The sequence below is a fragment of the Micropterus salmoides genome, unplaced genomic scaffold (assembly GCF_014851395.1).
Source record: "Micropterus salmoides isolate LMB-PRFRI ecotype aquatic unplaced genomic scaffold, ASM1485139v1 Ms_hic_scaffold_2, whole genome shotgun sequence".
NCBI lineage: Eukaryota > Metazoa > Chordata > Actinopteri > Centrarchiformes > Centrarchidae > Micropterus > Micropterus salmoides.
Genome location: NW_024041150.1, coordinates 49,772,282 through 49,844,159, shown reverse-complemented (window position 1 = coordinate 49,844,159; position 71,878 = coordinate 49,772,282). Strand labels below are relative to the sequence as shown.

The following is a 71,878-nucleotide window of genomic DNA, read 5'->3' as shown; positions in this document are numbered from 1 at the left end:
TTTTCTTTGTGCTGCTGTTCCTTCTAGCTGAAGGCAGCAGTGATGATGTCTGCAGCAGGGGTGGGTACATCTAATGTAGGCCTACTCTTAATTTCACTACATCTTCCATTCACACCTTTTATAACTTCTCCAGTCTGTAATCTGCATTTTGCTTCATTAACAGAAATGAGCTCCTCCAGGCTGTGTGTGTGCAGTCACGCAGTAAAGCGCTGGTCGGGCGCTTGTCACGGTCACAGAGCTGGGCGGATGCAAACCTTTAGAAAATCAGCCAAATATCTTTTTATGTTCTACTAATACAACTGAAATGTAGTGAGCCACACCGTGGACCTGCTGGTCTGTTGGAAAGCAGCCTGCGTCGCTCTTTAACAAGCTGGCAAGTGAAACACTTTCACTTTCTATTAAAAGCGTCTTTAGTCTCTGCAGAGCAAATGAAGACTACACACTGTAAGATCTTTGTCAGACGATCACTGCATTGATTCTGATATATTAAAAGTGTCCTGTTGTTGAACAGAGCATCGCTTTGGACATTAGCCTGTTTCTTTTCTTTAATACACATCGGTTACTATTTGTTTCATCGCGATGTCCGACGGTGAGTCCATCAACAGAAAGTCGCCGGTGAAACTGACTTTCACTCAGCAGCTACCAGCTGTTATTTATTTTTCAGATGCACAGAGAGAGATAATAAAACAGTCCTGTTGGGCTTTACGCACGACGCACAGCTTCCTCTGTATGTAGTTTACCTGCTTCAACAACCAGCTGCTCTCTTAATGAAGAGATTTTAAAACTTAAGAGAATGTGTCGAAAGACTGAACGCCTGTGGAAATCCACTAGCCTTGAGGTACACAGGCTTTATCTCAGAGAACTTGTGTTGTCCTATAATGTGACGGTTGGAAAAGCCAGATCTGACTATTTCCGTCAACTAATAACATTAAATAAAAAAAATCCTAAAGTGCTGTTTGATACGATCAATACACTTGTTTGCCCTGCTGCCCCAGTTATCCCTGTTTTTTGTGAAGCTGACAGCAATGCTTTTTTGGGTTTTTTCACTAATAAAATTAAAATGATTAAAGATAAAATCCCGTTACATTCGTGTGGTACCACTGCTGTCTTTAAGCCAGTCTCCAGCATGTGGTCCACTTTTAGGACTGTGACGATTTCAGATATTTCTGAATTGGTGACCAGGATGAAGCCATCTTCCTGTTCATCGGATGTCATTCCATTCAGATTATTCAAAAAAGTGTTTGAAGATATTGGCGCTTGTGTAACCAAAATGGTTAACCTCTCGCTGTCTACTGGCGTTTTTCCAGATGCTTTTAAGCATGCTATAGTGGAACCGTTAATAAAAAAGGCAGGTTTGGACCCGTCGGATTTGAATAGTTTTCGGCCTATTTCTAAGCTCCCGTTTTTATCCAAGATCATTGAGAAGGTAGTCTGCGAACAGTTGACATTTTACCTGGATAATAGTAACATCCATGAGCCATTCCAGTCAGGTTTTCGTAAACAACACTCTACCGAAACGGCCTTACTGAAAGTGTCAAATGACATTATGATGTCTGCTGATTCTGGAAAACACACTGTTCTAGTTCTCTTGGATCTGTCTTCCGCCTTTGACACCGTCGACCATCAGGTTTTGCTGGAAAGATTAAGGGATCAAGTAGGGCTGTCAGGGTCAGTTCTGCAGTGGTTCACCTCATATTTATCTGGGCGTAGTTTTAGTGTTACAGCAAACCAAATAAGGTCTGAGTCTGCAGACTTGCTTTGTGGAGTGCCTCAAGGCTCTGTTCTGGGCCCCGTTTTATTTTTGTTGTATTTGATCCCTTTGGGAAAGATCATACAAAGGTTCAATGATGTTTCTTTTCATCTATTTGCTGATGATATCCAACTTTACTGCTGCTTCAAGCCGTCAGAGATCTGGAAGTTAAATTCCTTGCTCCATTGTCTTGTGGAAATTAAAAAATGGCTAAGTGAAAACTCCCTGCAGCTAAATGCAGACAAAACAGAAACATTAATCATTGCCCCTGAGGATGCAATTCCAGGAATTAAACAATACTTGGGTGATTTAGGCCAGTCTGCTAAGCAAAGTCTTAGAAATTTGGGAGTTGTCCTGGACAAAGACATGTCGTTAGTGCAGCACTGCAAGCAGCTGACGAGAAACTGCTTCTTTCAATTAAGGAAAATCTCAAAACTTAGAAATATAGTTTCAAGAAATGATTTGGAGCTAATCATTCACGCCTTTGTGTCGTCGCGGTTAGACTATTGTAATAGTTTATTTTTATGCCTAAACCAGAAGGAGCTCTCTCGACTGCAATTAGTACAAAACTCTGCAGCCAGAATTTTAACACGTACTAATAGGAGGTCTCACATATCACCAATCCTAAAAGAACTTCATTGGCTACCAGTGTCTTATAGGATAAATTTTAAAATTTTGGTTTTAGTTTTCAGAGCTTTACATGGCCAGGCTCCACCCTATATTAGTGACCTGATTCAGCGTTATACCCCTGTGCGTGCTCTGAGGTCTGTGGATCAGAACCTGCTGACGGTTCCACGCACTCGCTACCGTACTAGAGGTGACCGATCTTTTCAGGCTGTTGCCCCTAGGTTGTGGAATGACCTTCCACCATCTATGCGCTCTTCTGATTCTGTTGATGCCTTCAAATGCAGACTAAAGACACATTTATTTGTTCAGGCTTTCAATTAGCTACTTGTGGGTTGATATGATCATGTACTGTCTATGCTTTTATTGTGTGTATTTTATGATATTAATGTTTTTGTTGTGAAGCACTTTGTGGCCCTATACCTGTGAAAGGTGCTATAGAAATAAACTTTTACTTACTTACTTACTTACTCTCGTGTTACTGCCACAATAATTATCTGTGGTGTGAAGATTGTTTAGATGCTTCAGGAATAATCAGATTGTTTTGGCAGCCTGTGCTACTGCAAAGCAAGCGATTTGGTTGGCTACATGTCCATAATAAAAGGCACAGGCAGTAAGAGTTATATTTTAAAGTGATCTTGCAGATGATGATGTTGTGCTGCTGTTTGGAAACATGTTGAAAGTGTTCAGACGTGGAGAACAAGTGTGACAGAGTATTAAATGTAAATGTCTGTGCTGTTAGAAAGACGTGTTCTGTTGTTAATGATGAACTGATGTTGGAGTTGTGCTGAGTCCAGTTTGAATCTCTGAACTGTTGTTTCATGACATGTTTTTATTTTGTGTCTGGTGTCTTTATCTCTGTTTCATCTTCTATTATCTCTCCAGACTCTGCCAGGCTGCTGGACGGGACTAGTCTGTGCTCAGGCAGACTGGAGGTGAAGTCTAACCAGTCTAACCAGTCTAACCAGAGGTGGTCCTCAGTGTGTGAAGCTGACTTTGACCAGCAGGATGCAGAGGTGGTCTGTAGGGAGCTCGGCTGTGGGGCTCCTTCAGTCCTCCAGGGGGCGCTCTATGGAGAAGTGGAGGCTCCGATGTGGACCAAAGAGTTCCAGTGTGGAGGCCATGAGTCTGCTCTCCTGGACTGTAGAAGCTCAGGCTCAGCTAGAAACACCTGCTCACCTGGAAAAGCTGTTGGACTCACCTGCTCAGGTAGAAGAGGAGCTGCAGCTTTGATTTGCTTCATTTCTCTTCTGATGAAACTCACTTTATTGTTTTACTGATGACTCTCTGGTTTCTGTTCAGAGCCTGATGATGTCAGGTTGGTGGGAGGAGCCAGTCGCTGTGCAGGAACACTGGAGGTGAAACATCTGGGAGACTGGAGACCAGGGAGTGATTATGGCTGGACCCTGAATGAAGCAGCTGTTGTCTGTAGAGAGCTGGACTGTGGCTCTGCTGTTTCTGTAGGACAGAGAGAGGAGTCCTCAGTCAGACCTGTGTGGTGGATCAGCTCTGACTGTGTTCAGTCTGGATCTGCTCTGAGGGAGTGTGTATCATCATATTCCTCTTCCTCCATCCTGGATCTCACCTGCTCAGGTAAGCCCCAGATGTATAAAGACGTGTTCTGTTGTTAATGATGAACTGATGTTGGAGTTGTGCTGAGTCCAGTTTGAATCACTGAGTTGTTGTTTCATGACATGTTTTTATTTTGTCTCACTCTAATCCCAAATGAGTTGACTTTACTAGATATTCACGTGGAAACCCGTTGCCTTAAACCATTTCAGTTTTTACACAAGGTAAAACTTAATGGTTAAGTTGTATTAACACAGAAGCTTAAGTTGATGCAGTAGACAAATCAAGTTTGCTTTAGTAGTCATTACTCACAATCATTAGTGAACAGAAATCATTTTTATCCTGAAGTCATGTTGTCTAAACTAAGGATTTTAAGTTACACATGCAAAGAAATATATAACAAATATAAAGCAAAACATTCATCATCACAACTTAAAATAATCTGTTCATATAAATCATGTTGTTTCTTTTCTTTTCTTTATTATATGTTGACCTTGAGATTATTGTATTTAAATAAATTAGTTTTAACCAGCTGGAAGGGAAGAAATGATCTAATCTTTACATTTATACATTTCAGTGTTTCCATGTAATTAATTTAGATCAAACATTGCAAAGTAACACTCTGTAACACAATGGGCCAGATTTACTAACGTCCTGTTCTGAGTGTCTTTAGTTCAGGGTTCAAAGGGGCCTGAACATACCTCCTTTTCTTGGATCTGGCTTCTCTTTGCCATGCAGAACCTGCAGAAACTGTCCACTGCAAAGCTTTCAAAGAATCCTGTGAGAGAATGAGCAGCCAAGTTATCAGCAGCCACATACAACACTGTGCCTTTAATACATGCTCCCAGCTTCTCAACATAAACACCGTGTTGCTCCAAAGAAAGCAGATCTTGGATGAGCGGATGGAGAATTTTAGCATAGCCATATTCTTTTAGATCAGAGGCTGAGTGGAGTGTGGACCTATAGTTTGATGCTACATTAGCTATCACCCAATACACTGCACTCATTTTGTGCTTCTTGTTAGAGGTTCCCAACGGACCTCAAAATCATCAACAGCAGTTCTGAACTCTTCTCCACCATGAACCATCTCTGTATGTTCTGTACTCATGAGGCTCATGCTTTTCTACTGGAAGAGCTTTGTCTAAAATGTCTGCCTGTTCAACTTTTGCTGTAGCATTGCATTTAGAGGAATATATACAACACTTGATTTTTTTCCTCTCTCAATAATATACTCGACGGCATTTAAAAGGTTTGTTCACATGAGCTGATCTTCTTTTAGTGGTTGATAAGGTGCCACAAAATCTTATTACATTTCTCTCTGTGGCAGCCCTGACCAAATGTCTCACAGTTGAATCGTCTACATCTGTGTGTTTTTAAGAACGTCCCTGACTGAATTATGCAGCAGTGGCTGGGAAAGTTCACAGATCTGGATGAGTTGTTGTTTGACCTCTTGCACACAACTTTCTGGAGTGTGTAGGATGGTTTGCATCTTCAAAAAAAGAGAAGCTAGATTGTGCTCCAGCTGTTTCCCCTGATCATGAAGCTCTTCACTGCTGGAATCCTCACGGTCTTCTAAATCAGGGGCGTCATCTGGAGGCACATGTTGTTATTGGGCCATTTCATTAGTTACACTACTGAGACTACCTCTGGCTTAAACATCCTCCAGCTGTCTGTTCTGTGCTCTTTGCTTCTATGTGCATTAGATGTGGACTATACATTAGTATGAAATTTACATCCTTTATATGGACACTGGACTCTGTGATTAACTTTTAAATGTGTACTGCGTGAACAAAACTGCTTCTGTGCAGGGAGCAGAAAAATCACACAGCTGACAGAGAAATGTTACTTGGGCACTTTGTCACATTTGTGTATCCTGAGATTTCTGGTGAATCTTTGACAAGTGGACCTTAAGTGCATTAATGGAGGTAAATGTGCACAAACACTCTTGGTGTAAGCAGGGAAAAGGAACAGTTCTACTGTAGGTCCCATGTTTCAACCAGTTTTAACAGGTAACTCAAAAGTCTAATTACACGTAAATCAGTGTGGTGTCTTTATCTCTACTTCATCTTCTATTATCTCTCCAGACTCTGTCAGGCTGCTGGACGGGACTAGTCTGTGCTCAGGCAGACTGGAGGTGAAGTCTAACCAGTCTAACCAGTCTAACCAGAGGTGGTCCTCAGTGTGTGAAGCTGACTTTGACCAGCAGGATGCAGAGGTGGTCTGTAGGGAGCTCGGCTGTGGGGCTCCTTCAGTCCTCCAGGGGGCGCTCTATGGAGAAGTGGAGGCTCCGATGTGGACCAAAGAGTTCCAGTGTGGAGGCCATGAGTCTGCTCTCCTGGACTGTAGAAGCTCAGGCTCAGCTAGAAACACCTGCTCACCTGGAAAAGCTGTTGGACTCACCTGCTCAGGTAGAAGAGGAGCTGCAGCTTTGATTTGCTTCATTTCTCTTCTGATGAAACTCACTTTATTGTTTTACTGATGACTCTCTGGTTTCTGTTCAGAGCCTGTCAGGTTGGTGGGAGGAGCCAGTCGCTGTGCAGGAACACTGGAGCTGAAACATCAGGGAGACTGGAGACCAGGGAGTGACTCTGACTGGACCATGAAGACAGCAGCTGTTGTCTGTAGAGATCTGGACTGTGGCTCTGCTGTTTCTGTAAGAGAGAGAAAGGAGTCCTCAGACAGACCTGTGTGGAGGATCAGGTCTGACTGTGTTCAGTCTGGATCTGCTCTGAGGGAGTGTGCATCATCATCTTCCTCTCCCTCCATCCTGGATCTCACCTGCTCAGGTAAGCCCATCAGTGACATCATCCATGACATCATTTATGAGAGTAATGTCTCCAGTGTGTCCTCTCCCCTGTCTGCAGCACCTCTCTCTCTCTCTCCACTGCACAAATCTCTCCAACGCAACACTGTCAATGTTGGAGACCCACCACTTTTCAACACAAAGTGATGGACGTTCCCATGCGAGCAGTAATGTCACAGTTAATATCGTGGGACATTATTGCAGCAAAACAAAACAAAAAGTTTAAAACTCGACAGCTGAGACAGAGGAAACTCTGCAGAGGAAACAGAATTCAACTTTGAGCGTCTGAAATGTTTAGACGCTCTGATGGAGCTCAGGACTGATCAGGAGGACGGCTGTTTTACTCCGAACAGTGTCTCTGTATGAACCTGGACTGTGTGAGACCTTTTGGATGTGTTTTTCAAAACACAGCATATTATTTAACATTAGATCCTGATGATCCGGTCGGCTTGTCTGGAGATTTAAATATGAAGTTATGCTGCTGTGGCTCGTGTGTAAATGCGCACAGCGTCTCTCTTCATGGGGAGACGCTTCACCCTTTTTCACCCACCCTAAAATTGGCTAAACGTATTTTTCACCCAAAACTCTGCCTGCAAACAGCGGTGCTCTCAGTTAATGCATGCACAACGTTGTCATGTGCTTCCTGTGTTTCCCAGGTCTGGACACTGACCATCGATGGGGAAACAGTTTTTCAACTTGAAATGACGGTTGCGACGGTGTAATCACATAGGTGTCATTTGCACTGGGGACATGTCCCCACCACTTTTTGAAAGCATTTGCTAAAGGTTTTCTGAAAATTAGCTTGCAACATGAAATGTTAGGCTAAAAAACAAATACAAATTCTATGAGAACTACATGCACAATAGAAAAGCTTGAAAGCAATGTAAATATAGAAGAAACAGATCTGCCTTGTCCAACAAAAGTAACTTTAAAGCTAAAAAAAAAAGCTGCTGATTATTGCATCCATCCATCCATCCATCCATCCATCCATCGTCAACCACTCATCCTGCAGGGTCGCGGGGGGCTGGAGCCAATCCCAGCTGACATCGGGCGAAAGGCGGGGTACACCCTGGACAGGTCGCCAGTCCATTGCAGGGCCTGATTACTGCATATTGTTTCCCTTCATATAAATAAAGACATTTCCACCATAAATTGGTGCAGAAAATGTCTCCAGAATGCAGGAAATTAAGTGATTAATGCTCAAAATCATCTGGGGGAGAACCCCAAATCAAATAGCCGAATTCATCAGTAAATACTTCTTCTAAATAACATTAGAGTATCTTGTTGTCTTCTTCTCGTGACTCCAATATTGTGCATTCTCACGTCTCCTGGACTAAGTGTTTGGTCACACCACTAAGATGAGGCCTTAAATGTCCCCACCACTTTTCAACACAAAGTGACGCCCTTGTGTAATCCGCTGCGTCCACATGGTCCTAAAGCCTTTATTTAAGTTCAGCTTGTTATCAATGTTTTTATTCTAATTTATTTTATTAAAAGGCTATAGACTAAATATAATTATAGAGGTCCAGACCTCGGTGACCTCATAGGTTACGGCCTTTGTACGTGCGTGCATTAGCAGGGCGGTCGTGGTGGAGTATACAGTGGACTGTTCTGGTGGGCCGGTCTGGATCACAGTCCAGGGCCATTTTTTACTCCCAGTCCGACGGTGAATGTGACCTTTCATCATCTGTGTTTACAGACCTGCTGCTTCAGCCCAACATCTCTGTGTCCTCCTCCGTGAACGGGGTCTCCGAGGCCCAGCAGCAGGGGTTTCAGGTTTTCAGGGGCTCCACCTTCACCATCAGCTGCTCCATCCAGCCACAGTACCCAGGAGGCTCCTTCCAGCTCGCCTTCACCTCCTCCATCACATCACACAACTACACCCAGCCAGCTGTCAATCACTCTGCCCACTTCCTGTTTCCTGCTGCAGAGCCCGCCCACCAAGGAAGCTACAGCTGTGTTTATCACCTCCATGTTTTTTCTCATGACTTCTCCTCTGAGAGCCGTCGGCTGTCTCTCACTGTCTCAGGTAAGCTGAAGCAGAGCAGCTGAAACGTCACACTGACTGTTTCCATGCAGCTTTGGAAAAGATGATCTGTTCAAATCAGATCAGATCAGCTTCCAAGGATGTTGTGTTTCTGACTCTGTGACTGATGTCAAGTACGGTGACCTGAGGCCTCAACGCACCAGAAACTGAGCTAACATGTACGTTTTGGTGGAGTTTTCCTGCCGTGCCCGGTGTGGTTGTCACCTTTTAGTTTCCCCTGGTAACAGTTTCAATTGTCTTCTGTGCTACTTGCAGCATTTATGTATTTACAGTGCTGCAAATGAAATATTAGCCAAAGATAACACAAGTAAACACAAAATGCAGTTTCCAAATGAAGGTTTTTTATTATTAAGGGGAAACTGTGGCTTATCACATATTTGGAAAGCTGAGTTAAATTTCTTTTGAATTTTTTCATGATTACTGCCACACCTTTTCTTAATCAAGAAATCACTTAAATAGGACCTGCCTGACAAAGTGAAGTAGACCAAAAAATCCACAAAAGCTAGACATCATGCTGCGATCCAAAGAAATTCAGGAACAAATGAGAAACAGAGTAATTGAGATTTATCAGTCTGGAAAAGGTTATAAAGCCTTTTCTAAAGCTTTGGGCCTCCAGCAAACCACAGTTATAGCCATGAATTCACAGTGAGAGCCATGAATTCTGCTGTCTCCCAAAAAATCCTGAGGGAGAATTTCCGGCCATCTGTTCGTTGCTGAAGCGCACTAATCCAAAACACACCAGCAAGTCCACCTCTGAATGACTTAAGAAAAACAAAATGAAGACTAGTCAAATTCCGGAAAAGAATCCAGGTAAAAGAATGGATTGAAAACCCTCCAATGTGGCTGACTTAAAACAATTCAGCAAAGATGAGTCAGTCAAAGTTCCTCCACAGCGCTGTAAAAGACTGCCAATTATTGCAAATGCTTCATTGCAGTTGTTGCTTCTAAGGGCGGCACAACCAGCTATTAGGTTTAGGGGACTTTTTCACACAGGGCCATGTAGGTTTGGACTGCTTAAATGTGATTGGTCGATACTACCTGGACAACAAACTGAAACCAGAAAGCTTTCGATACCAAAATCTTTTCTCTTGCCTCCAGATTCTGCATTCAGATATCTGTTGATAGAAATTAATGATGGATTGAAGTGGTTTTGGGAGATTTCAGGTCACTACAGTTTGTGTTTAACAGGAGCTGATGGACTCATGATGTTGTGTGATGTGATGACTGTCCATGTGTTTGATCAGATCCAACAGGTCTTCTCATCAAAGTGGTCGTCCTGCCGCTGACTCTGCTGTTGGTGATCGCTGCCCTTTGTTTCTACTATAAGGTACTGACACATGTCTGTTGTTTAGAGGACTGAGATGAAGCACTCGGTCTGTGTTTACTGACCTGAAGAAGAGGAGGAGTGATGCACTAACTCTCATGTGTGCTGTCATGTCTCTCCAGGCCAGCAGGGGGCAGAAGCCGGGCAGGCAGGAGGACATTGAGCTGGATTATTATAACGTGGGTGTTTCTGCAGCTGAAGGAGGGTCGACTGAAGAGGAAGGAGCTCAGGGAGCAGAGTAGGACCTCCAAGGAGCTCATCTCAGCTGCCTCACAACCCACCATCAGCTCAGTCAAGGATTTTACACTTTCATACTGATGTTCCCTTTAAACAATAAGGCTGGAATTATTAGATTACATTATAAACTCTATTTTTATTACACTCAACAAGAAAAGAGCAAAACCAGCAACGTGTTAGTCTTTTCAGACTTCCTGTCTTTGGCTCTCAGCTCCAAGCCCATTGGTTCCTACTGAAGACATTAATCTTTCAAGTCCTCACAAATACAGTTTAACCAAATGTATTGATACCCATGCCAAATTTTGATTCGTAGTGAATTTTAAATTTACCAGTAGGTTTCATTAGGCTGGCAATGACATAAACAAGTGACAAAGACAGCAAGATATTGTGTTAGAGGTGTTAATGATAAATCTTAACTTTTTCTATGTTGTCATTTTTTAAATTTGTACTGAAAATATCATGTCTTCCCACCCTCTGTTGCACCATGGTTGGCATCATCAGTGCCTCAACAGTCTGGACCCAGATGACCCAAACAATTACCGCCCAATCTTTAATCGACCTTTCCTCAATAAAATCATGGAAAGAGCTGTGGCTGCCCAACACCATAGGTTTCACAATAAACTATTTGAACCACTTCAATTTGGTTTGCATCACAGCACCGAAACTGCTCTCATCAACATCACAAATGACCTTCTCATTGCAATGGACAGCGGTCTCATCAGTATCGTCATCCTCCTTGACCTCTCTGCAGCCTTTGACATTATCTTACACACCCTCCTTCTTCACAGCCTCTCTGAACTAATTGGCCTTACTGGCGCAGCGCTGTCCTGGGGCCGTATTAGAGAAAGTTCCTAACCGGAAGATCCTCTCCTTACTATTGGTAACTATGGTAATAAGGGTTAGAAACTGATTTAGGAAAAAGACCATTACAGATTAACAGTTCCTAAGTCAATGTTCCTTTCCTAACTAAAGATAAGAAAAGTGTTTTACAGAAGCATCCTAACTTCGTAAAATCTTAAATAAACTCTCCTAACTTTAGGAGAACCGTTAAGTTGTCCTAACTTTTACTTTTACAACAGGTAGTGTTTGCTAACTCGTTTAATCCACATGGCTGCTCTTTAATTGCTTTTACAAAATCAACAAAATGTCAACAGGCGGAACTTATTTGATTCTACCGATGCGTTTGGTGACAAAACACTCGTTAGTAGAGAGGCTGTTGGCCATGTAACGCTAGATAGAATAATATCTCATTATGTAACGTAATGTAAAAGCTTGATGTAACCAAAGGATCCTAATGCAAGTCTTTGATAGGAGGAGATTGTTAATTTCAAGAAAAACATGATGATGTTAGCGTACAGCCTTTATTATTATTAGCCTCTTATAATTAATAATAATAGTATTATTATTAGTAGTAAATATAATAGCACAGGAGGAGCTACCAGCTGTTTCATCTGCTCCTTGGACACAACAGTTGCCTGTGTCTTTATATCACTGTAAATGGACTTATTTTCTTTTTAACAGCATCAACGCTCCACTGGATGCCAGATATGCGGCTGAGGCTGTGTCCGCTATTTTAGCCCACTTTCTCTGTTTAATCTCCCGAATTAAGCGTTACGTGGATCTGGATTTCTTGACGGAGGTTACAAACACCTCTAAGTCATCTGACTTGAAGTTCAATGATAGTTGTTGTTTCTGCTCCATTTTCAGTGTATGTTTCATTAAAAAAAACTACCAAAAAACAGAAATGAGTAAAGTGGCATCGGTTTCTAGGTAACAGACATAAAAGTTGATCACCAATGTAGGATCGAGTATTTAGGATTTCCTAACCTGGGATAAGATAAGATGAAGAAAGATAAGATAGGATTCCAAAAGTTAGTTAGGATTTGCTTCTGTAATACCAAAATTGAGAAAAATCCTATCTTAGAGTAATCTTAAAGGAAACCTACTGAACTGCTTTTCCAGTCCTATATTATAGTCCTGTGGCTCCTGTATGGCAGCTTTGCATGATTCAAAGTTCAAAAAAATATTTAATTTTCTTATACTGACTCTTCATGTAGGCATTCATTTCAGCCTCTGTCTGAAACAACCTGCAAATACTCCTTTCTCTGGAACCCATCTCTTCAACCGGAAACAATATATCACCTTCAAAGCCAGTTAAGAATGGTGTGCCCCAGGGATGTGTACTTAGTGGACCCCTTCTTTTCAATATCTACATGCTACCCCTTGGCCAGATTACATGGACTTACATTCCACTACTATGCTGATGACACCCAGCTGTATATCAGCAACCAACCCTCAGCCCAGCTCCCACCCTTGCCACTTGTTAACTGCCTGCAAGACCAAGATACTGACCTGTATCTACAGCTCTGACCTCTGATCTGTATCTACAGCACTGACCTCTGACCTGTATCTACAGCTCTGACCTTTGATCTGTATCTACAGCTCTGACCTTTGACCTGTATCTACAGCTCTGACCTGTATCTACAGCTCTGACCTTTGATCTGTATCTACAGCACTGACCTTTGACCTGTATCTACAGCACTGACCTCTGATCTGTATCTACAGCAATGACCTCTGACTTGTATCTAAAGCACTGACCTCTGACCTGTATCTACAGCTCTGACCTGTCTCTACAGCACTGACCTTTGACCTTGAGCTCCACTCGTTTCTTCATCAGGATGTCTCTTTCTCCCTGCTGTAGATGGTGCAGGTGTAGATGTTGCTGTCTTTGCCTGTGGGGTATTTCAGGGTCAGACTGAGGTCTCCAGGTCTCAGCGGGTTTCTCTTCATCTCTGTTCTGTAAAGATTGAACTGTTCTTCAGGCTGGTCAGAGCCGTTCTGATGCACATGTTGATTCTGTCCGTCCACCCCACTGTGAAATTTTTAAACAGGTGAACTGTGGTTTTGCAGGGCAGCTGGACAGACTCCACCTCTGAATCCCCCTCCACCCTGTAGACTGAGAGGACAACAAAGCACAACACCAGCTGTACAGACAGCAACAGGAACTCTGAAATATGTCCCATTGTTCCATCTAACAGTGTTTTCTCTGGTGTCTCTACAATCAACAGCACAACTGACTGTTTATTAAATCGCCGAGTATTCTTGTCAGAGGGAGTCAATCAAATCTTTATTAAAGTTAGAATCCGAAGAGTCCTTGATATTGTCAAGGTACTTGATGATCTGAACCAAGATCTGCCATCCACACAGTGTAATGAACCATGGCTTCTTCCGTCTCCCTGTTAGGATGGACCACATTCAAATGTCCCCACTTTGTGTTCAGCAGAGTTGATTTAGGGATTTTATTTCTAGAACTGCTGCTTTCACCATCTTCAACCATTAATACTGACTTCATATCTTTTTTATACTTAGTATAACCTACTTATTTAATCGCAGTCTTTTTGATAAGGGCACAAAGCCGTAAGAAGTTTTGAGAAAGTTTTTGCGTCATTATGAACCTGGTGGTGAACAATCCCATGCACCAATGTCTTTTTGGCTAATTTGAGCAAAGCCTCTTGCCAAACAATGAAAACTTTTAATCTACCAATGCAATCGTACAAGCAGGGTGCAAACTACAGGGGAGCTCAGCTGCTCTTAATGCATGAGCTCCTCTTTATAAGACATAAAATCCCCAGAAAAGATGATTTGTGAAATTTTGGGGGTCTCCAAAATATTGACAATATTTTTATTTTTTAAAAATATTTTTGCCATTCATTTCTATTTTTCTGTATCGTCATGTATTTTGCGTACAATCAGGAGCTTCGGACTTCACCCAGCCAGAGGGATCTGCTTCTCCTGAGACCCTTCTCAACCAAAAGAAGACATGAATCAGATTTTAAATTTGTTTGCATTTCTGTAACTTAACTATTTATGTTAACATTAAAATACTGTTGAGTTCTGATGGATTTTATGTAACACTATACATGTTGTGTGAAGTGTTTCATTTACCTTTAACAGGAGGAGAGAGGCCAGAGACACCAAGTGAGAGTGTTAGTGACTTAATGTTCAGGTTTTAACAGTAATGTTATTGTTCATTAATGTTTTAATAAAATAAGTTCCTGTAACTCATAAGTATTCTATGAGACCGAGACCCTACACACTCAAAGCCTTCAAAATTTAAGCAGTTGTAGTTATTGACTTGTGTTTGTGTTAGAAAAATATCCAAGAACAAAATATTCTACATGTGTTCAGCTCTTATTGAATGAAATCACACGCTGATTTGTGCACATTTTGTCCATGACTTCACATTTTTTGATTCGGTGTGTCCTGTCTCGTTCAATTATTGTGATGTTCCTCAGACGTCTTTTTGGAGGAGGATAGTGACTTCTGTGTGTAAAAGCACTGGCAGAGATCCTTTCGTTTCGTTCAAATACAAGATTTATTTCATCAAAAAAACAAAAACAAATTCTCTGTGGTGGACTTTCAATACAACCTATAAACTTAAACTAATCGTTTCAGTCCTCACTCAAAAAAAGGAACTTCCCAAGCTGTTACCCAGCCCCTCATTATACCTGTGAAATGACCTAGTGAGGAGGAATCAAGGTAATCATTTTCTGAGCGTGTGACAGAGATGGGGACTCGTTGCACACACAGTGACTTCAGACTCGACTTCAGACTCGTCCTCAAAAGACTTCAGACTCGACTCGGACTCGAGGTGCGGGACTCGTGAACAATGTTTATTTTTAGGAAACGTCTGATGAGCTTGCTGTTATTCCCCTCCCTCCGTTACTTATAGCCTGCCTATGTAACACGTAGCATCTGCTGCGCACGCCACACGTGAGAGAGGACAACAAACACCGGCAGCCGCTCCACCATTCATCATAAACTTTGGCTTTAAAACTTCATAAAACAAGACCCAAACAACTGAACGCAAATAGGTTAGTAACCTGTGGTTAGTAAACATTTTTAGCTCAGAATTGGCCATCTAACATTAGCTTGCTTCTTGCTTCAGCTACGACCTACGGGAGGTTTGCTCTGACTGTCATTCGTTATGAAAAGATGAAGGAGCATTTGTTTACTTGCCAAACTTGTGGTGGTCGACTTACGTAAACTTCCCGCTGGCTGCCATCACCTTAATTATTGCTGTTGGCTAGAAAGAGGTTACAGGTTTATTGTTGATCATGTAACCATCCAGTTTTATTTAGTTATAATGTTACACTGGTTTGAGAGTGTGTGTGTACAGTAGTTTAAGCTGTCAGTGATTGCATTGTACATTACATGGTTGTGCTCTGTAAATGAAAAACAGGTTACAGTTACAGAATTCCTTATAGCCATGCAGTTTTATTAGCACCCTTGATAATTATGGACTGACTCAACATGTGACGAGGCCCACGCACAATAAGGGGCACACTTTGGACTTGGTCATCTCCAGGGGTCTGGACATTTCCAAGGTTGTGGTGACTGATGTTGCTCTCTCTGATCATTCCTGTGTTTTCTTTGAGAGTGCTATCTGCGTGGACACAAATATTAAAACAGAGGTGATCACAAAACGGCATATCACTGAAAACACTAGTGAAAAATTTATTGAGGCTTTCTCCTCAACACCCGCCCTCTCACGGGTCTCAGTCAATGAGCTTGTAGATAATTTCAGTTCTAAAATTACAAATGTTATTGAGAAATGCCACACTGGTCAGAACTCAAAAAAGAGTGTCGAAAGGCTGAACGCAGGTGGCAAATCTCCAGGTTCATTATGAGATCTATAAAGAGAGACTTCGCATTTATTATCTTCAGACAAAATTCAAACAATTAGACAAGCAATCAGGATTTCGATCACAGCACTGAGACGGCTCTTGTTAAGGTCTTCAATGACATCCATTTAAATACTGACAGTGGCAGAATTTCAGTCTTAGTATTATTGGATCTCACTGCTGTATTCAACACTGTCGACCACAACATATTACTAGACAGATTTGAAAACTGTGTTGGACTTCCTGGCACAGTACTAAACTGGTTTGAATCCTACTTAATCTACATCTAAGCTGACAAAAATGTGGAGCTCCCCAAGGCTCCATTCTGGGGCCTCTTTTGTTTAACATTTACATGCTTCCACTGGCTCAGATTATGAAAAACAACAAAATATGTTATCATAATTATGCACACACAGATTTACATAACCATTTCACCAGGGGACTATGATCCCATTCAGGTGCTGAGGAACTGTATTAGCAGGTCAACAATTGGATGTGCCAGAATTTTCTCCAATTAAAAGAGGAACGATTGAAAGTCAGTGCTCAGCTTCAATCTGTAATGTTAAGAACCACAAATCAAGCCAGAAATCTTGGTGTAGTTGTGGTGCTGGCTAAGGATAAATGTAAATACAGTAAGATTGTTATTCACGTCGGCGGTAATGACTCCCGTTTACGCCAATCGGAGGTCACTAAGATTAATGTTGAATCAGTGTGTACATATGCAAAACCAGTGTCAGACACTGTAGTTTTCTCTGGACCCCTGCCAAATCTGACCAGTGATGACATGTATAGGCACATGTAATTTTGCTGCTGGTTGTCGAGGTGGTGTCCAGCCAACAATGAAGGCTTTGTAGATCAATGGCAGACTTTCTGTGGAAGACCTGGTCTGATTCTGAGAGACGGCATCCATCCCACGTGGGATGAAGCAGCTCTCATTTCTAGAAATCTGTTTTTTAAATCTGAAATTTATTAGCGATTGCTCCAAGAGGCTTTGTAAAGTTTTGTTCAGATGTGAGCATGTACACTTAAGTTATAGTAACTTCCTGTTTCATGGCACAGATAGCACAACTTTTCATCGTCAATGCCTTTAGAAGGCACAGCAGAAATTTGAGGTCGATCCTACTAAATGCCTAGGAGGAGTTTGTAAAAGTACGGAGTGTGTAAAATTCTATTATATTTTCTAGGTCCCTCTAGCGAGTCATTCTGCCACGCCCATGCGCGAAACCCATAAAATTCGAAATCTTTCACCACTCATGATGTGTGCAAAATTTGGTGAGTTTGAGTATGTTTAGGCCCCCAAAACTGAGCTTACTGTGCAGAAAAAGTTTACAATTACAATTTCAATAGGGACCTTGCACGGCTCGTGCTCGGGCCCTAATTAAGCACACGCCTGTTCTCCGTTGCTTATATCAGACACTATTCTGCTTTTAATGTGAGGTCAGATTCAGTCCTGTGCGCGCTTCCAAGCCTCTCTGAGTACAGTGACAACACGGCAGCTAACGAGATGCAGTCCACTAACACCATAAAACAACCGGCTCGCAGCAAAACACAGGCTCCACGTAAGGATCCAAAACAACAATAGACCAAACAGGTTCAGATGATGTCGAGTAAGAACACAGTGAATGTCAGAAAAGCTGGAGAAACACAGAGAAAGTCACATTAGCTCGCCGAGAAGTTGCTAATGTTATCTGGTGCAAAGTTGTATCGCTCTCCATTTAACTTCATCCATGTTACTTTCCTGCATAACACCGGTATTAAGTTTTGATTTAGCCTGCAAGAAAGGATGTAACTGTGAAAAGCAAATGTGGAGCGATTTGTTTACTAAGTTAGCCTATAATGATTCTGGCAGGAGCAGCCAGCTAACGCTACAGTAGCTCGGACCTGCCGCTGTTTGCTTCGTAATGTTCAATTTAGATTTATTGCTCATGGACGCAGCTTCTCCCGCTTTCAGTTGCTGTAAGTAACGTGGCCCACATAATATAAAACACTGCAACAAAACTGTGACAACAACCCAGAGGAAGAACCGTGCACTTACTTACAGTAAAGTTACTTACTGCGGTCTAACTGTTATAAATCTTGTTATAATATTCATTCCAGCTCACTGCCCGTTTCGTTATCATCCAGTACATGTAGCTGTGCTCACATTGCTGTGCCTCCAGCAAAAGATACACTGATAGTAAAGATAGTTAGTGAAAGCAGCAGGCGAGCTAACGATGTAGCACGTCGGCTAAATGCAGTAAATGTACCGTGATCATGTATCGAGCAGCTGATAAAACTATTACTGTAACTTTGCAGTGGGAGTTTACCTGAGTTTCCAGCATGTTGTGTGAAGCTGTCTCTCCCTGTCTGGCAATAGCCGCTGTCACTCTGGCTGTGTTCGAAATCACCCACTATGCACTATATAGTGGACTATATAGTGAGCTCGCCATTTTGTAGGGCTTTCCGAATGTATAGTGAGAGTTATTATACCCTATATAGTCCACTGAATGTATCCCAGAATGCATTTTGACAAGTAGTGTACGACCGATGGTCACTAACCAAGCCGTATATACCGTCATGCACTGACGGTAACAACATTACCATAACGCTCTGTACTTCTGTGTGGATATTGTGTAAAGGCTGCTCCCCCCCCACCCCTCCATCCCTCTCTCCCTCTTTTATGGCCATTTCTCTCACAGCTTACACTTCACCATAAAGCTGTTCTCCTGCACTGGAAGTCAAAGTGGTCACTAATTTTTTCTTTAACTTTTTTTTTTTAACTCTTGAAAGTAGATGATTATGTAATAGACAGTACATACTCATTAGGTGGTGATGACCTCTCACTTACTGTGTTTCTCTCTGTTGATACAGAGAAAGAGAGGAAGAGATGGACCCAAACATCACCGCTGTCAACACTGTGACAAATCCTTCACAACATCTGGATATTTGAAGAATCATCAGAGAGTTCACACTGGAGAGAAACGTCTCGGGTCACGTATGTAACCCTGGTTCCCCGAGAAGGGGAACGAGACACTGCGTCGGTTACGACACTATGGGAACACCTCTAGGCGAAGCAAGTCTGAACGTGAATGAAATCACTCCAATCCTATTGGCTTGTTGCTAGAACGGTAAGGTGTGACGGAATAACCGGAGGAGTATAAAGCACACCTGTACACACTCATCATTATCTTAACTATGAAGCAGGCGCTTCAGGCAGGGAGAGAGGTGCGGCGGGCCGACGCAGTGTCTCGTTCCCCTTCTCGGGGAACCAGGGTTACATACGTAACCCGAGACGTTCCCCTTTGAGGGAACTCGAACTGCGTCGGTTATGACACTATGGGAACGAGATACCCACTAAACCGTGCCAAAAACCCCGCCTGCCCCTGTGTGCAATAAAGTGGCACGACTAAGAGGAGAGCGCACGAGTGCCAGGTGCCGAAGGAAGGTCAAGACTGTAAAACCGAATGAATGTGTGCGGAGTGGCCCAGCCAGCCGCTAAACAAACATCCTGCAAGAGGCCCCGGAAAGGAGGGCTCGAGAGGCCGCCATGCCTCTGGTAGAATGAGCCCTCACAGCCACAGGTGAAAGCAAACCGCGCACCTGATTGGCCAGGGAAATAGTCTGAACAATCCAGTTGCTAATAGTATGTTTGGATGCAGGGAGCCCGGCCCTGGGAGACCCAAAACACACTAGCAGCTGGTCAGCCTTCCTCCAATGGGAGGACCTCAGAGTGTAAATACTCAGTGCTCTGACAGGGCAGAGCAGATGAAGTCTCCCGTCCGATCCCGCCGTCACATGAGGTGGAGGATGAAATGCCTGCAGCACTGTGGACCCTGCCGGCACTTTAGGGATGTATCCTGAATGAGGGTGCAGGATAGCCCTAATATTCCCCGGGGCAAACTCCAGGCTTTGCGGGGAAACCGAAAGCGCTTGGAGATCCCCCACCCTCCTCAGAGAGGTGATAGCAAGGAGAAAGGCCATCTTGAGGGTCAAGTGCTTAGCCTCAGCTGACTCCAGGGGTTTGAAGGGGGCCTCAGCCAACGCACCAAGAACCACTGCCAGATCCCAAGTGGGAACCTTGGACCGAGTCGCAGGTCTCATCCTCCGGGCACCACGGAGGAAACGTACAACCAAGGGAAGTTTCCCCAAGGAAAATGTGGAAAATAACTGCCACGTACACCTTGAGGGTGGAAGGGGAAAGACCAGCAGAGAACCGGTCCTGGAGGAACTCAAGTACCTGAACCACCGGGCAGGTAACAGGGTCCACCGACCACTCCCTACACCAAGTGGAGAAAACACTCCACTTCAGGCCGTACATCCTCTGTGTGGACGGGGCCCTGGAGCTCAGGAGGGTCTCGACTGCTCCGGCTGTTAGACCCGCCTCTAGGTACTGTGCCCCCTCAGGGGCCAGACCCACAGTCGCCATATGGCGGGGCAAGGGTGAAGAACCCGGCCCTGCGCCTGGGACAGCAGGTCTCTCCTCAGAGGGACCCGCCACGGCGGGCCGTCCAGGAGCGACATGATGTCCGAGAACCACACCCGGGTTGGCCAGAACGGGGCTATGAGCAGTAGGCAGACATTGTCCTGGCGGACCCGCTCCAGAACCCCGGGAGCAGAGCGACTGGGGGAAAAGCGTACAGACGTAGCCTCGGCCACGAATGTACCATGGCGTCCAGACCCAACGGGGCTGGAGGAACGAGAGAAACCATAGCGGGCAGTGCGTAGTCTCTTGAGACGCAACAGATCCACGTCTATGGGGCCGAACTCTTCGCACAAGAGCTCCACCACTTCGGGGTGAAGTCTCCATTCAGCCCCTGCCTCGACAGCAGGTCTGCTCCCTGATTCTGCGTCCCCGGGAGATACATCGCCCTGAGCGATAGTAACCTCTGCTGGGACCACAGGAGGATCTGATGCGCCAGTCGGTCCAGAGGGCGCGAGCGCAGACCGCCCTGGTGATTCAAATAGGCCACCACCGCTGTGTTGTTCTCTTCGGAACGAACCAGGACGTGGTGGCCTTGGAGATCGGGCAGGAAACTCCTTAGAGCCTGGAACACCGGCAACATCTCGAGACAGTTGATATGCCACTCGGATTGATGCACCTGCCAGGATCCCCTTGCAAAGCGGCCGTCCATGACCGCGCCCCAGCCCGTGAGGGAGGCGTCTGTCGAAATAACCAGCCGGCGACAAGACCCTCCCAGCACGGGCCCCTGGGACAGGAACCAAGTTTCCTTCCAAACTGATAGGGAACGAAGACACTTGCGCGTAACCCAAATCAGACGGAGAGGATTTCCCCTCGGGGGAAAATCCTTGTTCCTTAGCCACCACTGCAGGGGTCTCATGTGCAGCAGTCCAGATGGTATTACGCTGGACGCAGCCGCCAGGAGACCCAACACTCGTTGAAAGTGTTTCATAGTGATAGCGTGGCCTAACTTCACCCCTTTCACAGCAGCCAATATGGTGTCGACACGTGCCGGAGACAATTGTGCCCGCATCGTTGTCGAATCCCATACAACCCCTAGGAACGTAGTCCGTTGGGTGGGCGCCAGCTCGCTCTTCTTTGCGTTGAGCCTCAGCCCTAAACGCCGCAGATGAGCCAGAACGACATCTCAATGCCGAACCGCCAACTCTCGAGACTGGGCTAGGATGAGCCAGTCGTCGATGAAGTTGAAATCCGGATGCCCCGGAGCCTCAGCGGAGCCAGTGCTGCATCCATACACTTGGTGAATGTGCGAGGGGAAGTGCCAGGCCGAATGGAAGAACCCGATACTGGTAAGCCACACCCCCGAAGGCAAACCTCAGGAACTTCCTGTGAGAAGGACGGATGGAGACCTGGAAATAGGCGTCCTTTAGATCTATCGTGACGAACCAATCCTCAGATTGGATGTGCGTCACGGTGGCGGGGATGATGAGCATCTTTAACCTGAATCTCCTCAGAGACCGGTTAGAACCCGCAGATCCAAAACAGGGCACGCAGCCCTCCGTCCTTCTTGGGGACTATGAAGTACCGGCTGTAGAACCGGCGTCTCTGTCTGGGGGGGAGACACGTTCCACGGCCCCTTTCCTCAGCAGAGTACGAACTTCCTGTCCCAACACCGGACCTTGCTCCGGGCGGACCACAGTCCAAACCACCCCCTCTCTTCTGTTCTCTCTTCTTCTCTTTCTCTCTGTTTTTCTTTTGAATTTGGAGGGCGGGTTTGAACAGTAGTCGATACCCATCTATGGCAGTGCGCAGGACCCACGGAGAAATGTTCGTCAGGCTCCGCCAAGCCTCTGCAAAGTCTGCCAACGGAACGGTCGGTGTCTCGTGTGATCTTCTGGTGGACCCCTGAAGCCCAAGAACGGCAGGGGGGAGCCGCCGAAGATCCACGGTGAGTGAGTCGGGGCACCGCCTGACTGCAGACCCTCGGGGCAGGCAGTACGGCGTGGACTCGATGGTGGCAGGTGCGTCCTGAACGTGTAAACGGCGGGATAACATCACCTGTTGCCACGGCGGAGGGGACCTTGGTCGGCCTCCGGGGGGGGTGGGGGGGGGTGTGGGAGGGGAGAAAGACTCCCCTACCCCGGTCTTCCCTGAGCTCCGTCGGGACTAGATGACGGTCCTCAGATCGCGTCTCTCAGATGGCTGAGGATGAGAGCGCCGTCTCGCTGCCCCAGCTCCTCGGGTGGATGTGGTGCGACATGGTTTGGATGGTAACGCCGGCTTCTCCAGGGAGGACGCAAGTCGAGGGGAGAGATAGCTCGCAAGCGCATCCTCCACCCGAGGCATCCTCCCATAACCACGGTCCCTAACCCCCATCACATTACTGTAGTTCAGTGATCGGGGTGTGGAAAGCCGTGTAGAGAAGGGTCTGCCCCATCATTACTCAGTTCATCATGTAAATCAGGAAAGAATGGCAGAGACCGGCGTGGAGGTGGCGCGTGGTGCTTAAGAAACCTTTCATCAAGCTTACCACTAGCCTGTGGTGTCTGCTCCTGCTGTGGCCAGTTGATGTTGAGCTTAGCCACGGCTCTAGTCACCACCTCCAGCAGCACGTCATAGTCGGGCGCTGCCAGATGACGCCGCCCCGACACCCGGAAGTCATCGTCCACTACGCTGAACACGCCCGCCTCCCGAACGAGGAAAGGAAGCGTCGGAGCCAGCGGATAAAGGTCGGGAAAAAGCCTCAGCCGTCCCGAAATCCTCCGACAGATCACGCTGTGAACCCCCATGAGTGAAGCCGCCGGGGTGCCTCAGCGGCCGCAGGGCCCGCGCCGCGGGGAAAACACATCCGGCCATCCTCGGAAAAGAGAGCCATGCTGTACCTCAGTATCCGCACGGAAAGGGCTTCGCAACGGGCGCAGGCAGCCCCCTTGAGAGCTGCCCAGGCGTGCTCCATCCCCAAACATGAGACACACATCTCATGAGAATCTCCATCCGTGATGTACCGAGGGCAAGAAAAAAACACACCTTCTGTACATCTGGTTGCCGGACATGCTGGTAGACTTCTTCTTCAGGTAAGACACACTGCTTGTAGGACTGGAGCTTTCTTCAAACAACATACAGAGGGCCTGCTGAATAGAAAAAAGCTAATGATGAGTGTGTACAGGTGTGCTTTATACTCCTCCGGTTATTCCGTCACACCTTACCGTTCTAGCAACAAGCCAATAGGATTGGAGTGATTTCATTCACGTTCAGACCTGCTTCGCCTAGAGGCGTTCCCATAGTGTCGTAACCGACGCAGTTCGAGTTCCCTCGAAGGGGAACCGTACAGCTGTGACCAGTGTGGGAAAACTTTTGCTAACTCATGTAATCTAAAAATTCACAAACGTGTTCACACTGGAGAGAAACCTCACGGGTGTGAACTGTGTGGGAAAACTTTCGCTAAATCAGGTAACCTAAAAATTCACCGTGTTCACACTGGAGAGAAACTGTACTGGTGTGAACAGTGTGGGAAAACTTTCACTACATCAGGTACCCTAAAAAAACACCAACGTGTTCACACTGGAGAGAAACCATACAGGTGTGAACAGTGTGGGAAAACTTTCACTACATCAGATTCACTAAAAATCCACAAACGTGTTCACACTGGAGAGAAACCATACAGGTGTGAACAGTGTGGAAGAGGTTTTGCTCAATCAGGTACCCTAAAAAGCCACAAACGTGTTCACACTGGAGGGAAACCCTACTGCTCTGACCAATGTGGCCAATCGTATGCCGACAGGAGAACCCTTAGACGACACAAATGCATCAGTATGACAGTTTTCACAGAGCCGAGCGAGCTGTTTCCTTCTGCCCTGAATACAACTACCTGTCATCGTGTGACGGTGCTGGACTAATGTCATGTGATGACAGCTGAGGAAATTTGATTTGGAAACATCTGGAAAGCATCAGTCCGGACATTTCTAGCCATTAGCAAAATTAAACTGCATTAGTCAGGTTTCACCCAGTAGTGGGCAGTCTCTGCAATTTTTATACCACTATATGTAGAATTCAATTAGTTTGAGACAGTGTCCAGATTTGGACCTGAATCCATCACCAACACTACTTAATACCCATACACATAGGTAATCAGCTGAAACAAGAGGTGTGGGGGTTTAGTGACTCTTTAAGAAGGCCATGGGATGTGGTCAAAAGCTCCCACAAATAAGTGGTGTGTGAGGCTTGAGTTCAGACTCATTGATTACAGATGAGTTCTCCAAGGTCAAGAATGAACCTCCGCACTTGATGAAATATTGTTCCTGTGTGCTTCATACATATATTATTGTTGTTGAGCTGTAGTTAAACATGTTTATGTTAATAGATGTAGAATACAGATTATTTATCTACATCTATATTCACTGTTTTTATTTTCTATGACTGAATGTGGTTTTATTCAGACAGAAAGCAAATCCAAATCTAGTTGATGCAAAGAGATGCAGATTCACTCAAGTCGGCTCCAGCTGAGGTGAAGACATGTCAGCTCAAGTTTGAAATGTTTCTTCTTAAATAAAAGATTATCTTTTATTCTTCAAGAAGCTCTTCTTTGAAGCAGACTGAAGCTCTCAACGTTGCTCCTGCACCAACCCATGCACCATCTCCTCTGTGGGATGTTTGTACTGTTTGCAACAGTTAATGTGTCCATATAATTAAAACAGATTTGTGAGCAATATTTGAGGGAGATAGGCATTTTGTGTACAAAGAGAAAGTCTTAGATCTTTGAGTTCTGATCACCAAGCTTCTTGATTTCTTGGGCTTGAACCTCATCCTGGCCTATGTGGCTGTGCGTTCAAGCACTGATATATGGGTCGTGATTATGAGGGTTAGATCATCCACGAACCCTCTGATGGCTGGCTGTCGGCTTCCAGAGGCCATTTTTGGCTCTCTTGTTTCTTTTCCAGCAGCTGTAATAATGAGGTTCATTCCCATAATTAACAGGATGGGGGAGATTGTGCACCCAGTTACAATTCCTTTCTCCAAGCTTTGCCATCGTGTTGTAAATTTGGTGGTTCTGAACCGTAATTCAATGCCTCCAAAGTAGCTGCTGATCATTCCCTTAATATGATCTGGGATATGGTAGTGGTTCATTGCTACTTGGATCAAGGTATGGGGGATAGATCCATATGCATTTGCTAAGTCCAGCCAGACAATTGTAAGGTCACCTAACAGTCCCTTGGCTTCCTGGATCATTTGAGTAAGAACTCCAGGGTGTTCCAGACACCCTGAAAAACCTGGAATCCCACCCTTTTGTGTAGAGGTGCCTATTAAATTTTCAATTCAATTTTATTTATAAAGCGCCAAATCACAACAACAGTTATCTCACAGCACTTTTCACAAAGGGCAGGTCTAGACCGTACTCTATGATGCTATTTACAGAAGCCCAACAGTTCCCACCAAGAGCAGCACTAGGAGACAGAGGCAAGGAAAAACTTCCTTTAAGAGGCAGAAACCTCGAGCAGAACCATGACTCAGGGTGGGCGGCCATCTGCCTCGACCGGTTGGGGTGAAGGAGAGAGAGAGAGGGATGGAAGGAGAGAGAGAGGGGAGGGAGGAAGCCTACACAATATCCACACAGAGGTACAGACAGTAAAGGTGATGTTGCTATAGACTAATTGAAAAATGGTACAGATATTTATAGTAGAGTTAATGATAATAGTCGTAATGTTAATGATTATAATAACAATAATAACAATAGGACTATTAACATTAGTTGTTGTAGCAGAGGGTGTCGAGCAGGAACACGGGGGCAGCAGGTGACCCGCAACCACAGATCCAGACTCCACAGCTCCAGAGCCAGAAACACCTGCAGGAAGTGATAGGAGGATAGAGTGTTGAGAATTATTTTAGAGCATTACAGCCTAAATTGTTATCATTAATTGCTAGAGTGAAGGTGGTCTGCATTGGCATAATTTAAAGCATTATTTTAAGGTTAGGATTACAGTGTCAAAACTCTATAACTATTGTCATCATTTAGATTGTTATTTTATAGTGTAAAGTTAAGTTAAGATCACAACGTTAAGACTCTATAGCTGAGTGTGTGGTCCTCTCTGTGTCTAGCTGCCCGGAGGCAGTAACAGTAGCACATGTGTGTGTAATTCTGGGAGCAGAATGAGCACAGCAAGGCATCATCAAAAAACAGCAGCAAAGGAAATGTAGAAGCACAATTGGTGAAAATTGTGTTACAAAACACACATCAATACAGTAAGAATGTCCTGTCTATAGCACACAGCACAAGAGACACCAGCTTATTCCACAAAGTCAGGTTTTTGGTTAAAATAATAATAATGATCAGCAGAGAGCATGCCTAGGACACAGAGAGGGGGAGCATTGCAGACAAAAAGTTAGACATCAGGCAAGAAACAGTCATCAGTGATTATCCTTAATCAATATTAATAATCATTGTTAATCCTTTTAATCAGTTTTATTATCTTTAATCAGTTACTTTAAGTAATAATTCTTATATCATCATTTTTTATCATTTTACTAGTATTAATCATTTTCTTTTTACCTAGATATGCTTTGGTTTTTACTTATAAGTAGTGAACTGTAGTCATGAACACAGAAACAAGCTCACTGTGGTTAGATTCTTAAGTGGGAGGAATGACTGCAGGAAGTGGCTGCAGGTGGTTTGCCTTGTCCAACTGTCATCTACTGTAGATTATGACCATAGGAGAGGCTGCAGGTGTGCAAGATCTGCTGACACTGTGACAGTGCATGCTTGGGTCTACTGATATCCACTGTTGTTATAACATGATGAACTGCCGAAGTGTCATTCTACTGATATTAAGACTACATGCTTAATTACTGAGTAAGGGCTTGATTGTCAACTTCCAACCTCTGGTTATTATAGCCAGTGTGAGCTCTGAGTGAATTTGTTTATGACCTGTGTGGGCTTTGAGTGAACTTGCTGTAGAAATTCATGCTTTGCAAAAACACGACAGACAGATGATAAGCAGAAAGCGGCCAGCATAACATCAAGATTGCTGTAAGACACCAAGCAGTAATGAAAAATGCAACTTTACTTATGTTAATTGTTTAAAAAATACAGTTGTGTGTCAAATTAAGCATGCGTAACCTAAAAAATACGGTGAGACTGAAGTTGAAATGTAAATGATGAACTTCTTATCCAGTAGTATAAAGATGTAGAAAGTCAACAATAAAGTAATAAATGACAGCAGGGGAACAGTGTTAATTGGTAAAAACAACACAATAACAGAGGAAAAGAGGTTCATCATGAGGAAAGGAGGCTGGCAAAACCAGCCCAGAAGAGAGATATATAAGACTGTCTGCAGACCATAGGAGGGACTTCATCCTCCGGCCTGCTGGGATGTTGTACGGGTTTATGTGTCCTGTTTTGGAATAAACTCTTTTGCACTGACTCTTGACCGTCTCCAGAGAAGTTTTTGACCACCGTAGAAAACTAATGGAGTATTTTTTGACAAAGTTTATTAAGTTGGTGAAGGTGGGGACCAGGCTTAACGGGCCCAGCCTGGTTGCACATCTGACCCAACAAGAGGAGAGGGACGAGAAAGCACAAGACTACCGGAAAGGGGAGAAGTTGTGTTAGTAACATGCAATAATGGGATGAGGTTGCATACAGAGGGAGAGAAAGTAGAGGAGAGAGGAGCTCAGTGCATCATGGGAAATCCCCCGGCAGTCTAGGCCTATAGCAGCATAACTAAGGGATGGTTAAGGACTACCTGAGCCAGCCCTAACTATAAGCTTTATCAAAGAGGAAAGTCTTAAGCCTACTCTTAAATGTGGAGATGGTGTCTGCCTCCTGAACCCAAACTGGAACCTGGTTCCACAGGAGAGGAGCTTGATAGCTGAACGCTCTGGCTCCTAGTCTACTTTTGGAGACTCTAGGAACCACAAGTAACCCTGCATTCTGGGAGCGCAGTGCTCTGGTGGGGTAGTAAGGTACTATGAGCTCTTTAAGATAAGATGGTGCCTGACCATTAAGAGCTTTGTAGGTAAGAAGAATGATTTTAAATTCTATTCTGGATTTTACTGGAAGCCGAAGCAAAGAAGCTAAAACAGGAGAAATGTGATCTCTTTTCCTGGTTCCTGTCAGAACACGTGCTGCAGCATTCTGGATCAGCTGAAGAGTCTTAATGGACTTTTTCGAGCAGCCTGATAATAAGGAATTGCAGTAATCCAGCCTAGAAGTAACAAATGCATGGACTAGTTTTTCTGCATCATTTTTAGACAGGATGTTCCTGATTTTCGCAATATTACGTAGGTGAAAAAAGGCGGTCCTTGAAATTTGCTTAATGTGGGACTTAAACGACATGTCCTGATCAAAGATAACTCCAAGATTCCTCACAGTGGTGCTGGAGGCCAGGGCGATGCCATCAAGGGAAACTATATCTTTAGATAATGCGTCACGGAGGTGCTCCAGAACAATAACTTCAGTTTTATCTGAGTTTAACATTAGAAAATTACAGGTCATCCAGGTTTTAACATCCTGAAGGCACATTTGAAGTTTAGCTAACTGATGAGTTTCAACTGGCTTGATTTGATTTGATTTTAAGCGCGTGGATGGGGATGAAAAAAAGCCATCAACAATGGAGCTCCAATTCTAAGATTCACCATGGCAACAGGTAAAGCCCATTTTAATCGGGTGGAGCTAGAAATATGAATGCGTGCCAAGGCGGACCATGATGGAGTGGACAATGAACATGTTCATTGATCAGTTTTATAGGTTACATATTAAATAGTGCTTACTGCAGTAAAGTAGACCACAGTAAGTGTTTTCAGTGCAACTGTCCACAGAGTCGCAGCGTTATAGGCTACCAAAAGACGTGTTTTCTTGTACACTACTCGTGCAGCACTGTCTTTCAAACAGCTGCAGTAAAACTATGAACAGGACTGCTCACAGTTGAGAGTGATCAACAGCTCCCTCCTAATGAGCTCCACAGAGCACCTGTTCTTGCTGTCACTTTGTTGGTTCCTTCTGGAAAATATCCTTTCCACATAACCAGTGGATGCTGAGATGCTTATGTTGTGGCTGTTGATGGATGAGAAATTGCTTATAAACTTGAGTAATTGTAAAGTTTGTTTGTTTGGCTAAAATATTTGTCATTGTTTGCAGTGATACCATCCAAACAATGAAACCGCACATAAATAACCCATCTACAAACATTTCTAAATTTAATTCAACATTTGTTAGACTCACTGAGACCAGATCACCCAGAGAGACCCAGACTCAGTTAAACCAGCTCCAGGATTCAGGACCCACATGTGAGGGAGCAATAAAGAGTATTTAGGATTCATTTCTGATTTGGATTCCACACACATGGAATCATTTTCATTTGCTGAATCATCATGAAGACGTTCAGAGCCTCTGCTGCTGCTGTTATTCCCTTTTACACTTCTGGAGGAATATTAATATTAGAATTTCCACTTTTACTGTCCGTCAGATCGGCCGACCAATCAACAAGCAGCCTGTTTCTGCCCGGCAACAGACGTCCTCATAGGATCCAGCCGGGGCTCCTCTCTGCTCCACCTGTGAAAGTGAGGGGAACATCCTGGATGATGGAGGAGCTCGGTGGATCTCTGGGTCACCGGCTGGAGGACGGAGGAAGCAGAATGACCCAGAGACAACATGCTGCCCGTGAGGACGTCCCAGCAGAGACACGGAGGGGAGGGTTACACCATCACTACACATCTGTGTGTAGTGCGTGTACCTGAATCTTTACTAATTCTGCGCTCCCAGAATGCAGGGTTACTTGTGGTTCCTAGAGTCTCCAAAAGTAGACTAGGAGCCAGAGCGTTCAGCTATCAAGCTCCTCTCCTGTGGAACCAGGTTCCAGTTTGGGTTCAGGAGGCAGACACCATCTCCACATTTAAGAGTAGGCTTAAGACTTTCCTCTTTGATAAAGCTTATAGTTAGGGCTGGCTCAGGTGAGTCCTGAACCATCCCTTAGTTATGCTGCTAGAGGCCTAGACTGCCGGGGGATTTCCCATGATGCACTGAGCTCCTCTCTCCTCTACTTTCTCTCCCTCTGTATGCAACCTCATCACATTATTACATGTTACTAACACAACTTCTCCCCTTTCTGGTAGTCTTGTGCTTTCTCGTCCCTCTCCTCTCTCCTCCTGTCACTTCCTGCAGGTGTTTCTGCCTCTGGAGCCGTGGAGTTTGGATCTGTGGTTGCCAGTGGGTCGCCTGCTGCCACGTTCCTGCTCGACACCCTCTGCTACAACTATTGTTACTAGTCCTATTGTTATTATTGTTATTATAATCATTAACATTACGATTATTATCATTAACACTACTATAAATATCTGTACCATTTTTCATTTAGTCTATAACAGCATCATCTTTACTCTCTGTACCTCTGTGTGGATATTGTGTAGGCTGCCTCCCTCCATCGTAATCAAATCGTGAGACCAGTGAAGATGAACGCTCCTATTAAACTGCAGTGAAAGTAACTAAAAAGACAGTAATATTGTATTATAACTAATTACACTGAAACTATAGTTGGCAATGAATTTAATAATCAATGTTCATCAACTAAGTTAATTAGTTGTTGCGCCTCTATCATGTAGATGGGAATTAGCTTTTAGCTATGGTACAGTACATATATTGTGCATTGTCCCTGTTAAATAAATAAATGACATCTCACTCACTGTCCACATCTCTGTCTGTCAGTTGTTATAGAAACAGAGATGGACTCAAACGCCATTGCTGACAGCACTGTGAAAAATCCTTCGCAACATCTGGAAATTTTAAGACTCATCACGGAATTCACACTGGAGAGAAACCGTACAGCTGTGACCAGTGTGGGAAAACGTACTCTTCATCTGGTACCCTACTAAGGCACAGACGTGTTCACACTGGAGAGAAACCGTACAGCTGTGACCAGTGTGGGAAAACGTACTCTTCATCTGGTACCTTACTAAGGCACAGACGTGTTCACACTGGAGAGAAACCGTACAGCTGTGACCAGTGTGGGAAAACGTACTCTTCATCTGGTACCCTACTAAGGCACAGACGTGTTCACACTGGAGAGAAACCGTACAGCTGTGACCAGTGTGGGAAAACGTACTCTTCATCTGGTACCCTACTAAGGCACAGACGTGTTCACGCTGGAGAGAAACCGTACTGGTGTGACCAGTGTGGGAAAACTTACTCCTCCAGAGAGAGATGACACCGGTCACTGTCTTCTCACACCCTGCAGAAAGCGTATCACGAGGGAGTGGGTGAAGACGGTTCTGTCACCAAACGCCCCCATGACAGGAGAGATAGCTGCAGTACGACAGCCCCTTCTCCATCAGACCTTGCATGAACAGGTAGGCAGATCCGTCTCCCTCTCAATGCATCAACGCTGAAAGCCCAACCACTTAGCTTTAAAGCAAGACGTGGTGGAGACTGCCCGCTGCTTGGATGGTCTGTGCGACCTCAGCAGATAGACCAGCCTGAGTCTGCCTCTCCTGGAGAGGCTGGTCCAACACCAGCATTGTGCATTTAAAGCCTCACACTTGTGACAGAGCCCCCCAGACAACAGGTACAGGCCAGGGCTCTGTCACTGTAGGCTGCGTCACTTCTACCAAAATGACGAACGACCGTTCCCGCCTCACCTAACTGGAGGGATGAGATGGGTTGGGGGGGATCGCAAACAGCAGCCCTTCTGGCAATGGCACGTGAGTAACACGGCCATCCCCCAGGGTGGGCTGTCCTGTCGGCTGAATTGAGAACCACAGCGAGTGGGTGTTGGCAAACTGATCCACCTCCGCTCTCCTGAAGAGAGCTCAGATCTGCTGAACCACATTGTTGTGCAGTCTCCACCTGCTCGGTTGGGGGCCAGCCCTCGACATGAGGTCAGCCACCGCCGTTCTCCAAGCCTGGGACGTGAAGGGCTTTCAGAGACAGCAGGTGTTCTGATGCATTCGTCCATAGGTTCCCTGCCAGCGGCAACAGAGCTGTGGATTGGACTTCGCCCTATCTGTTGATGTACGCGCTGGAGGAAACGCACCACCACACTAGAAACACAACCTGGAGTGGATTGTGGATGTGTGGTGTGTGGCCCCCTCGGCTCTCCTTGGGGAGCCACAACACTCACTGCACTCCCCTGGCACGTCCCTCTCCATCCAGTGACTGACACGGATGAAGACATCCTGCTGAGCAGTACCTGCGCTGCCAGACAGTAAGAGACCCCAGAATCGTAGGTAATCCTGAACTAGAGTTGAAAGGCAGGGGGGGCCATGCATCACCTTTGCCTCCTGAGGTCCAGATGCAGTGCGATGCATCTGCTGAGTGTGTGGGGGGCTAGCGAGTAGTTGACTGGGAGCCTAATGTATTTGTAGGCTACCCCCTGAGAGGAGAAGCCTAGAAATTCCCTGTTACTGTGTCACCTCAACATGAAATAGGTGTCTTTCAGGTCGATGGCAGTGAACCAGTTGCCGGGCTGCACTGGCTCCAGCATTTTCTTGATCAGCATGTGGAAATGCCATCTTGACCATTATGCTGGTTCAGGTGGCAGAGATCCAGAATGGCTCAGAAGCTTCTCGTGTTTTTGGGGATCAAAAAGTACACAGAGCAAGACCTCTGTGCATGTTGGAGCCCTAAGACAGCCTGCTTCAGCAGAAGTTGCTGGATCTCGGCAGCCAGGAATTCCACTTCCTCCTAAGAGGATAGACTGGCTTCCATTATGTCAGGAAAATAACTGGTGGTATGCAGCAGAACTGAAGAGAGTAGCCTCAGAATGCTGTCCACCCAGCTTGTCAGCATGCAGCGGCGTCGCCATTCTGCATGAAAATGTGTACACATGAACAACAGATCTTCGACACTCTCCACCGCCAAACTTTCCATAAATGGAAGTTTAGCTCAAGGGGGGGCCAACGTCGAACGGGCTATAGTGTCCCTGAATGCACCAGGGCCGGTTGCTCCCTGGTGTCTTTGAACACACCACAACTTTCTGCTCTGTGGTGTACTTGAATACCCCATGGTCTGTTGATCCATGGTGTCCTTGAACGCACTACAGGTCGCTGCTCCAATGACGCTGCTCCTGTTCAGTGTGATAAGTGCCACGGGCCGCACCGATGGAAGAGACGTGTTGTCTGGTTGCATCTCTCCAGCTATATCTGACCTAGATTGGCGTTAGCTCGACTCATGCCATTGCAGCTAGTCAGCTGAATGCTGCTCTGTTGGCATGTCTGTTTCTGTAACACGATTTCACTGTCGGTGATCTAGCAATGCGCCCATGCGAGTCCTCGTGGGCGCGCTAGGAATGCAGAGTTACAGCAGACTGCTGCATTGCCCAGTTTCCACCTTAAGCTCGTTTCTCGGCTGTCACATCGTGGAAGCAGACCATTATGACCGTGCGGACTCAGCAGTCAGGCTAGTGAAGTGGACGCCCGGGCCTCACCCAACCTCTCACTCAGTTCTGACCGGGAGAGCGGCGTGAGCCGCAGGACGAACCGTTATCTTAGCATCGGTGAGCGCAGCAGCGTGTTCAACACACCTAGCTCAATGGGATGGGGTTGGTGGTGGGAAATTAGCGCTTTTAAGAATGTAATATGTTTCTAATAAACAGTTTAACATTCACAAGCATCACCAGTGTACACACAAGGAGCACATGTTAGAAGCAGAGTTAACATTAGCTCTTTCATGAGAGAAGTTAACTTAGCTCTTTGAGGAATGTAATTAACATGTTTTACTCAAAAAACGGTTTCCACATTCTCAAAAGCTCATTCTCAAAACTGAAGAAGTCCTTTTGATGAGGGACGAAACGTCTTCCAGTATCTTCAACCAAGTCCAGTTGCCCTTGATTTTAACCTTTGTTGGATAACTATGACCTGGATGACTGAGAATCTTCATAGACATTCTCAAAAGCCTTACCATAGTGTACACAAGCAGCATGTGTAAAACAGTGGCGTCTTGAATAAGATCAAGTATTTTCCCTAACCATGCAAGATGGCGTACGGTTGGTTGGGCTCCGTGCCCCTCCTGCTTTTGCCTTTAAAATCTGGCAATTTCATGCACTCTGATTTGACTTTCTACTGACACCAAGAATATTAAGCAGCTAATACGTGAATATGTCAATAAACCAGAAGCTGCAAGTAAGAAGGACAAACAACATCAACAAGTGAAATGCCGGCGTGGAGCAAACAAACAACGTCAGCATGCAGTCCTGCTACTCATCTGTTTGGTGTGGCTTCTTTTGCTGCTAACATTTGGAGTACTCCAAGGGATTCCACAAAACGAGCCTGACAGTCTTCTGTGTCACACGCCATACTTGAACAACGTTGGATATGGCCATTTTACCATCTGCTATTCACTCCTGAAGTTTGGAAACGCACGCGTAGTAGGTTTATTACGCACAAAATTGGAGCTGGGTAGCAGGAAAAAAGATAGTGGGCGCGCTATATCTCTCCTTCCTGGTCCTGTTAGCGGGAGACATCCAGCTTAATCACGGCCCAAACACTGACTGTACGTTTTAACTGTACGTAAGGGGTGGTGGCGTAGCATAGATAAGATGCTTGCCTTTGGTGTGGGAGACCTGGGTTCAATTCCCACTGTGAGACATCCACCATTGTGTCCCTGAGCAAGACACTTAACCCCTAGTTGCTCCAAAGGTGTGCGACCTCTGAGATGTATAGCAATTGTAAGTCGCTTTGGATAAAAGCGTCAGCTAAATGAATAAATGTAAATGTAAATGTATGTACATCGTAGGTCCATCCTACCGTGGTGTGGCCGGGTCCCGGTGCGACAGCGGAGCGGAGAACAGCGGGCTGGATTGGTGAGCAGGCAGGAGCCTCCGTGGCAGAGCTGGTGCATCATCTGCAGCAGCCGACGGACCAGGTGATGGTTGGCGGATTTCCAGCGAGAAACAGCTGTGGGCGCTCTGTGCGAACGAGTGTTCGGACGCCGGCACCGGATGACCCAGAGGGATTTGCTCCGTGTGCCCTCGTCGACCAGGCTGCAGCTTGTACTGCGCCCACAGATGGCCTGGCGGACTACTGGAGCCTAAATGAATGGCGAACTCATTGATCAGGTAGAACAAGAAAAATACTTGACAATAATGGAGTGATTTTAGATTCTCAGCTAAACTTTAAAAGTCATATCACAAACATCTCAAGAAAAATGAAGGCCAGTATGAACTGTTTCAGAATGATCAGAAGCTGTCTGACATTTGAATGTGCTCTGTCTTTCTGAACACTATGATCCTGTCCCACCTGTTGTACTGCACCACTGTTTGGTCCCAGACCAGCCAAACTACCCTAAAGTCTATTGAGAGGCTTTATAACTGTGCCTTAAAATTTTTTTGATAAAAAGCCCATTCGATTCCATCACTGTTACATTCTAAGTAAACATAAAATCTTAAACTTTGTTAATTTTGTTAATCTTAGACATTTTTAAATGTCTGACTGGACTTGCACCTGAGCAACTTGGTATCCCATAATTAGCCTATTTGGATAATTATATTAATAATTAATGCTGACCACACATTGATTTTGAAATTTGTTTTTACCCCTCCACCTCTTTTATCACCCAGTAAGAAGTAAAGTAATAATATTACTTTTTGAAGGAGTAATATATTATGTACAATTTCTGAGTAACTTTCCCAACACTGGTTGTGGGGGAGGATTTTCTGTTTGGGGTTTAATAAAATACTAATACACAGTAACACATTGTGTATATAACGGATAATTACAGTAATGAAAGAGTTATTGTGAAAATAACACAGTAACCAATAATCAATAATCACAGTAATCATCATTGTACAGCTGAAAAGCTGGTCCAGGCCTTTGTCTCCTCCAGACTGAATTACTGCAACACATCATTGGACGTGTTCTGGTCTGAGTACACTAACATGCAGTACACTGCGTACACTGTGTACTTACTTGCTTAGTGCATTATTTTTGACAGGTTAGTGTTGTCTCAGATCAAAGACTGCGGTTGGGCTCTAACAGGAAATGACTATCACAATATTGCACAATCCCCCCAGCACAGAGGGAGCAGAGCTCCAAAAACAGCCAGGCTTTATCACCCAAACTAAAAAGATCAGAATCTGGTTTATTAACAATTTTTAACTTCCAAGTAATTTGCTTTGGTCTATTGGTGCATAAATAAGAATTCTATCAAATAAAAGCAATAGAAAGCAAGAACTGTAACCACAACTGTTCACTAACAATGTAATGTCTGATAGAATAATAATAAAATAAAGTAACGACAGATTTATTTTTTATAGTTTCACAAGCCAAGAATGTTCTTTACATCACGACCCAGATGTCTTGATTTGATTTAAATAACTCAAAATGTAATGACAGAATAACAGACAGGCTGCAGCTGTCTTACCGTAGGACCTCTGTGAGCGTGATCGGCAGGCCGCCTCCTTAGATTCCTTCCATCTACATATTTGATTTCTCGCCTCAAAACTTCTGCTCTGACCTGGACTTCTGGGGCCTCATGTATAAACGCTTCCTACGCACAAAAAGGTTACGTACGCTTTTCACGCACACGTGGGATGAACGTGAGAATGTGCGGACCCTCCACCAACTTTTGTCTGGCTCTGTCAGTGAACTCCAAAGTGCCAAAACTCACCAAATGTTTCAAAATAGTGTTTCCACTGCAGTTACTGTGCAGATGTCAATCAAAAACCTAATTCTGTCACAATAATACACAACAAAAGTCTGATCATGTCTGTAGTGGTTTAATATCAAATAAAATTGAACGTGAGAGGAATAGATCATGACGTCTCTGACATATTTAACTGCACTTCATATCACATGTTATCACTTTATCATCTAAACATTCAAACCAGCGGTGTTATTTGTGCTGCTGCTAGTGAGCCAGAACTATTCCATACTGCACCTTTCAAGTGTAAAAGAAATAAAATAAGCCAAATTAGTGGTGAATCTTAAATCAGTGTCCGCTAAATATTCCATCAGCCCCCGGAGCGCAGCAGAGAGGACCTGAGTGTGGTCACGGACACTCATGGTCAGTTATGGACCTGCCAGCCTAAAGCCAGGATGATGTCAGGCGGCAGGATCCCGGCTGCCTTTCCCCGATGTTAGACGTGAATTTAGCACCTGAGTCCTCTTCAGACTCGGCTAACTGATGGAATTGTCATCATCATAAAAATCTGAGATAACATCAAACAGCATTAAAGAGTTGCAGCAGAGAGCGTCAGTAGTTTCTAATAACATCCTCTGTGCATATTTAGCTTTGGTGTGTAAACACGCTGCAGTGAACAGACTGTCAGGCGCACAGAGCGCACTGAGACGCAGATCTGCATTCTCACCGCTGACTGAAGCCACCATTCTGGTGAGGTGTGAAGCATAGTCCGTATGACCGCTGTAAACACTGCGTGACACTCGTGCGTAGTGCTGCACGGCTGCTCTGGCTCTGCAGAGGAAAACGCCAGTGGAAGGATTAGAGAGTGTCCGTGAAGACTTCCTGGCCCGTGATGATGACTGGCTAATACTTCGATTTAGATCCCCAAGAGTCGTGCTCTTGGACCTGTGTGCTGAACTGCGTCCAGCATTAGAGAGACCAACCTGGCGGAACCGTGCCATCCCGTACAAATACAAATAGTGTTTGTGGCAGCCAGCTGTTGGCAGCGGGAGCCGACAGGTGTGTGTCTGATGGGATCAACAATATATAATGTTTACCTTTCTACCTACACTCTTTGTTTAGAATAATATATAAAACTCTGGATTTTCTTTTGTTTCTGAACCAGCTGCATCAAACAATCTGTAGGCTACTTTCTAACTTCCACCTCACAAGCGCCTCGATTGCTGAATCAGAAAAACTCTCTTCCTCTTCTTTGACCTCCACTTTATGTCAGACCGTGTTTTCTTTATTTCAGCCAGTATGAGTCTCTGAGCTGCACTGACTCTTATTGTAACACTAACGCCACTCCGTCGTTTTGCGTTTGTTGCTGATCAAAGAGTTCAAACCATCAAATGAAACATTTCTCCTCTCCTCCACTTCAGTGATCAGCACCTCGATCTCACACTCAGTGAAGTTTCCTTATTTTCACCTGTTGTCATTTGGACCTCAGCAGGTGACGCTGGCGTGTTTATGCTCATATGCATAGTCATTTATGGGAGGAGCCAAGGCGGGTGGTCTGCCCTGGTGTTGTGTTCTGGTCTCACTGTCTGTGTTCTGGTCTGCCCTGGTGTTCTGGTCTGGTCTCACTGTCTGTGTTCTGGTCTGCCCTGGTGTTCTGGTCTGGTCTCACTGTCTGTGTTCTGGTCTGCCCTGGTGTTCTGGTCTGGTCTCACTGTCTCCTGTGACAGAGACTCAGTCAGACGAGGACTCTCCTCCCTGTGAAACTAAAGCCAGCTGAATGAGCTGTGTTCCAGTAAAGCTCCACCTCTTCCTGTACACAGATCTACACTGAGGACAGCACGTGATGATCAGAGCAGAGAGCAGGCGGACGGCCAGAGAGACGGTCTACCTGGACATGGATCACCTGTTGCTGCTGCTGCTGCTGCTGCTGTGGAGCTCAGGTAGGACTTTAAACAGCACGTGTTAGAATTCAGATCTCTTTACTGGATCAGGGAGAAAACCAGTATGAAAGGCTGTTCAGGGTGAAAACTCTGAAAGACCTGCACAGTATTTAGGTGGCCTGGAGATATTTAGAGATCTAGCTGGAGGAGAGGAATTCAGCTGAAGAGCCACATATTCAAAAGAACAGGAAACTAAATGGCAGCTCCCCGTCCTTTCTGATGCTCGCTAGCTTCACTCAACAAACCTGCCACCTGACATTATCCTGGCTTTAGGCTGGCAGTTGTTGACACACCAAGCTCAGCTAAAAACAGGATATAAGATTGTTGCTGATGATAAACTCACTGATTAAAAATGTTTCTTCCTGTCAAAGAGCTGACGTACAGCTACATTTAAGGCACTAAGACCTTATCTGACCCAGTTTATGAGGTGTGAACATTTTCAGTATTTTCCCCCTAAACGGCCTCTCACAGAACAAACTGCTCACAAAAAGAGTTTTTTGGACTCTCTAATTAGAAACTGCTTCTTCCAACTGAGAAACACTGTACATCCAAACTAAGAGCTCTGGTGTCAGAGGTTGAATTTGAGAGGATCATTCATGCTTTTATTTGGTCTCCTTTAGATCACTGTAACTGTCTTTTCACTTGTTTGAATAAGAAGGAGCTTCACCGTCTCTTAAGGCTGTTCAGAACTCTGCTGCAAGGCTTCTAACTCACATGAACAAAAGAGCGCACATCACAGCTGTTTCACCATCACTTCACTGGTTACCAGTCCAGTTTTTTTTTGTTTTTTTAAAAACCTGTCCTGCCCAGCAGCCTGGTATAGAGTATAATGACCTGGATACCATATTGTGCCAGACAGATTTTACTTTAACAAGAGAGTATTAAAATACTCCTTTGTCTGTTTTATTATTTATTTAATTATGTATTGATTTGTCACCGGGCCGGACAGGGGGGCAGACACGGGGATGGGGGGGCACAAACACACAGCACAGAGAAAGGACAACACCTGTAAGAGAAGGGGGATGGAAGGTGGGGACAACAGGGAAAAGCTGTGGGAAACAACAATTGCAGAAAGCAACGAAACCTGCAAGAACAGAGAGGGGGGCTTGGGGAGGAGAAAAACAACAACAACAAACAAACACAAACAAAAAAACAATAAAAATAATAATAATAGTAAAAGACAACCAGCCGAACAGCAGCAATAAACAGCTGACATAGTAAGACAACTAAGAGAACAATGAAAACAAGAAACAGTCACACACACTAAATAAGCAACACAACACAGCCACGAGAGCTGGAATAATAATTAATTTAAATAAGTAACTGAAAGAAAGGCATCAGGAATAATTCTACCAGGGTTGCTGGACTTGGTTCTTAGTAGAGCCAAGGAGTGGTGTCTCGGTCGCGGTACAGCTGGCCATCAACGTAAAGTTTATCCACCGCGATGACAGCCCTTGATCCTTCTCCAATAAGCTTCTTTCTTATCGGGAACAGGACTCGGCGTCGGTCCAGGATCTCCAGGGGAAACTGGTCGTTAACGCTGAAGTTGGTCCCTCTCAGCTCCCTGCCGCGGCCTTTAACCACTTCCTTCTGCTTGAAGTGTTCAAACTTCGCGACCATGGGCCTGGGCCTCTGGTTCTCCTGTCGCCGTCCTCCCAGGCGGTGCACCCGGTGGAAGCTGATGTTCTTCAAGGTCTCGGCCGGGAGCTTCAGTTGATTTTGGATAAAGCTTTTAACGGTCTCCTCTGGGGCTTCATCCGCCTGCTCCGGGATACCCGAAATGACCAGATTATCCCGCATACTACGAGCCTGGAGATCGATGATCGCTTCTCTAATGTTTTTATTGTCTGCCGAGAGCCGCGTCATTCCCTCCGTGAGGGATTTAACCGAACCTTTGAGGACCTTGTTTTCCGCCGCGAGCTCAACCACCTGTTTCTGACTCCAGGGATTCCCGCAGAGCCTGAAACTCTTTGTGAAGTACTTCCACCAGAGATAATCGGGCATCAAAGCTAGACAATTTCTTGTTTATTGAATCCAGGATCTCTGTGAAATCTGCACCTTGTGAGGAGACTGCTCCAGGTGATGCTCCAGGTGAGTCTTCAGTGCGGTTTCTTTTTGATTTCCCCATGACCACTCATTGAAAACACTGGTCAATGTAAACTTCAAGGTCCTCCAAACACTCGTCCTCGAGGTCCTCCAGTGCAATTTGACTGCTCTTATTTGTTAATTCGCTTAAAATTGGCGGATTGTTTGTTTAGCTGCGCGCTGCCATGTTTGAATTGCACCAAGTCTCACTAGATTACACAAACGCTCACCGTGTCATCTCTCCCTCTCTCCTTAGCCCACTGTACTTTGTCATGTTTTCTAGTCCAGTTTAGAGTTCAGTCTGTCTGTCCCCACTCTTTCAGCTGAGGAGAGTTTCTTTAACAAATGGATTATTGAACTTTAATGTTATCAATATTTAATCATTTCTCTATATTACTAAAATAATCGTGGCCACTTTTATTGGGAATAAGTAAAGTTGTACCTGTAATTCAGAAGTAACGTGGCTGCATGCACTAATATCAAGGACTGCAGTATTAGCAGCAACATGTACTTTATCCAGGTTTCAGGTATATCAAATACCTTCTGACACTAGTGCGCTCATTTTAATGTTCCAGTCAGAAGAAAACACATTTCCAATCTCATGCAGGTTTTGTATCATGCTGATGAAGTGTCAGGTGTTCAGTAGGGCTGGACCCCAATATTCAAATATTCGATCGTTTGGTACGTTCGATTTTTAATTTTGAGGTTCGAATGTTAAGTTCACGTCAAAGGGAAAACAAAATGAAGCCCTGAGCTGTGTGAGAGCACTTTAACTGAGTGATGAGAGCAGCAGTGTGGCAGTTCTGGGTTACTGCTTCATTTCATTACAGATCAAAGAAAGTCAAATAGCCTACATTTTAAATGAATCAGTAGCCTAAACTGTAGGCTACAACAAACTAACAACAACATAATGAACACATTTAAATCATTGTATTAGGCTGAGTGAAGAAGAACATGTAGTAGTAGTTATCTCTCCCCCATCAGCTTCTCCCTCACTCGTGTCTTTGCCAGAACCTCCTGGGCATTTATCCTTCTTTTGATGTTCTGCTTATATCTATAAAATACGTAGCTGTAGCTCGTGACAGCCAGCTTTAAACAATCAGCATAACGCGACCGCTGGATCCAGCTATAAAAGAATAACAGAAAAAACAATGTGGCAGTTATTTACATTCAGGTTTTTGGTGTTTGGGTTTAAATAAATGACATTTTCACCATCAATAGATGCAGAAAAGAAGCCAGAAACTGGTGCAGAAAAATTCCCCTCCAGTGTTGAAGCTAAACCTATGCTCATGAAAAACATTTGTGTTTGTGCTGCAGCCTGATTTCTGTGTGACGGTGGTGAAACAAACTGGATGTGAGAGCAGCAGGAAGCTCTGTGGTATTTTTTGGTCATTAAGAAAACCCAGTGAGCTCTAACTGTCCGCTGTGACGAGTTATATGTGACATAAACTTCCGAAACACGCAACTGGAAAGAATTTATCAGTATTTCCTCCACTCAGCTGCTTTATCAGATACTGCCCACATGAATGAAGACGTGCACACACTCATTATCTGACTTCTTCCATTTCATGTTGATACCCCCCTTATTTCTCACGATCGCTGAACCACTGTCTCCTGATAAGAGGTTCCTAATAGGTCAGCTGGTCTCTGGACCCAGATATGAAGACTCAAAAGCACGACTCAGATGAGATGAAGTTAGAAAACATTTACCTGATCAATGTTCAGAGCAGAGGTCGGGGATCAAACAGATTTGAGTCAGGAGGCGTAGAAGGTCGGCTCTGTCCCCATGGTCCTGAAGAGTGGCAAATCAATTCTGTTCCCAGGCTCCTCCCACGATGCTCAAACAGAATGTACAGAAGAACAAATTAGAAAAAGAGAATATCAGGCATAAATAGTGCACAAGTTAAAACAAAGCAATAAAAAAGAACATCAAATGAAGTAGTCTTACAGGAGCATCTCAGAAAGGTAGAATATGCTGAGAAAGTTCATTTCTGTCTGTAATTTAAGTCAAAACGTGAAACTTTTATATATTTTAGATTCATCACATTTTAAGTGAAATATTTCACTTATTTTCGGTTCCAGGGGCAGCACGCTATCATCAACACCGCTGACTTACTTTGGCTGTGTTCACCATTTTCAGTCCAAATATCAGCTGATTTGTTGCTAGAAACGTCACCGGGCGCCATCTTGATTATGGTGTAACACCTGGGCGCTGCGCCTTTTTCTGCCGCTTTGGAACACACGGTCTTTTTCGTGGTCTAGTGGCCGACCCGTAGGAGCTACATAGACATCCAGGGTATCAAATGAAAGGTCTGCTCAAGCCGTTCTCAAGCTACAGGCCTGTAAAGCATGGAGTGCTTTTGGTGACAGCAATGTTGATGAATATTCACTGTTTTTATCAATATTTCAATGTTATGTTATTTGGAACGTGGTTGTATGGACAGAAATAGTGTTTTAAAGATAACTCCCAATAAAAGTCAACATTTAAACAGTAAATATTGCCAAAATATGGACATTCACCTGGTTTATTTTGAAAATATTGTATGATAACTGTTGTATTTTAGTTTATTTTCATCAAATTTAAAGTTACAGTTGTATTCTGTATTAGAAGATATTCAGTTGCATTATAATCTATCTGATGATGGTTTTGATGGTTTATTGCATTAAATTGTAGCTTTTTTTAAGAGGCCAGGATAAAAATATCAAATTTTTTCTGTATTGTATCTCCATGAAGTCTGTAGTGGTAAAATAAACATGTTAATTTACAATGGATTTATTTATTTTAAAACTTAAAACTGCTTAAACGTGCAATAAAATAATTGTCAGCGTTAATAATGCGTTAACGTGCCCAGCACAAGTACAGATACCACATGAGAAATGTTACTCAAGTAAAAAAGTAGCTGGTTTTAAAAAGACTTAATTAAAAGTAAAAGTACTACACATCAAAATCTATTGATCTTACAAAACATAATCCATCTTTTTAAAACCTCAAGGCAGGTTTGAATACAGCATTATAAGTTAGAGTGAATCACAACAAGTAGATATTTCCTGCAGTGTGGTCTGTAGCTGCGTTGTTGCTCTGCTGGTGTGGTAGTATCTCCTTCAGACCGTCTGACAGACACAGAACCCCGTTTGGGACTTTGGGGATGTTAAGATGAGACGACAGGAAACCAAAACTACCTGAAACACTTGTCAATTCACAATCTCACCAAAAAGCCACACATGTTAACTTCAGCACCTCTCCTAAAGTGCAGCTCACAGTCCCACACAGAGCAGGCTGGCTTCAGTTTTCACATGTTTATATTCCAAAACTCTAGCAGCTACGTTTCCACTCGCTCACAGTGCAAACACAGAGCTGCTGCACAGTCACACCTGACCAGTGTTGGGGGTAACACGTCACTGTAATCACATTACTTCTGTCTGGAACGCATCACTGTTGATAACTTCAGTAATCACATCTCAAAATCATCTCGTCACTTGTGAACTGGTTCTTGAACTATCTGCATAACGGGAGGAGAGAAAAATAAATCAAACGCCCCTTTTCATGAATGTTTCCGACCTCTCTTTTGACTTCAGCAGCAGCTCACGAGGACGCAGAAATTGCAGAGCTGCCAAAGAAGTCTTTGGAGGGGTGGAGGTATTACTTCATATTGTTGGTGAAAGCACAGCGATACCCTCTGGTGCGCCTGTGGCGAGGCTCTTTAGCCTGGGCAGTCTCGTGCTGACTCCGAGGAGGAACAGGTTGTCTGACAAACGATTTGAGAGACTCCTGCCCAGGGAGCGAACTACGGGGGAGCCAGGGGCTCCTTTCTAAATTCTTCCCTCTCACGGAGAAAAGAAAGGTCGCAAACACAGCCGCAGCCGTTGTGTCAAGCTTAATTGTAGCAAAAAGGCTCCATCTGATAATAATAATAGCCTAATTATTATTATTGTAATAAGACAAACATGATTCTGTCACAGTCGCTCAGGCCTACATGCTTCAGCTGTTAATGAGTCAGCAGTAAGAATCACAGTCTTCATTATCTAAAATATAAATGTTTCCAATGAAATGTCCAAATAAAGTTCTAAGCATTATAGCACTGTACTCTAGCCTTGTTCTTCTCTTGACAAATGTTGGGCTGATGTTCACAACTGTGTTGTCACTTTGTATTAAAGAGCAGAAAAGAGAGATCCTGTGTTTGTCCTCATCATAATAAGGATTTGTGTTGATCTGAGCAGATATGAGGTGGAACTTTATATTGTTATTGTGCATCACAGGTGATGTTACGCAGTAATCCAAAAGTAATGTAACTAGTAGTGTAACTAGTTAGTTTCTGCAGTGAGTAATCTAGTAAAGTAAGTAACTAGTAATGTGTAATCCATGACCTTTTCTGAGTAACTACCCCAACACTGCACCTGACACAGCAATGCTCTCACTACAATCCTCCCTCTGTAAGAAGCCTGAATAGAAAGCTCTTCTAGAAAAGTCCAGTGCTGGTTTGAACAGACCTCTGCGCTCTAACTCAGACCTCATGAAGTCAGATAAGACTGGGGGCCAATCTGCTGGCTCATTTGGTGGAGCAGCAACTGTTCCATTAGAGTCTGAGCTGCTTGTATCTGATGCTGGCTGCACATCTCTGGCTGTGCTCGTACTGGCTGATGATCCAGCATCTAATCTGACAAACGGCACCACAGCCCCTGTAAATTCTAGATATTTTCTATATATTAATATTATCAGCTGCATCAGGCCCATTCAAACTGGCTTTTCAGATATATAATATTTATAAAATGACTGGGCTGAATATGTGCTGCTTATTATTTACTGACATGTGCATCCATATTGCCCAGTCTGTCCAGCTAATCAACATTTTAATAGTCAGTGTGAATCCACTGCTTCCCATCATGCATCAGTCCAGAGTTGTAACTAAACTTCACTGTCTTGTTTTTAAATGATGTATGAGGAGTGCCCTCACATCCTGTCTGGACTGGTCCACAGATGTTTCTTGCTGAATGCGTGAGTTTAATTTAAACCAGCGCTGCTCAGCTGCTTAGCAGGACAGACAGACAGACAGATTCACTGCAGCTGCACATTAGGCTGAGTGTCATTTAGTTTTTTCTCTCCTCGTGCCTAGAAGGACAGTCCCTCTTCATCCTCTCATCAAACATTCACGTTCACCTTTGACAGGAAAGTGAGGCGGGGCCGTCCAGCTCTGTGCTGGACTGTCACTGCGTATGTCGTGTCGCATCAGCTGGCTGAAGTTGATTCGCGCTGAGTCGGCTTTATCAGTTTTGTTTTTCAGTGCTGCTCCACTCAGGTGCTGCACAGGCGACTAATACCAATGTAACGAGGTCTGGTGCAGAATGTAATATGTGACATTTGGTTTTGAAATGTAGTGAAGTGAAAGTAAAAAGTTGCAACAACTAAAAATACTCAAGTAAAGTACAGATACCGAAAACAAACTACTTAAGTACAGTAAGTATTTGTACTTTGTTACTTTCCACCACTGATCTCACCTACAGTAAACTGGTAAAATGAGTCCAGAGGGAGTTCACTGAGATGTTTCTGAGCTGATAGAAAGTTCTTTACAAAACAACCTGATTGTTCTTTCTGTCCACGGCTGTGCTCCAATCACAGGACTCCAGGCTGAAGGACGACACACCTCAACAGGTAAAGAGAGAAAGAAAAGAGAAAGAAAGAATCACAGAAGCAGAATCAGTTTAGTCTCTAGAATTCGCTTCTTTACTGATGACTCTCTGGTTTCTGTTCAGAGCCTGTCAGGTTGGTGGGAGGAGCCAGTCGCTGTGCAGGAACACTGGAGCTGAAACATCAGGGAGACTGGAGACCAGTGAGTGGCTCTGTCTGGACCCTGAAGACAGCAGCTCTTGTCTGTAGAGAGCTGGACTGTGGCTCTGCTGTTTCTGTAGGACAGAGAGAGGAGTCCTTATTCAGACCTGTGTGGTGGATCAGGTCTGACTGTGTTCAGTCTGGATCTGCTCTGAGGGAGTGTGCAGAATCAGTTTCCTCTACCTCCATCCTGGATCTCACCTGTTCAGGTAAGCCAATCAGTGACATCATCTATGACAGTAATGTACCGAGGTCAGGTCCGGATTAAGAAGTCAAAGGCCCCTGGACAATTTGTCTTGTAGGCCCCCCCACACACACATGCTTACAATTAAGGTTTTGAATTCCAGGGTATTATTTGTTGGAAACATCTTTAGCTTATACAGGATTTATGCTGACAGGTTACAGCCTATGATCACAGCCTGAAGAACAATATCAACACCTGTACACGTCCTCCATCATGCAGGATTTACACCACATGCTTGCAACAACGCTGTCCTGGACCAGCAGCAACAATATCAAGACATTTCCCTGCTTAGTGTGACTCACTGGCTATTAGTATTAAAATAACTGCAAACTGACAGAAAAGTCCGCTCCATCTCAGAGTCCAGGGCTGAATTTCAGCATCAGTACATCCCTGGTAGCAGCATGAACACACCTGTCAACCCTCCCTTTATTCTGCTGTAATTTTAACCTTTCTAAAAATGCCGCTGGGCGTATTTGAAATGTTTGCTACGTTCCCCTCCGGTAAAGCCAGTTGCAGTATGTAACGTTAGAACATCAGCTGTAACAGAGACAGGAAGTCAACGGCACCCGCCAATAAAACAAGAAGAACAGCAGCACGAGGGGAGCAGTTGCCAGGATGGATGATGCAGGGCTCTACAGAGTATTTCACTCGCATTTATCCATAAAAATAGATTCATGCAAAGAGGAAAAATGATTTACGAGTAAAGACTATAAACTACCATAATTGTTCTGCATGAATGGTTCTGATTATTGACAAGTATTTACTGCATTAATAAATTAGAGACCAATGTAGACTGTGTTTCTTGCACATGGATTTTATAAATGGAAACATTCCACAAAAATTAAACTGTTAACCATTTTCAAAGACAGCTTGAGAGGCAGATGGTGGCGCTGCAAATTCAGACATGAGAAACAATCCACCATTCATCTGGACCTGGTCTAATGTGGTCTACATGTGAAAACAGCAGATAAATCGTCCTTTAAAGTATTTTCACAAATTGAATAAAGGTTTCACAAATCTGAAACTATGTTTGATTGAAACTTTAGCCTCTTTGGACAATCTAGTCCAGATTTGAGAGCTCTAGGTATAGTGGTTTTGGATCTGGACCTGGTCTAATGTGGTCTGCATGTGGAGAAAAAGCAGTGAAATCACCCTTTTGTCATTTACACAAATAAAATAAATTTATTTCAAATCTAAAAAAGTGTTTCAGACAGCGTTAAGGCTTTGCCTAAAATGCACAACAGCTTTCACAGCAGTAAGAGGTGCAAAAAACGGAGATTTGGTCGCTCAGCAACGTTAACTTTCACTTAAGTTCTCCTTAACTTCCCCTTAACTGCAGAATCGGAAGCTGCGAATTGGAAGCTAACTTCAGCGTCGTTAAAAAAACTGTAAAAAGTATATTATATGAAACTATAATGAATACAGTAATCAATATACTACAACTAAACAGTACTATTAAATGAACATTACACTTCTTATTTGATGTAATAATGTTCTACTACATACTAGATCCTCCACTGTTTTTAGACTGGTCGCCAAAACAAAATGGCAATAATTGTAATTATGGCAATAATTACAGTTGTTGAAAGAACGTCTCTCTCCCTCGTTCTCCATTCTTCCTTCTACTTTACTTTAGCTTGTTGGCTAACAGCTGACTTGAATAACATCAGGTCCAGTGCAGCTGACCTGCCGCCCAGTCGCGTATTTATGCCAAGGATGATGCGTTCAGTAAGTCAGTACTGCAGCGTTACTTGGATTAGTAACTGTAATAATGTTACTGTTTTGTAAATAGTTATCTGTTACACTACTAGTTAGTGGGAAAAAGAGTAAATGTAAAATGAGAAAGTAACATTATTACAGTTCCTGCCCAACACTGCTAACAGTAGGCCTGGCTATGAAATCAGTTTTAATTTAATGTTAGTATGATAGCAATTTTTCCTTGCTTTACCTTTAGCTTTGTTTCCAGTCTCTTTGCCATCATGCACAGGTAGGAGGGAAGTTTTTAAGCAGACACACAAGATGATTTTCCAGAGAGATTATTGCAGATGAGGTTAGTGGTTTATTGCAGCAGTAAATAGTACAAACAGATGAACATAGCGGTTGATTTCTTATCTTGTTTCCAGTTGTTTGCGTGTATTCTGACTCTGTGGTCTGGCCAGAACTGTTTGTGCTCCCCCTACCTGTGCCTACCACTTCCTGTCACCTATGCCCTCTATATACAACCACGTGCATCTAATCACTGCCACCCAGTGTCCAAAATACTAATATAAATATATCCAAAGAAAAATAAAATATCACGCCAACAATAAACATAAATGGCTCCTACAGTTAGAATATTATACTAATAGAGATCATTTATACTCCACAGATTCTGTGCAACCAAAATAAAAGTTTTTTTAACAATGAAATAATACTGAAAACACGAGAGTGAACACTTAAATTAGGGAAACACTTTAACACCCTCCCTCCTCTGAGGGAGTAAACACGAGCCTACAGCTCCACACTGCTGTCTGACCCTAACCGCTCCACGACCCGCTCCGCTCTGCACCAGCTCCTCTCTAGTAGGCCTAACTATACTCTCCACCAGCGGCGTCGTTAGCCCGGATGTTTTTTGAAAAGCCCCCGATCTCAGAAGAATTTATTATTATTTTTTAAATCAAACAAAAGACGACAATTGAACTTTACTCGCTTAACTAGCGTTACGCGCTCATTTCAAAATCTACGTTTCCCCCCCCCTCTTTCCTAATGTAAAGTTTTATTTGCATTGCCCTCCTGCCTCAGGCGGTTTTGGAGCTGGCTCATATAGGAGGCGGTTTACTAAGAGACCAGTCAATCACTCACAGTCCACATCAGTCGCGGACAGAATGTAGCCTGTAGAAATGTTGAGGGAGGAAAAACCAAGTTGCTGGAGGCCGGAGCAGCAAAGTTCCTCAGTATTACAGACTTTTCTTTGTGCTGCTGTTCCTTCTAGCTGAAGGCAGCAGTGATGATGTCTGCAGCAGGGGTGGGTACATCTAATGTAGGCCTACTCTTAATTTCACTACATCTTCCATTCACACCTTTTATAACTTCTCCAGTCTGTAATCTGCATTTTGCTTCATTAACAGAAATGAGCTCCTCCAGGCTGTGTGTGTGCAGTCACGCAGTAAAGCGCTGGTCGGGCGCTTGTCACGGTCACAGAGCTGGGCGGATGCAAACCTTTAGAAAATCAGCCAAATATCTTTTTATGTTCTACTAATACAACTGAAATGTAGTGAGCCACACCGTGGACCTGCTGGTCTGTTGGAAAGCAGCCTGCGTCGCTCTTTAACAAGCCGGCAAGTGAAACACTTTCACTTTCTATTAAAAGCGTCTTTAGTCTCTGCAGAGCAAATGAAGACTACACACTGTAAGATCTTTGTCAGACGATCACTGCATTGATTCTGATATATTAAAAGTGTCCTGTTGTTGAACAGAGCATCGCTTTGGACATTAGCCTGTTTCTTTTCTTTAATACACATCGGTTACTATTTGTTTCATCGCGATGTCCGACGGTGAGTCCATCAACAGAAAGTCGCCGGTGAAACTGACTTTCACTCAGCAGCTACCAGCTGTTATTTATTTTTCAGACGCACAGAGAGAGATAATAAAACAGTCCTGTTGGGCTTTACGCACGACGCACAGCTTCCTCTGTATGTAGTTTACCTGCTTCAACAACCAGCTGCTCTCGTGTTACTGCCACAATAATTATCTGTGTTGTGAAGATTGTTTAGATGCTTCAGGAATAATCAGATTGTTTTGGCAGCCTGTGCTACTGCAAAGCAAGCGGTTTGGTTGGCTACATGTCCATAATAAAAGGCACAGGCAGCAAAAGTTATATTTTAAAGTGATCTTGCAGATGATGATGTTGTGCTGCTGTTTGGAAACATGTTGAAAGTGTTCAGACGTGGAGAACAAGTGTGACAGAGTATTAAATGTAAATGTCTGTGCTGTTAGAAAGACGTGTTCTGTTGTTAATGATGAACTGATGTTGGAGTTGTGCTGAGTCCAGTTTGAATCTCTGAACTGTTGTTTCATGACATGTTTTTATTTTGTGTCTGGTGTCTTTATCTCTGTTTCATCTTCTATTATCTCTCCAGACTCTGTCAGGCTGCTGGACGGGACTAGTCTGTGCTCAGGCAGACTGGAGGTGAAGTCTAACCAGTCTAACCAGTCTAACCAGAGGTGGTCCTCAGTGTGTGAAGCTGACTTTGACCAGCAGGATGCAGAGGTGGTCTGTAGGGAGCTCGGCTGTGGGGCTCCTTCAGTCCTCCAGGGGGCGCTCTATGGAGAAGTGGAGGCTCCGATGTGGACCAAAGAGTTCCAGTGTGGAGGCCATGAGTCTGCTCTCCTGGACTGTAGAAGCTCAGGCTCAGCTAGAAACACCTGCTCACCTGGAAAAGCTGTTGGACTCACCTGCTCAGGTAGAAGAGGAGCTGCAGCTTTGATTTGCTTCATTTCTCTTCTGATGAAACTCACTTTATTGTTTTACTGATGACTCTCTGGTTTCTGTTCAGAGCCTGTCAGGTTGGTGGGAGGAGCCAGTCGCTGTGCAGGAACACTGGAGGTGAAACATCAGGGAAACTGGAGACCAATGAGTGACTTTTTCTGGACCCTGAAGGAAGCACCTGTTGCCTGTAGAGAGCTGGACTGTGGCTCTGCTGTTTCTGTAGGACAGAGAGAGGAGTCCTCAGACAGACCTGTGTGGAGGATCTGGTCTGACTGTGTTCAGTCTGGATCTGCTCTGAGGGAGTGTGCATCATCATATTCCTCTCTCTCCATCCTGAATCTCACCTGCTCAGGTAAGCCCATCAGTGACATCATCTATGACATCATGTATGACAGTAATGTCTCCAGTGTGTCCTCTCCTCTGTCTCAGTGTCTCAGTGGTTTCCATTGGACTGAACTGTAAAGTTCTCCAGGACAGTGACGTCCTAAAGTGTAGAGAGGTGGGCTTGTTTCTGGAAGCTTCACCTGACAGGACACACCTGGAGGAACCTGTCTGTCTGTCTGTCTCTGTGTTTGGGGACGTCCCACCAGGTGGATCCAGTCCCTCCTTTTACAGTCTGTCATCGCTCTGCTCCATGTTTGTTACCCGTGTCAGACCTGTGACATCACTTCCTTTTTCAGGGGCCATTTTGTTTACTGACTCTACTGTCAGTGGTGACGACACCATCTCCTTGGACTGTAGCCAGCTCCACATATCACACCAGAAGGACTGCACAAACTCACAATAACAAAACATGTGATATCAAAATCAGTCCCATTCATACCGCCATCTTCATAGTTTTAACCATGTCAGTCTTCCTTATATAACGGAATTTATTTCTCCACATGAAGTTAAAATTGATTGTATTCACTGCTTTGATCATACTCACTGATATGGGTAAGGAGAAAGCCGGGTAAATGAGTCTGGACAAACTATCCGTTGTAGAGAGTAGAACCCTTCCTAAGATTGTGACGTCGCTCTGCAGCCACCTATTTAGAATTGACTTACATTTGTCTGATTCCACATATTCATATAGCCAATTGTTCTTTTCCCTTTGGAAATAACAATTCAGGGTGGATGGGGAGACAGGCCAGTATTTAACCTGCTTAATAATTTTTATATTATGTAGTGACTGCAGAGGATAATCATGTAAGGTTATCATTTCACATTTATCTACGTTCAACTGTAAGCCTGAGGCCTTAGAAAACTGGCTGATCGTCTGTAACGCTAAAGGGATTCGATTTTCATCCTTTCAAAATAAAGTTGTGTCATGAACAGAGGGTGAATGAGACCTTTCATCATCTGTGTTTACAGACCTGCTGCTTCAGCCCAACATCTCTGTGTCCTCCTCCGTGAACGGGGTCTCCGAGGCCCAGCAGCAGGGGTTTCAGGTGTCCAGGGGCTCCACCTTCACCATCAGCTGCTCCATCCAGCCACAGTACCCAGGAGGCTCCTTCCAGCTCGCCTTCACCTCCTCCATCACATCACACAACTACACCCAGCCAGCTGTCAATCACTCTGCCCACTTCCTGTTTCCTGCTGCAGAGCCCGCCCACCAAGGAAGCTACAGCTGTGTTTATCACCTCCATGTTTCTTCTCATGACTTCTCCTCTGAGAGCCGTCGGCTGTCTCTCACTGTCTCAGGTAAGCTGAAGCAGAGCAGCTGAAACGTCACACTGACTGTTTCCATGCAGCTTTGGAAAAGATGATCCGTCCAAACTGGCGTTTTCCTGCCGTGCCCGGTGTGTTTGTCACTTTTTAGATTCCCCTGGAAACAGTTTCCGCTGTCTTCTATGCTACTTGCGGCGTTCCTGTTTTGTTTTCTTACTCTGCAACATTTTTTCTAAATGCTGTGCATGTGTTGTTGTATTGGTTAAATAACGAGGAGATCTGCTGTATGTTGACATCATTCTCACTGTCTTCGCCGCCCTCCTCCTCCCGAACAGGCAGCTAGCTAAACTAAGCAGTAAGACCTGCATCAGGGTCCTCCACCGTGTCCCCACAGCCAGCACTAGCCGAAGCCATCTTGTCTCTGGGTTTTGCAGTGGGAAAAGCAGGGGTCGGTTTTTGAAGCCACCGACACCCTGAAGCTCTGTTGCAGAGTTGTTAGCATGGAGCTGCTCACAGGAGTCAGTGAGCAAAACCTGGGCATGTTTAACTCCCACTCCAAGATGCAGAGTTCCTGCATCCTAGTGTGGAAGGGAAACAAGTCGAGTTTCTTTCCCACAGGCCAGAATCAGACACCAAGCCAAAGCCTGCTTAAACATGATTGGTCGATACTACCTGGACTATAAACCAGAATGCTTTCGATACCAAAACCTTGTCTCTTCCCTCCAGATTCTGCGTTCAGATATCTGTTGATTACTGACGGACTGAAGTGGTTTTGGGAGACTTCAGGTCACTACAGTTTGTGTTTAACAGGAGCTGATGGACTCATGATGTTGTGTGATGTGATGACTGTCCATGTGTTTGATCAGATCCAACAGGTCTTCTCATCAAAGTGGTCGTCCTGCCGCTGACTCTGCTGTTGGTGATCGCTGCCCTTTGTTTCTACTATAAGGTACTGACACATGTCTGTTGTTTAGAGGACTGAGATGAAGCACTCGGTCTGTGTTTACTGACCTGAAGAAGAGGAGGAGTGATGCACTAACTCTCATGTGTGCTGTCATGTCTCTCCAGGCCAGCAGGGGGCAGAAGCCGGGCAGGCAGGAGAACATTGAGCTGGAATATTATAACGTGGGTGTTTCTGCAGCTGAAGGAGGGTCGACTGAAGAGGAAGGAGCTCAGGGAGCAGAGTAGGACCTCCAAGGAGCTCATCTCAGCTGCCTCACAACCCACCATCAGCTCAGTCAAGGATTTTACACTTTTGTACTGATGTTCCCTTTAAACAATACGGCTGGAATTATTAGATTACATTATAAACTCTGTTTTTATTACTCTCAACATGAACAGAGCAAAACAAACAACATCTTAGTCTTTTTAGATTTCCTGTGGCTCTCAGCTCCAAGCCCATTGGCTCCTACTGAAGACGTCAGATTTGATTTGGATTTTTAATTTACCAACAGGTTTCATTGGGCTGGCAATGACTTAAACAAGTGACAAAGACAGCAAGATATTGTGTTGTGATAAATCTTAACTTCTTCTATGTTGTTGTTTTTTAAATTTGTACTGAAAATGTCATGTCTTCCCACCCTCTGTTGAACCATGGTTGGCATTGTCAAGGAAATGATGTTCCTGGTAAGGGATTAAACATATAATTGAGTTACAACCAACCGTTGTCTTTGAAGAATTTATTAGCAAAAAGAGAATAAACAGAGAAGTACTAAAACACCAGAGACAGCTGGTCCAGAGACCTGCCGCCGAGGGCAGCTTCGGGCGTCAGCATAATCATTTACACAGTCTAGGTTTCAATGTTTTGGGGAACAGAGATCCTCTCTCGGCCTTGAATGAATATTCCAGGAGAGGAGAGGAACAACAAGAGGGGGAAACACCAAAACAATCTCACAGCTCTGACCTAAACCCTAGTAAATGTGGACAGACTAACATAAGGAGAATAATAGATGAAAGGTTAAGGATAAAAACAAAATGCATATATATCTGTAAGACATAACAATAATAATAATATTAAAATACCATACATGAAAGATTAAATGTAAGAGGACACGATTTTCTGCCATAACAAGCATCATCAGTGCCTCAACAGTCTGGACCCAGGTTACCCAAACAATTACCACCCAATCTTTAATCTACCTTTCCTCAATAAAATCATGGAAAGAGCTGTGGCTGCCCAACACCATGTGTTCTACATGATAAACTATTTGAATCCCACCAATCTGGTTTCGGTGTGCATCACAACACAGAGACTGCTCTCTATCCTCATCCTCTTTTACCTCTCTGCAGCCTTCGACGCTATCTCCCACACCCTCCTTAACAGCCTCTCTGACCATATTGGCCTTACTGGCACCTTTAAAGACTTAAACATCACGCTGGTGCCAGTTAACAATGGTGTGCCCCAGGGATCTGTACTTGGTGAACCCCTTCTTTTCAATATCTACATGCTAACCCTTGGCTAGATTACATGGACTTAATTTCCACTGCTATGCTGATGACACTCAGCTGTACATAAGCGACCAACTCTCAACCCAGCTGTACCCTTGCCACTTGTTAACTGCCTGCGAGACACAAAGACTTGGACAACTGCTAACTTCATCAAACTCAACAACAATAAAACTGAACTTATGGTGGTGGCTCCAGCGTCGCTGCTGAAGAAGGTCTTTGATGTCCTCCTGGAGGTAGATGGCTGCTCCATTTCTGCATCACCAGAAATGTGAAATCCGGGAATCATCTTGGACTCACCCTTCCTTCCCAGTCTCACACAAATAACATCACAAAATCTGCTTTACAGGCTTCGGCCATACCGACCCAGGCGGATCTGGAACAATGTTAGCACAATACTGTTCAAATCAAATTAAATAAAAGTGAAGCATGTCAAGCACATTTAGCTCAAATCTGACAAAAAATCATCAAAATTATACAAATGGGAGCAAGAACACCTTTTTATGATACATTTTGTGTATTTCATAAGAATTCTGATTAATTTTGTAACTTTTAAAATTTTTCAATTAAGGTTTTAGGTGATTTCATAATCATGTTGAATCATTTAGTAAATAAGTTGCTTATTTTGTAAGAATTTCTCTTGTACTTTAAGTATTTTTTGCACATTTTGCTGTGAAATATCCTCATAACTAACTAAATAACCTGAATAGAAATATGAAGATGTGTGTAGCAGGAGCCTTCAGAGATCATAAAGATGAACAAATGAATAAAAATTTGATGTTTATTCTGCGTGGAGAGGACATCATTTTAGGACATCTGTTAACCAGTTAAAGATGATATGATGACATTTTTATAAATAAAATAAGAAATGAAACACACCCTTGTGTTGCACAGAGAGATGTGGAGACAGACTTTCAGGGTTTTTGAAGTCGGGTCCAGCGGATCATTATTGGACGTGAAAAGGACGGCACCATGTGACCCTCTGCTCACAACCATTAAACAACCAAAACCTGACGTCATCAGGAGACATTCACACTCACCTGTGCAGGTGTGTTTGCTGGGAGGTTCAGTACACAGAGAGATGAGATGATGGAGATCAATAAATGTCTCACTGTCATCTGCTGTGTTCATACCACAATGGAAATGAGTTTGTAACTTTCTTGTGTTTTCCTCGACAGTTCTGATAAATGTATAAAATCACTGTGATGGCATCTTATAAAGCATTTATTTTTGTTACTGCCTAATAAATCAAAATCAAATCAAATCAAAAAATCATAGTCAATAAAGGCAGTTTCATAAACTGTGAGACTGTGTTTTCAGCTTGTGTGTCTATCCGTACGACCTTGACACAAACGTCCACTTGGACTCAAAGATGAACTGATTAGAGTTTAGGGGTCAAAGGTCACTGTGACCTGAAGGTGGCCTTGACAAACATGTTTTTGTCATAACTCCAGCACAGATGCAGGGGTTCTTACAACATTTCATACAGATGTTTCACGGGAAACAACAATGAAGTGATGATTTTTTACCCAAAAGGTCAGAGGTCAGCTTCACTGTTTTGGCCATTATTCAACACCATAACTCAGGAACAGAAGGGGAGCTTGTGACCATATTTCACACTGAGTAGATGGCACTTTCTCAAAGGTCACTGACCTCAAAATAGGTTTTCAGCCATAATTTCAGAACGAATTGAGCGCTTCCGGATTTCACACGTTACCAGGGGCAACACAATGAGTAAACAATAACCAACACAGTTAATATATACATAATACTAACTTAAAATACACAATACAAAATACTAACATCACCTCCTGCCCTCAACTGGTACTGATTTATCTCTTAACTCAGGAACCTTAGAAACAGCTGTAGAACCAGATATATGTTTATACTGTTTTGCTTCCCTCAATCTTTACCAACTAACTTCAATAATTTCTTCATCTAAACCATCAACCTGCCTCTTAGACCCCATCCCGACTAGGCTGCTTAAAGATGTTTTACCCTTAGTCAGCACTTCTATATTAGATATGATCAATCTATCTTTATCAACAGGCTATGTACCACAGTACTTTAAAGTAGCTGTAATTAAACCTCTTCTGAAAAAGCCCAAACTTGATCCAGATGTTTTAGCCAACTATAGACCTATATCTAACCTTCCATTTCTCTCTAAGGTTCTGGAGAAAGCAGTTGCTAAACAGCTGTGTGACTTTCTACAGAGCAATAGTTTATTTGAGGATTTTCAGTCAGGATTTAGAGCTCATCATAGCACAGAGACAGCACTGGTGAAAATTACTAAGGACCTCCTTATTGCATCAGACAAAGGACTTGTCTCTGTACTGGTTTTATTAGATCTTAGTGCTGCATTTGATACCATTGACCATCAGATCCTATTGCAGAGACTGGAACATTTAACTGGCATTAAAGGATCATTTAAGTAAACATTTTGTTCCGTTACTCTAAAACATGTTGTGAAGAATATGATACAGAGTGTTCACATTTACACAACCTGGAGAAAGACTATGGACAGCCAGTAGTTAGTGTGTTCTTCAACCAAACACAGTGCTGGTTCAATCCTTCAATGCACACACACAGAAGAAGAAGAGAGCAACATTCAGCTTTAATAAAAGATTGTTCTGCCAACAGGTCCCTTTGTATTTCCTTATAGACCATTAGTTTGTGACTTTTGTGTAAAACGTTGGTTGTGTTTAGGTGTAAGCTTTATTAAGAAACAAAATATCTGGACCTCAGTCATCTCTAAACCCTGATGAGGACACCAGTCAGTCATCAGACTAGAGAAGGACTGTTCATTGGTAAGTTACAGAAATAAAACATGTAGTAAGAAACACTGAGTTGCAGTGAGATCACCTCTGTTAGGAACTGAACTGAAACACCTTGTAGAAAATAATTTCCTCCATGCAGATGTTTTGCTCTTGTTTTTATGGGATCTGAAGAGGAAACAGGTTTGGAGACAATCAGAAACATATCTATAAAAAAAAATCTTGTTGGATGTGATTCCTCAAAGTATTTCTCACGTGTCTTTCTTTTGAGTGTGTTCCTAAATATTTTGGATTGATATGTGAAACTTTAAACAGGTCAGACGGTCCTGCTTCATGATGGTGATGTTTGAATTTATTTGGAAAAAACCTCAATGGACAAAAATGTTTCTAGTTTTTGGCAAATTCCACAATTATGAAAACTGATAGATATAGATAGATAGAAATAATAGAAAAGCAACAAACAAAATTTAAAACCTTATGTCCTGATGTTATTGTTATCCGCCTCTTCATTTGTTTATTTTTATTATTGTTTGGCTCGATAAGACAACGTACATACTCATATTTGCTTGTCTGACACATTGAAAACGCTGTCAATTATAATGTAATTTGTCCTCCTGTTCACCTTCTTTATGAGAATAAATTGCTCTGCATGCAGGTAGCATATTAGTATGATTCCTGATTAAACATATTTGAGGCGTTCTTTTGCAGAAACACAATCTCCATTTGTGTTTCTGATCCTGAATCTGGTCCCTTTTGTGTGCCCTGCAAATGTTCTTAAATTGTGTTTCTTTTGCGAACTTCAGGTAAAGTCAAACAAACGGGTGTTTGTTTATTCAGAAAGGCTTTAAGCCTGTAATACTCAGTGACTGGGGAGTCACACAGGATGATGGGGGAGGGTGGGGCTGGGCTCTTCCTGAAGTCCATGATTATCTCCACTGTCTTCTGAGCGTTGAGCTCCAGACTGTTCTGGCTGCACCAGGTCACCAGATGGTTGATCTCCCACCTGTAGGCAGACTCATCTCCACCAGAGATGAGCCCAATGGGGGTGGTGTCGTCTGTGAACTTCAGGAGCTTGACAGACTGGTGACTGGAGGTGCAGCAGTTGTTGTACAGGGAGAAGAGACATAACCACAGAGGTCAGGGCGACAGGTCTGTAGTCATTTAGTCCAGTGGTCCTTGGTTTTTTGGGGACAGGGATGATAATGGAGGCTTTGAAGCACGCTGGCACATGGCATGTCTTCAGTGAGGTGTTAAAAATAAACTCATTCATATTAAATTCAACAGGCCTACTAAACTATTAGGGCTGCACAATAGCATTGCATCGTCATCACAATGTGCCCTTGAGCAATAGTCACATTGCAGGACGTTCAATGTCAAGCAAAGGCAATTAACTCAAACACCAACTTTTTTGCTGATCGATACAAAGGAAAACTTGCACTTTAACATCGCAATATATGTCACAGAAAAAAAAATATTGTAATGTAGGTTTATTCTAATATTGTGCAGCCCTACAAACTATGTTCATAATATCATAATATCATAACAGCCTCACTTTAGAAAAATTAAATCCATTTATTTTGACAATTTGTAGTAGATCTGATGTATTTAGAAACATTTTTGAAAAATCCTGAATATCACAGAACACAGACATTGAGACCAGACCAGAACACCAGGGCAGGCCAGAACACAGACAGTGAGACCAGACCAGAACACCAGGGTAGACCAGAACACAGACAGTGAGACCAGACCAGAACACCAGGGCAGGCCAGAACACAGACAGTGAGACCAGACCAGAACACCAGGGTAGACCAGAACACAGACTGTGAGACCAGACCAGAACACCAGGGTAGACCAGAACACAGACAGTGAGACCAGACCAGAACACAGGCAAGGCAAGTTTACTTGTAATGCACATTTCAACAACATAAAAGCAACAAAGGGAAATGTAAAAAACAACAGCATTAAAATATAATTTAAAGAGTGAAATAGATCTGGCGACCTGTCCAGGGTGTACCCCGCCTTGTGCCCAATGTCAGCTGGGATTGGCTCCAGCCCCCCCGCGACCCTGTATGCAGGATAAGCGGTTGATGATGGATGGATGGATGGAGTGAAATAGAAAATAAAACAGGATAAAATACATTTTAAAGAGTTAAATAGGAAAAAAACAGGGTAAAACAGGATAGTAAAAGTCACAGTGCAGTACAATATTAATCCACAGCCTTACATTTGATTTAATTAAAAGCAATGGTAAAAAGAAAAGTCTTCAGTCTTAATTTAAAAGAACTGACAGTTTCAGCTGACCTGCAGATATCTGGGCGTTTGTTCCAGATATACGGAGCATAATAACTGAATGCTGCTTCTCCTTGTTTAGTTTTGACTCTGGGGACAGACAGCAGACTCAGACGACCTGAGAGGTCTGGATGGTTCCTGACGAAGCAGAAGATCGTGGTCCCAAACCATTTAGTGCTTTATAGACTAACAGCAGGATTTTGAAATCAATTCTTTGACATACAGGAAGCCAATGTAAAGACCTCAGAACTGGAGTGATGTGATCCACCTTTTTGGTCTTAGTGAGGATTCGAGCAGCAGCGTTCTGAAACAGCTGCAGCTGTCTGATGGATTTCTTAGGGAGCCCTGTAAGGACACTGTTACAGTAGTCAAGTCGAATGAAGATAAATGCATGGATAAGCTTTTCCAGGTCCTGCTGAGTCATAAGTCCTTTAATCTGTGATATATTCTTCAGGTGATAGTAGGCTGACTTTGTAATTGTCTTGATGTGGCTGCTTAAATTCAGGTCTGAATCCATGACTACACCAAGATTTCTGGCTTGATTTGTGGTTCTTAACATTACAGATTGAAGTCGAGCACTAATTTCCAATCGTTCCTCCCTGGCTCCAAAAACAATAACTTCAGTTTTATCTTTGTTTAATTAAAGAAAATTCTGGCACATCCAATCGTTGACCTGCTCAATACAGTTACTCAGCGCCTGTATGGGATCATAGTCCCCTGGTGAAATGGTTATGTAAATCTGTGTGTCATCTGCATAATTATGGTAACATATTTTGTTGTTTTTCATAATCTGAGCCAGTGGAAGCATGTAAATGTTAAACAAAAGAGGTCCCAGAATGGAGCCTTGGGGAACTCCACATTTTTGTCAGCTCAGATGTGTGATTACCTATAGACACAAAGTAGTCCCTGTCCTGTAAGTAGGATTCAAACCAGTTTAGTACTGTGCCAGAAAGTCCAACCCAGTTTTCAAGTCTGTCTAGTAATATGTTGTGGTCGACCGTGTCGAATGCAGCACTGACATCCAATAATACTAAGACTGAAATTCTGCCACTGTCAGTGTTTAAATGGATGTCATTGAAGACCTTAACAAGAGCCATCTCAGTGCTGTGGTGTGGTCGAAAACCTGACTGGAAGACATCTAAACAGTTATTTAGTGCCAAGAAAGCACTAAGTTGTTGAAAAACAGCCTGTTCAATGAATTTACTTAAAAAAGGGAGATTTTATATGGACCTATAATTGCTCATTAGTGACCTGTCCAGATTGCTCTTTTTTAAGAGTGGCTTAATGACTGCAGTTTTCAGGGCCTGTGGGAAAAAACCTGAGAGGAGAGACATGTTGACAATTTGTAGTAAATCTGAGGCCATGCATTTAGAAACATTTTTGAAAAAACCTGTTGGCAGAATATCAAGGCAGCATGAGGAGGATTTCAGATGTTGTATTATGTCCTCCAGGTTTTTATGGTTAATAGAATCAAATTGTCTCATACTATATATATTTTTAAGAGGACACATGGCATGGAGGCACTGATTGCTTGTCTAATTGTTTGAATTTTGTCTCTGAAGAAGGAGACAGATTCATTGCAGGCCCTGGTGGATAGAAGCTCAGAGTCTACAGACACTGGAGGGTTGGTGTCATTTCCACATTCACTTCTAACCTGTGGATCTTGGTTTCCAGCACTGCAATTTTCTGTAGAAGTTTGTGGATGTCGTCCGTGGAGAAGGGGGCATCTTGTTGCTAATTAGCATTAGCTATAACTCCAGTCACTGCAGTACAGGCTAGTGCTATTGATAGGTCGTACTCGCGTAGCACTAAGATCATAATAGTGGGAAAATCCTATTCATTTGAATTTTCAACCAAAGGACATTTTGCCTCATAACTATAGCACAGTACGTCGCTCATTCATAAACCTTATATCTACGTGTTTAGGGGATGCTGCCGGATCGTATGGTATAGGACACGCTTCTGTGCAATGACATTTGTGTTTTGCAAAATCGCAAAAACTGAAACCTATTTTAATTAACTCCCCCACCGGCACCAAATTTGGCACAGATCATCTCTGGACGAAGCTGATAAGTTTGTACAACTTATTTCAATCAGCAAAAATTGCGACAACATTGTTTTTAGGCCGAACGCAAAAAACAGGAAGTGACGTTGGGGACCTTATGTGGGATGCCTTCCCTAAGAGCTCCGTGAAATGTGGTGTCAATCAACCACTAGGTGGCGTTGTTAATTGATATCAAATGAGACTCCCATAGACATAGATCTCCATAACCACAAGTCCCTTTTTTTTATTGAAACTTCGGACAATAGGTGGCGATGTTATTGTAAACTGAACAGTTAAAGAAAATTAATGTTTCAAAACCACTAAAACTTTCCACTACAACTACTAATACAATTTCTGCAGTATGAGCTGTATACACGGTAGCTTCACTTTAGTCTTGAGAAGCGGCAGTCTCTTTTCATTAGTCACTGACTAACACTGTACATTTCCTGCTAAACTTAGGGTTATGCAGAGTTGTGTATGTCCGTCGACTCGCTCAGACTGAATGCAGGTCGTGGTTCCCCGCGGGTCTATTCCAAGTAGCTATTAAAAGCTTCTTTCTTTTCACTGTTATCAGTTTGGTGCTGGTGATTTTCCTTTGGCGCTGGCTAAAACTAAAAATTTCTTCATGTGGGGGTGTAACTGCTGAGGTTCCAGGACAAACAGCTGGTTTTTGCCAGCCTCCATTTTTAACTTAAGTCTAAGACATTTTACACTTTGTAGGTTACATTCTTTTTTACATGGTGTCCGCGGGGTCTTAAAAAGTCTTAAAAGGTAATAAATAAATTTTGAGAAAATTAAGGCTATTAAAAATTCTTGATCGCCATTTAACAAGGTATTAAATTTAGATTTTCTATATGAAAATCCTGTTTGTCCAAAAATTTGTTTGCTAAGTGTAGATGAACGTATTTATTTATAATGCATCTACCCAAAAATACTAGACAGACAGAGAATAGCGACTGTGTGATTCATTTCTTTAATGTTAGGTGCAGGGATCTACCGTGCGCCTATTTCACTCTTAAACGCTCCCAAAAATAGATCCGTGCGAACCGGGAAATGATTTACAAGTACGTATTTTTATAAACTGAGTTTTTCCTCCATCGTTCACAAAAAAATCTCTGTCTACATGAAACCGCAAAAACGTGCCACCAAGAGCTCGCCAAACCACCAGGCGCCGTCATGACCCTAACCGTAAAGCCACGTTCAGCCAATCAGAGACTAATAAAATGGTAAACAAAGCAGGCAGTGGCACACAATCTGACATCAAACACAGCAGATAACGGAAGTCTCACTGTCTACATGACAACACTGCAACGAGTTTCTTCAGATCTTTACCCTGGCAGGACTTTTCACAAATGTTTGGTTTGAGTGGACCTGGCCTGATAATTACTGTGTGAATGGGACAAATGATTTGAACATCCATACTAGTTACGGACACAAACCATCTGTTGCTCCAGATGATGAGTGGACAGAGAGAAAACTTCTGTCTTGCTTCCAAAGGTGTTTGGTCCAGGTGCCGAGCGGACTGAAGTGTAAAGGAGCGTCGTTCGCTCCGTCCTGGACGAAGTCATCATGGGATACAGCTGCTCTGCTTTTGAATGCTCAGCTGCAGATAAATGAACTTCCCTTCTGCTCTGAACTGTGACGGTGTGTTGAATTTCCTCTGCTGTCTGGGACTGGACCGGGTTCACCATGGAGGGAGAGTCCAGACGAGCAGTTCGCCTGGGAGGAGGTAAGTTTAGTCTGTTTAAAGGGATGTTTGTTCACCAACCACTTGGATTTCTGCTGTTCTTGCAGAATCATCAAAATCTGATTCCTGGGAACACTTCCTGTGTTTTACGACCCTCTGGCCGGCATCATCTCCAGAACCAGATCTTTGAGACGCTTTCTGAGTCAGAGTCTCCCTGCTGGAGATGTACAGAGAACTCTCAGATAAAAGGAATATCTGCTGCAGGTCTTGTTTGCCTCACTGATCTGTGGGAGCTTGCTCTGTTACTTCTGTCTTTGTTGCTGTTCTCAGACTCTAATTCTAAATGAGCTGATTTTACTTTCCTAAGATGTTTATTTTTACATAATAAGGGTAATGTATCCAGGGGTAGTCCCTCTGAGCAAGTTTAAAATAAAAAATTGTCTCCTGGGTCTCTTAACCCCATACTGCCTATATTTAGTAAACTGGTGGAGAAAGATATTGAAGCAGCTGTTAAATCAACTAATATGTTGAAGAGTGTGGTGGGAATTGCGTGTTTAAATAAACAGCTCAGGCAAACACTTGTCTTTCTGTGAATTTTATTCAAGTCTTCTGCAGAAGGAACTCACGGGGACACATATCATCCGAGTGAGCTGCAGTGTCACAGCTCATGCAGCTTTTATCTTAGTCTCAGGGTCGGAGTACTATCTCATCAAAGGAACATGGTGTCTCTCAGTGTTCCCTAGGGGACACTCAATTTGGATCTATAGGAGGACACTCCTGTCCAAAGCACATGTGGTGAACAACTTAAAGTCCTGACCCCTCTGGAAGCATCACTCACATTTACCTTCCATTGACCTCATACCCAAGAGGCTGGTGAGATTAGTTACATGGCAGTATCTTAAAGATGGAATCATGAAATCCCCGTCACAAGAGTCACAGTATTAGTCAAATTAAAAGAAACGCACTGAGCAAACTACGGGATATTTCAATTTTTTTTATAAAATCAGCCGATAAAGGAGGAGCTGTTGTGATACAAAACACAAAGGATTGTGTGTCTGCGGCTTTGAGACAACTAAGTAATACCACTTTTTATAGACTGTTGCAGCAAAACCCTGTTGAGAAATATGTAGGAGAAAGGATAACATTTTGAACGATGCGGTCGATGAAATGTGGATTACTAAGAAGCAGTATGACTTCCTCTCACTGTGTTGTCTATTTATTGCCTAAGATACACAAAAGTTTAAAAATCCTCCTGGCAGACTAACTGTGGCCAGGAGGAACTCTTTATCTGAACCCTTTAATCAATTTGTGACTATTTTATCAAAGACATTGTTAAGACACTGCCTTCATATGTGGCTGATGCTGTGAGATGTTTAAAATTGGTGGCGGGCATCTCCTTGCCTGACAACGCCCTTCTGGTAACATTTGATGTGGAAAGCTTGTACACATTCCACATGAGGGTGGACTAGAAGCTATGAACTTTTATCTTGAGGCCCAAAAAGATACACTTCCAGTGGAAATACTTGTGTCACTCACCAAGTTTCGATCACAGTTAATGAAAACAGAGAACTGGAGACATCTATCGAAAAGAAATACTATTTTACACGCTACTAGTTTCCATCCTAACCGTGTGATAAGTAAAATACCATATGGTCAGGGGTATCCTGGACGCAACATAAAGGGGTGGGCTCCCCACTCTTCCCACTCCCAAGCAAGGCCAGAACGAGGGAAATACAAATTAGCAGTTTTTATTATATTCAGAGACGAGCAGTGCCCAAAACAACAACCAAAGCACTCTAGGAAACCTAAAACTTCCCAAAACCAAACCCAAAATGTAAAGAAAAAGACAAAGCTCTAACCTAGGCTTCTGATACAATAAACAGGAGGAAAGGAAAAAAGAGCTTCTCACTCCTACTAAAACAACAAAGAAAATCTATATATAGCAAACAAAAATATGGCTAAAGCCAACAACACAAGTTTGTCGTAGACAATAATCAGAATCACTGAGGAGCTGGTTAACTTACAAAGACTAATATGCTCAACACACAGGTTGGATCTGAACACAGAATTCCCAGGTTTACTCAGGCACATGTTGGGATGGCAGAGTGAGGAAGGACAGTTCCTGTCAGATGGGGCTTGAAACGGCTGCTGTCATCCAGGCGACCAATCAGGAGGCATCAATCAGCTCTGCAAGGCGAGTTTATTTGTATAGCACATTTCAAGGCAATTGAAAGGGCTTTACATAAAACATAAATGCAAGATTGGGAAAAGAAACACATTACAGTAAAAGTTACAGTGCGGTGTACGATCAGGGTTAAAAGACTTAAATAGAAAATGCAATGCAGTTTAAAAGAACTGACAGTTTCAGCAGACCTGCAGTTATCTGGGAGTTTGTTCCAGATATACGGAGCATAAAAACTGAACGCTGCTTCTCCTTGTTTAGTTTTGACTCTGGGGACAGAAAGCAGACCTGATCCCAGACGACCTGAGAGGTCCGGATGGTTCATGACGAAGCATCAGAAATGTATAATATGACTGAATTTCTTGTTTTATGTTTATTAAGATGTTTATTAGGATAATGTTTAAGTTGTTTAGTGAAAGAAACACTGAACTTCAGGGCCTTGTTGCTCTCACACACACACCCGGCCAGTCAATTCCGTAGGGGAAGTTATGGTGAAGGCCGGGATTCAAAAATGAATTAAACATCTGAACGAGAGACAAAGGGGCCTTTCTGGCTTTTAACAAACTGTTGCTGCTCTCAGGCCCGATGAAATACAGGACCCATGAACACACGGGGCCTTTGTACGCAGACTGCAGCTCTCAAGGTCATCACGTGATACAGCACGTGAACCTGGAGCACCAACTGTGGAATTGTTTTCTACCTATAACTAATAATATCAAGATGCTGTCCACTGTTGTTTTAATATTAATTATGTGTGGAGGAGGTCTGACCATGAGAAAGGACACATCAATCAGTGTAACACAGAGTTTGATGAGTCTGCTCCTGGGACCAGCTCAGATACACGTGACATGTATTTGTTTGAAATTATCACTAAACTTTACTGGAAAAGAAAACTATTAAGAATGAAAGGATGACCGTTCACGTTGGTTCAGTTACACTGAAGAATTCAGAGTGAGGGCCCATGAGGCCTCTGGGGCCCCGTCTGAAGGCAGAGAGGAGACGTCTTACTGAGGAATGAATCAAGTTCAACTTCCCACAGACTTCATGGACCTTTGATTTGGTTTGGATTAAAGCTTTTTGACCTTTCACCTCCTCCTCGGAGACCCGCCTGCTTCTTCCATTCCTTATAATACAGACGGTCAAGTTACGGAGCGTCATCTGAAACACACGGCACTTTACTGGCACACACTGACTATAGTTTATTTCTGTTTACCATTCTATGATTGCTTTTGTATTAATGTAAATTATCTGCTGCGTAGCAGAGGGAGGTACAAACACAATTTCACTTTACAATCTGTTGTAATCTGACAAATAAACCATGTCCCTTTCTGAACGTCTTAGTCTGTCTTAAAAAAACTCAATAAATACTTATCAGTAAGCACCTGGTGTTTCAGGTGTGTGCCGAATTAACCAGCAGCTCTTCCTGAGTCTGAAAAGCCTCGACAGTATTTTTTAGCAGGTTATTTTAGCTACTATTTGATTCATTTGTAGTTAAAATGATGTTTTGTCAAACGGAGTCTGGTTCCCCGCTCGGTTCAGACGGCTAAAAAACGGCCAGCAAAACGTCTTTAAAACACACGTTTCTTCCACACGTATAACAACTATTAAACTGCGGGGAAACGTGAAGAATTCAGTCTTCAAACTGAGTTTTATGAGACATTTTACGAAGCAGCAGCAGCAGCAGCAGTGTTTACCTTCACTTCCTGCTTCCTGCGGACTCTGCACCAACAGCGCATGCTCCTGTCTCCAGGCCGAAAGAGACAAGATGGCGGCCGCAGCGTCCAGGAGGAAAAGCGTCAGACTGAAAGGTTCTGCTGGAAGAGACCTGGACCCGGACCGGACCGGCCGGGACGTCAGAACCGGGGTGAGTACACGGCTCTGGGACCGGAGGTCACGTGACCTGGGCCCCGTTTCAGAGGCTGAGACGAAGGAAACTTTTCTGTTTCAGAGATCAGATCAGATCCAGAACTCCGTCTGAAGTCCGCTTTATTTCCTCATCCAGTCCAAATCACAGCACAGTAGCAGTGAAATGAAATCGCAACGGTTAGATCAGGGCTGCTTTCCAACTTTCACTTTAGTTTGGAGTGAGTTTCGGTGCGATACTTCAAACCTCCAGACGTCAGTGGGAGACCCGACCTCACCTGGTATCTTCTGTTGTGTAATTATTATCCTGTTTTTACTCAGCAGAGGTCTTCTGATCATTAGGTTAATGATAGTTTGGTAGGCGTGACGTAGGGCTGGACGATAAAACGATCCCGATCTGGCATCGCGATAAGATTTACGTAGACTACGATGATAAACTTTTGACCTGTTTCACTTGGTATGGATAGACCTAACAGCCCATTACAGAGCAGAAATAAACGGACAACAGCCAGTCAGATTTTGGCTTGTGCGTCTAAGTACACGCCCATTTGCTAGCAGAGCGCTGTTTGAGCTGCCGGCAGTGAAGAAAGCGAAAGTAAAGAGTAATGAGTGGAACCGACGGGCACGAAAGCGACGGTGAAAGTGAACTCGCGCTATCTTCCGAAGCTGATTGTCGATTATATGGAAGTGGTTTGGATATCTGAAAAGCGACGAAGCGCAAATAAAGACGGTCTGCAAAATACGCTGTCGACCGGTGATAACCAAGACGGGAAACGCAACAGCGACCACACCGAGAGGACGAAAATGCCGGCCCATGTTAACGTTAGTCCGTCCACGAGTTTTTCCCAACATGCTAGTGGTTCTTCTGCTGTTAGCAGCGCGAGCGGGGCTGTAGCAAAACAGCAATCGATGGTGTCGACCGTTGCCCCGTATGAAAAGCGATCAAAAAGGAGCTAGGATATAACCAGCGCAGTTTCTTACTTCATAGCAAAAGACACGATGCCCCTGAACTCAGCGCAGAAAGACGGGTTCAGGGATTGATTAAAGTGCTGGACTCCAGGTACGAACTCCCTGGAAGAAAATACTTTTCCTCATCTTTACGAAGAGTGCGTGGGAAGCTGGAAATTCTTCGCCACAACCACGGACCTCTGGTCCAGGCGCACATCAGAGCCGTATATGAGCCTGACTATTCATTACATTGACGAGGAGTGGGCTCTTAAGAGCAGATGCTGAATTATTATGAAGCAGATTATGAAATGTAAGGTTTGGGTGGGATTAGTGTTGTGTTTTGTTGTTGTTTGTTTTTTACTGTAATATTTTGCACCTGCCCAGGGACTGCAGCTAGGAATGAGCTTTTAGCTAAATCTGGAACAGTACATATATTGTGCATTGTCCCTGTTAACTAAATGAATAAATGAAATGCCTATTTTCCAGAGGACCATAGAGCCGAAACGATCGGCCGGGGGCTGGAGGATGCACTCGCATCCTGGGGCCTTTGCAGAGGTTTTATCAGCTGATAAAAAAACAAGGCACTTGGTTCGCTCATGGCAGGACATTGATGTCCTGGAGTCTGTCCACAAGCCTCTAAATCCACCTGTTGACTTCACTGATGCTCTTTCTGGTGAAGCCTGTGCTGCAGCTCTTCAAGGAGACAGATGTTTTCTTTTACGAGCGTCAAATCTGATTTATCTTGAAACACAATGGATAAGAAAACTAATGTTTCTTTATTGATGGTATTAAATGGGCCCGTGACTGTTCAGAGGGGCGGTCTGTCTGGAGCACAGACCGGTCTGTCTGTCATATTTAGTGCGGATGTGAACATTAAACACTTCATTTCAGTGGAAATGTTTTTATTCAGGCTATGTAAAGGCAAACACACAACTCTTATTATATTATATTATATTCAAGCATTCTGTATTTCTTTCCTGATTTAGTCTTCCCTCCTCTTGTGTCTTTGGTTGGTCTCATCACAAAGCAGTGTGTCCTATCCACTTCCCCATCTCAACAGTTGCACTGAAACACTTACGATGGCTGTTTAAGCCAAATTATTCTCTTCTTATCCCACTAATGTGCTGAGATCAGCTGGAAAACGCCCTGAGATGATCATTTGATACAAGCTCAGACACAAAGTATTGAATCTGTGTACTTCCCAGGAGGGAAACGAGCCTCAGAATCAGCCGAACGGCTCTAATTGCGAGATAATATCACCTAAAAACATCTAACCAGCCAAGTGTTAGAGCTGCGGACTCCCAAACCTGAACACTTGTTCACTGTCTGACGCTGCTTCTCTCTGAACTTTGTTTATAACATCAGCTGGTTAGCTAGCAAGCTCGCTCGCTCACTGAGGGGGCGCCAGTGACACAACACAGACAACAGCCTCCTATCAGACGACAAAGAAGAAGAGTTCTGTTTTTCTTCTTCTTTAGTGTTTATTAGCGCTCGGCAAACCGGCTGAAAGATCGCTGCCATGGTAAAAGAGCTTTTGCGCCGTTGTTTTGCCGCTCCAGTCGGGAAAGATCCTTTTGGGGCTTTTGACAAAACAAGCCCCGAGATTCTGCTCTGGACCTGCTGGATCAGACTCTCTCACTCAGACTCTCAGCAGTTCCCCTGCTCTGCACAGCAGCCACCAACCCGGTTCAGCACGCATCGATTTTCAGTCTGCCTGCTCTTCACCTGCTCAATATTCCATCCTTTTAACCCACAATAAATACTTCTCCCTTTCTGTGTCCTGCACTTGGGTCTCCTCGCCGTGCTTTAACAAAGTTATCACTTAGTTAGCCTAGCTGTGAGAATAAATAAACGGAGCGCGCTCTCTCTCTCTCTCTCTCTCTCTCTCTCTCTCTCTCTCTCTCTCTCTCTCTCTCTCTCTCTCTCTCTCACGCAGACAGACCATCTTCAGTTATTACCACCTGCACTGAGTCCCGTCAGGTTACAGCTGAATACAAGAATCCAAAAGTTCCACCGGAGTGAGTCAGAGATCGCTGCAAAATAGAGTCCCGTTCTGTTACCAGAACAGAGACCCGAGTCCACATGAAAACCATGTAACGACTGACTTTCACCTCCTTTTCTAGCTCTGTTTGTTGGCTTCACATCATCTCTTGGCTCTCTTTCCTGCTGCACCTGAATCAGTTTTTTCCCTGACTGCCTGCTCCTCCTCTCTGTGTCCTCTGCATGCACTCTGCTGATCATACTATTTCATCCATAACCTGACTTTAGTGGAATAAACTGGTGTTGTTTGTGCTCTGTGCTGGAAACAGGACATTCTTACTGTGATGGACTATATTGATGTATGTTTTGTTATACAACTCTCACAAAATCTGCTTCTAGATTTCCTTTGTAAGTGTTTTTGATGCTATCTTACTATCTTACTGTGCTCCCTCCCTTT

General features: G+C 43.8%; 3 protein-coding genes across 4 annotated transcripts in view; all 3 read left to right on the top strand.

Moving 5' to 3' along the window:
• LOC119912598 (scavenger receptor cysteine-rich type 1 protein M160-like) overlaps positions 1 to 10,775 on the top strand; it is a 63,611-nt gene extending 52,836 nt beyond the window's left edge. Inside the window, exons 9-14 of one of the 2 annotated variants that reach the window (XM_038731864.1) lie at positions 3,677 to 3,967; positions 6,028 to 6,351; positions 6,445 to 6,729; positions 8,446 to 8,775; positions 10,038 to 10,120; positions 10,240 to 10,775. In XM_038731864.1, the coding sequence (XP_038587792.1) occupies positions 3,677 to 3,967; positions 6,028 to 6,351; positions 6,445 to 6,729; positions 8,446 to 8,775; positions 10,038 to 10,120; positions 10,240 to 10,359 (1,433 nt within the window). In that variant the 3' untranslated portion in view covers positions 10,360 to 10,775. Of the gene's footprint in view, positions 1 to 3,676; positions 3,968 to 6,027; positions 6,352 to 6,444; positions 6,730 to 8,445; positions 8,776 to 10,037; positions 10,121 to 10,239 lie in introns of those variants that run through there. The other variant, XR_005446191.1, reaches the window with a different exon arrangement.
• Positions 10,776 to 30,007: 19,232 nt separating this feature from the next.
• LOC119912025 (zinc finger protein 3-like) lies at positions 30,008 to 31,629 on the top strand. The gene is made up of 2 exons (XM_038730997.1): positions 30,008 to 30,145; positions 31,213 to 31,629. Exons 1-2 carry the CDS (start codon positions 30,008 to 30,010, stop codon positions 31,627 to 31,629), a joined length of 555 nt encoding a protein of 184 aa, XP_038586925.1.
• Positions 31,630 to 38,631: 7,002 nt separating this feature from the next.
• Positions 38,632 to 54,870, top strand: LOC119912632 (scavenger receptor cysteine-rich type 1 protein M130-like). Its single transcript, XM_038731914.1, has 8 exons — positions 38,632 to 38,938; positions 46,638 to 46,670; positions 46,772 to 46,882; positions 51,207 to 51,533; positions 51,627 to 51,911; positions 52,913 to 53,242; positions 54,076 to 54,158; positions 54,278 to 54,870. Exons 1-8 carry the CDS (start codon positions 38,842 to 38,844, stop codon positions 54,395 to 54,397), a joined length of 1,386 nt encoding a protein of 461 aa, XP_038587842.1. The 5' UTR covers positions 38,632 to 38,841; the 3' UTR covers positions 54,398 to 54,870.
• The last annotated feature ends 17,008 nt before the right edge of the window (positions 54,871 to 71,878 follow it).

What these genes read in the sequence shown, in the direction of transcription:
- LOC119912025 (XM_038730997.1), top strand. Translation starts at nt 30,008, where the DNA reads ATGATGGAGGAGCTCGGTGGATCTCTGGGTCACCGGCTGGAGGACGGA. An exon ending in TACACCATCACTACACATCT is followed by an intron (nt 30,146 to 31,212) that starts GTGTGTAGTGCG and finishes GGAAATTTTAAG; the next exon opens with ACTCATCACGGAATTCACAC.
- LOC119912632 (XM_038731914.1), top strand. Translation starts at nt 38,842, where the DNA reads ATGATCAGAGCAGAGAGCAGGCGGACGGCCAGAGAGACGGTCTACCTG. An exon ending in CCTGAATCTCACCTGCTCAG is followed by an intron (nt 51,912 to 52,912) that starts GTAAGCCCATCA and finishes CTGTGTTTACAG; the next exon opens with ACCTGCTGCTTCAGCCCAAC. An exon ending in GCTGTCTCTCACTGTCTCAG is followed by an intron (nt 53,243 to 54,075) that starts GTAAGCTGAAGC and finishes GTGTTTGATCAG; the next exon opens with ATCCAACAGGTCTTCTCATC.